The sequence below is a fragment of the Mesoplodon bidens genome (assembly GCF_964165515.1).
Source record: "Mesoplodon bidens genome assembly, contig: HAP1_SCAFFOLD_297, whole genome shotgun sequence".
Classification (NCBI taxonomy): Eukaryota; Metazoa; Chordata; class Mammalia; order Artiodactyla; family Ziphiidae; genus Mesoplodon; species Mesoplodon bidens.
This window is the reverse complement of record NW_027671184.1, coordinates 326,385-397,548: the sequence shown is the minus strand read 5'-3', so window position 1 is coordinate 397,548 and position 71,164 is coordinate 326,385. Positions and strand designations below refer to the sequence as shown.

The 71,164-nt window shown below is 49.2% G+C and overlaps 2 protein-coding genes across 2 annotated transcripts in view; both read right to left on the bottom strand.

The window, feature by feature from the left end:
- Positions 1-824, bottom strand: part of LOC308611708 (forkhead box protein J1-like) — a gene marked incomplete at both ends in the record, with an annotated part of 2,953 nt that extends 2,129 nt beyond the window's left edge. Inside the window, one exon of the mRNA XM_081260388.1 lies at positions 327-824. Coding sequence (XP_081116514.1) covers positions 327-824 — 498 coding nt within the window. The remainder of the gene's footprint in view (positions 1-326) is intronic.
- Positions 825-21,598: 20,774 nt separating this feature from the next.
- LOC308611716 (forkhead box protein J1-like) lies at positions 21,599-24,551 on the bottom strand (the record flags this gene model as incomplete). The annotated part of the gene is made up of 2 exons (XM_081260393.1): positions 21,599-22,366; positions 24,054-24,551. 2 exons carry the CDS (start codon positions 24,549-24,551, stop codon positions 21,599-21,601), a joined length of 1,266 nt encoding a protein of 421 aa, XP_081116519.1.
- Positions 24,552-71,164: the final 46,613 nt, after the last annotated feature.

Genomic DNA, 71,164 nt, shown 5'->3' with positions numbered 1-71,164 from the left:
TGTCCCTCAGTCCATCAACCTACCCTGGGGGTCTGTGTCCACGCATAGTTCAGCCCTGGTCTTTGGGCTGAGCCTGCCGGATGAGGGACAAGTTCTTTCCACTTGAACCTCTATGTCGGCACCCCTGCAGCCCTCTGAACATCCTCCCTCCTCCGTCTCTGAAGTCAAAGGGGCAGCAGTCCAAGCACTGGGCTCCCTTGAGGTCCTTCCTGGACGGCCTTCCTCTCTCGGGGCCCTGGCCGTACCGCGCCTACTTGGCCTGCGGATCTGGGATGTGAGTCCAGTCCGCGCGGGCATGGGCAGGGAGGGAGGGAGTGCCTCCCTACCTGCCAGGTGGGATCAGCGTGGCGGAAGTAACAGAAGTTGTCCGTGATCCACTTGTAGATGGCCGACAGGGTGATCTTGGTGGCCTTGCTGGCCTGCATGGCCATGCAGATGAGCGTGGCATATGAGTAGGGCGGCTTCACGTGCGGGTTGGTGGCATAGTCCACGTCGTCGGGAGGCGAGGCCTGCAGCCCCAAGGGGGCGCTCCGCGGCGTGCACAAGGATGTGGGCTTGCCGGGTGTGTGCGGCTGCCCCAGGCAGGCGGGGTCCGCCGCCAGAGGAGACCCCGGCTCGGCAGAGCCTGACAGCTCGTGGTAGCCGTGAGGGTCGGTGTCCCCTGAAGGCAGGGCGGGGACCTTGGCTTTGAGAATGGAGAATTCCTGCAGCCACTGCAGGCTGGTCAGGCTGTCATTCAGGGCGTTGGACTCCTCCAGGCCGCCTTCCGGTCCGGCCTCCTCCGCTGCCCCTGGTCCCGAGACGTGTAGCCAGCTCTCCACCATATCTGCGGGGACTCTCCGAGGGGGCTGTCAACATCCACGAGCCGAGCCGAGGGTGGCCGCCGAGCTCTCCGGCCCGCTGACTCCCGCGGCTTCAGTTACGCAGCCTCCCGGAAGCGGGCTTCCATCCCGCGATCCGGGGGTAGCCTCCTCCAAAGGGAATGTGGTGCCTGCGGGGACCAGAGCGGGAACTGAGCCCTCTTTCCCCACCCCCGAGGGGAGAGTGTGGGCGAGGGGGGAGGCTCTTACTAAAATCCTTCCTGCAGCTGGGGAGGATCTTTTACTGCCGAGGTCTGGGAAACAGAAGGTGTGCCCGGGAGTCCGACCTACACGGGGTTCGCCTCGCTCTTTTCCTCTTGGATCTTTTAGAGGAGACTTAATTAGCCAAACGAGGGAATAGTGTAGGGGCATGCGAGGCCACCCCTTTCTCCCTCAAAGCGGGGAATTAACCCCCCTCTCTCCATCCACAACCAATGGAAATGGGGCGAGAGAGTCCAGGAGGGCAGTACGACGGGTCGGGGGGCGGGGGAGGTCGTCTGATCTTTGAAAAGGGATATTAGGATGGGGATCAAGGGGAAGGAAGGAAACAATACAGAGAGTTATAAGGGGGCGGGAAGTGAGTGTCCCCCAAACGCCTCTGATGTCAGTCCCCGGGCCCACCACTTCCGTCGGGGACCGATGGGAGAGCGGGCTGCTACTGACGCCCTCCCTTCCCACGGCCTGCAGCCCTCCCCGTCCCTTACCTGGCTCAGAGCGCAGCCCGGGCCAAAGGAAGGTTCTCAAAGAAATTCCTCCCACCGCCCACCCTCACCGCGGCTCTCTGCTCCCAGCTCGAGGGCCCAGCCAGCAATCCTTGTCGCCACTCACGCCCGCCGGCGCCTCTCTGAAAGCCAGCGGCCAGGGACCGGCACTCAGTCGCCGCTCACAAGGCGTCTCCTGCTGCCGTGGCGACGCCCCGCCCATATAAACAGCTTCCGCTTCTGCCATTGGCCAGGGCATCTCCAAAGAGACCGCGGGCTCTTAACCGCTCTCTCACGCGGTAACTCTCTTCCAGCTCCCTCCTGCCGCCCTCTCCCGCGCGCGACCCAGTCCCCTACCCGCCATCGCGTCCCGGCTCCTCGCATTCCCGCCCGAGGGCCCCGCGCAGGGCTCGGAGAGGCGCGCGGCTCGGCGCTCCCGCAGAGGCCCCGGGGCCCTCGGCGAGCAGTTCGCCGCGGGAACCGTACTCCGCCCCACCCCCTTCCCATCTGGGCTGCTCAGAGGTGGCGACGGCTCCTGGGACGCAGCCCGTGGCGCGGGGGCCAGGGCTGGGTGCATGCTTGGGGCTTTCCTTTCCTCTCCTCTGGGCTGCGAGTGGCACTTCCTCACGTTTCTGCGGCCTGTCCCTGTCTCCCGACCGAGTGTCGTCTTGGTGCCCGCAAGCAGGTCTGACTCTCCGATGCCACCTGCCGCTCAGGTCCGCAGAAACCGCAGCCCCGGTCGCAGACACCCCAAGGCGGCTAGGGTAATCCAGTGTTTCCCGGTAAGCGCTCCCTCCCCGCCCCGTCCTCAGCAAGATTCCCAGAAGCTGACACTCCAGAGGCTTCTTCGCAAGTGCTCTCCCCCCTTTCCAGATAGCCGAGGAAACAGAGCCGGTGGGTGAAACCCAGGAAAGCCGTGGACTTGCCAAATTCTGTGACTGGGGTCATTTGCCCCATTAATTTCACCAGCCTTTAAGTGACGCACTAACGGTGGACTGTGGTCCTTCCTCCTCCCCTCCCCCAGCCTACCTCTAGTCACCAGCTTTCCTGCTCTTCAATTATTGAGGAGCAGCAGTTGGAAGTTCTCTGGTTGAAGGGGGTGGGTGGAGGTGAGGGCTCCTTATCAGGCCTCTGCGCAGGAGCTGTGCCCAGGGGATGGTACACCAGCTCACACCCAGAAACATGTCTTTCCCTCTACCCCTTGCCCTCTCTCACTCCTCCATGTCCAGCTTGTCTTGAGTCAAAGTTTTTTTTCCTTCCCAAGTATTTATTGTTTTAATTTTTATTTTATTTTTATTTTTTTATTAGTTTCTGCTTTATAACAAAGTGAATCAGTCATACATATACATCTGTTCCCACATCCCTTCCCTCATGCATCTCCCTCCCTCCCACCCTCCCCATCCCACCCCTCCAGGCGGTCACAAAGCACCGAGCTGATCTCCCTGTGCTCTGCGGCTGCTTCCCACTATCTATCTACCTTACGTTTGGTAGTGTATATATGTCCATGCCTCTCTTTCGCTTTGTCACAGCTTACCCTTCCCCCTCCCCATATCCTCAAGTCCATTCTCAAGTAGGTCTGTGACTTTATTCCTGTTTTACCCCTAGGTTCTTCATGACATTTTTTTTAATTCCATATATATGTGTTAGCATATGGTATTTGTCGTTCTCTTTCTGACTTACTTCACTCTGTACGACAGACTCTAGGTCTATCCACCTCATTACAAATAGCTCAGTTTCGTTTCTTTTTATGGCTGAGTAATATTCCATTGTATATATGTGCCACATCTTCTTTATCCATTCATCCGATGATGGACACTTAGGTTGTTTCCATCTCCGGGCTATTGTGAATAGAGCTGCAATGAACATTTTGGTACATGCCTCTTTTTGAAGTATGGTTTTCTCAGGGTATATGCCTAGTAGTGGGATTGCTGGGTCATATGGTAGTTCTATGTTTAGTCTTTTAAGGAACCTCCATACTGTTCTCCATAGTGGCTGTACCAATTCACATTCCCACCAGCAGTGCAAGAGTGTTCCCTTTTCTCCACACCCTCTCCAGCATTTATTGTTTCTAGATTTCTTGATGATGGCCATTCTGACTGGTGTGAGATGATATCTCATTGTAGTTTTGATTTGCATTTCTCTAATGATTAATGATGTTGAGCATTCTTTCATGTGTTTGTTGGCAGTCTGTATATCTTCCTTGGAGAAATGCCTATTTAAGTCTTCTGCCCATTTTTGGATTGGGTTGTTTGTTTTTTTGGCTATTGAGCTGCATGAGCTGTTTTTAAATTTTGGAGATTAATCCTTTGTCAGTTGCTTCATTTGCAAATATTTTCTCCCATTCTGAGGGTTGTCTTTTGGTCTTGTTTATGGTGTCCTTTGCTGTGCAAAAGCTTTGAAGTTTCATTAGGTCCCATTTGTTTATCTTTGTTTTTATTTCCATTTCTCTAGGAGGTGGGTCCAAAAGGATCTTGCTGGGATTTATGTCCTAGAGTGTTCTGCCTATGTTTTCCTCTAAGACTTTGATAGTTTCTGGCCTTACATTTAGGTCTTTAATCCATTTTGAGCTTATTTTTGTGTATGGTGTTAGGGAATGATCTAATCTCATACTTTTACAGGTCCCTGTCCAGTTTTCCCAGCACCACTTATTGAAGAGGCTGTCCTTTCTCCACGGTACATTCCTGCCTCCTTGATCAAAGATGAGTTGACCATATGTGGGTGGGTTTATCTCTGGGCTTTCTATCCTGTTCCATTGATCTATCTTTCTGTTTTTGTGCCCCTAAAACACTGTCTTGATTACTGTAGCTTTCTAGTGTAGTCTGAAGTCAGGGAGCCTGATTCCTCCAGCTCCGTTTTTCATTCTCAAGATTGCTTTGGCTATTCGGAGTCTTTTGTTTTTCCAAACAAAGTTTGAAATGTTTTGTTCCAGTTCTGTGAAAAATGCCAGTGGTAGTTTGATAGGGATTGCATTGAACCTGTAGATTGCTTTGGGTAGTGGAGTCATTTTCACAATATCGATTCTTCCAATCCAGGAGCATGGTATATCTCTCCATCTATTTGTATCATCTTTCATTTCTTTCATCAGTGTCTTATAATTTTCTGCATACAGGTCTTTTGTCTCCTTAGGTAGGTTTATTCCTAGGTATTTTATTCTTTTTGTTGCAATGGTAAATGGGAGTGTTTTCTTGATTTCACTTTCAGATTCTTCATCATTAGTGTACAGGAATGCCAGAGATTTCTGTGCATTAATTTTGTATCCTTCTACTTTACCAAATTCATTGATTAGCTCTAGTAGTTTTCTGGTAGCATCTTTAGGATTCTCTATGTATAGTATCATGTCATCTGCAAACACCGACAGCTTTACTTCTTCTTTTCCAATTTGGATTCCTTTTATTTCCTTTTCTTCTCTGATTGCTGTTGCTAAAACTTCCAAAACTAAGTTGAATAAGTGTGGTGAGAGTGGGCCACGTTGTCTTATTCCTGATCTTAGTGGAAATGGTCTCAGCTTTTCACCATTGAGGACAATGTTGGCTGTGGGTTTGTCATATATGGCCTTTATTATCTTGCGGAAAGTTCCCTGTATGCCTACTTTCTGCAGGGTTTTTATCATAAATGGCTGTTGAATTTTGTCGAAAGCTTTCTCTGCATCTATTGAGATGATCATATGGTTTTTCTCCTTCAATTTGTTAATATGGTGTATCACATTGATTGATTTGCGTATATTGAAGAATCCTTGCATTCCTGGAATAAACCCCACTTGATCATGGTGTTTGATCCTTTTAATGTGCTGTTGGATTCTGTTTGCTAGTATTTTGTTGAGGATTTTTACATCTATGTTCATCAGTGACATTGGCCTGTAGTTTTCTTTCCTTGTGACATCCTTGCCTGGTTTTGGTATCAAGGTGATGGTGGCCTCGTAGAATGAGTTTGGGAGTGCTCCTCCCTCTGCTATATTTTGGAAGAGTTTGAGAAGGATAGGTGTTAGCTCTTCTCTAAATGTCTGATAGAATTCGCCTGTGAAGCCATCTGGTCCTGGGCTTCTTCTGTTTGTTGGAAGATTTTTAATCACAGTTTCCATTTCAGTGCTTGTGATTGGTCTATTCATATTTTCTATTCCTTCCTGATTCAGTCTTGGCAGGTTGTGCATTTCTAAGAATTTGTCCATTTCTTCCAGGTTGTCCATTTTATTGGCATAGAGTTTCTTGTAGTAATCTCTCCTGATCTTCTATATTTCTGCAGTGTGAGTTGTTATTGAGTCAAAGTATTAAAAGCGTGCTGGAGAAAGTCGGACAGAAACTTTCACAAATAAGCCAACTGCGCAATTAATAGCTCTCCTTCCCTTGTGAACAGTTCTATTCATTTTTAAGAATCATGCAGCAGTCCATAAATATTGCATCCTTGACGTCCCCACTGTAGTGTGCCCATGAGTGTACTCCAGGGAGTGAGGGGTACACAGCTGGCACAACAGTACACACATACTTACACACAGTAGGTGTGCAGATCCTAAAGCAAAGTGAGCAAGCAGCATGCCAAGGTCAGGTGAACAGGACACAAACTCTCCCCAGGTGAGATGGCTTAACGTGTGTGGATCCGTGCCCAGGAGATGCCCCAGCGTGGGCATGACCTCTGGTGGGATGGGACTGGGGAGGAGAAGGAAAAAGGGCTCTGTGAGAAGGCTGGGATCACCACACCACCCGGAAGTGAGCTCATAGGTGAGCTCCGACCTGAGTGTGGCAGGAAGGAGCCCCAGGCCTCTGGTTAGTCTGTGTCCTTGTGTGAGAAACCAGGCCCCGTCATATTCTCTGTGGGTCAACTGCTAACAACATGACCATCTCCAGATGATGACTGGGGCAGCTGTCCTGTTCCCCGACCAGGCTCTGTGCCCTGGTCCCTGATCCCAGCCCTTTTGGATGGGATATTTCTGCTCGCCAGAGAGCTAAATGAGGGCAAAGAGGTGAGGGGATGGGGGAGAGAGCAGGAACTGTCTGAGAAACAGGAGTGAAGGGCCACTTCTCACCTGGGTGTGTCTTGGTTATGGAACCAAGGCCTTGAGGAATCTCTCTGAGCCTCTTCCTGGGAGAAGACAGACCCTCCAGAAAGGGTGAAGACAATGACTTCCTCTTAGGGTTCCTGGCCACTGTGGCAACTGTTTACCTGCATCTCCTTCATCTCAGGTAACACCACACTCTGAATACTACCTGCCCGGAGAGGAGGTGGATCTGTATAGCACCACCCCAGGCTAAGGGAGCGCCCCCTTCCCTAGTGCTTCTGGGACTCAGACTTCAAGGAGATCAGGAAGTGTGGTTATTGCTGGAATCATCAATATGAAAGGGGCTGTAAGAATGTTTCGGGGAAAGGAAGGACATTAAATGGGGCCTGAAACAGCAGAGCCCACTGCAGGATTTCAGAGCGGGTGGACACGGGAACTCAAGGCAGAAGCTGAGATTCAGGCTTGGCTCATGTAGTGTCTGTCAGGACCACAGGCCTCCCCCTGCCCACCCCCAGGGCAGGATGTGAACCACAACCACCAGGCAGTGAGGGTCACCACGCACCTGGTGACGCAAAGCAGCCACTCAGGAGGTGCAAAACATTCCCTGGCACTGGGCTCTCTTTGAGTCCTTGGGAAGGACCCTGAAAAGCTCTTCTAGGGCAACAATTCCAACTACTAATTCAGGCCATCATGGTGGGCATAGCCTAGGGCTCTGTCATATCTCAGCCTCACAAAATGTTGGATCCCACTTTGCTTCTCAATCTCATGCTCCACTAAATAACCACCTCTTCCAAAAGCCAGCAGACAATGCATCTATCAGAGAGCTATGAGGAATCCATTGATAACACTAGTGTTGAGGGACGAACAGCCAACAACTTACGGTCTTGCTGTTTCAGGCTGTTATTTCTATGCCCTACACCAGAGTGAGGTGGGGTGCACATGTGATTTGAACAATATCTCTAAATCTCTGATGAGCCTATGGAAGGCAGTACCTCCGGCTCCCCCCATCAGGCTCAGCTGATCTGGAGGACAGGGGAGGAAAACCGGTGGGGTTGGGAGCCCCCCAGACCACCACTGACCCCAGCTCAGCCCTTCCCCCAACCTCCTTTGGGGTTCCTGGGCACCAAATGAGAACCACCGGTCCACCCCTCTCTCAGCTTCTTTCTTCAACTCTTTCAGAAAAGCGGGGTGGAGACGGGGGCAGCAGGGATAAGAATGCCACCTGACAGGGCGGTAGTGATGAAACGTGATAATATACGACAGTCCCTAACAAGTGTCTGGTACATAGAGGGGGTCAAAAATGCCTTTGCAGTGTCACCTTAGGATGGAGCCCCAGGCCTTCCTGAGTGCACCTGATCATAAAGAAGTCCCCGGTAGGTCATCATTTAACTGAGGGGTTCTCAGATTCAAGGCCTCCTTCCTAAGCAGACACACGAGGCATAGCCTCTGCTACCAGAAGCAAGAACTGTTTTCCCAACCAACCTTCTGGTGGTTGCCACTGCTTCTTGTCCTTGAGAGAGGAGCTCCTAATGCATTTTGAGGGAAACCCCACTTACAGTGCAATATGGCTTTCCCTTCTCACAGGAGTCATCCCCCAACGCCACCCCAAACTGCAGGTCTCAGATTGGTCATGATGTCCCAGAGACTAGAAAATGCCAGATGGGTGTTTGTAATGAAGTCACCCAAACTCTTGAGTCTTCTTGGTCTACCTCCTAAGGAGAAAATAAAGAAAAGATGCACAAGAAATAACCAGTCTGTAGGCCACAGCTCCACCTGAAGATCAAGATACAGTGGAAACATTCCAGAGACTCTCTGCAAAGGGTCTCATGAGCTGCAGTTCGAGTGGCTTTAGCCCACAAGGAGAAAAGAGGTTTCCAGTCCCTTCTGAGAGGGGAAGGATCACGGTTGCGGAAGAAGATGAGTCTGGGAGAAGGGTCAGGTGCCCTCAGCATCCAGCTTTCACGTGGGTCTAAAACGTCTCCGTGTGTCTTGCTGAGGATGCCCAGGAGGTCAGTGGTGCCATGAGGCCAGGATGGGATGTGAGAACGGGAGGAGAGCCCTGGTACAGGGGCTAAGGCTCTCAGATGGCCAAAGGATCCCACACGCAGAGCCTGTTCTCGGGGTCCTCCAGGCTGCCAGAAGATGAGCGTCTGCACTGCGTGTTCTGATGACTGACCACGTTGTCGTCAGCCTGCCAGGCACCTGAGAAGAGGAAAGGAAGGTTACCGGACCTTTGGTTTGGTGTAGATGGTGTCTCTGGCAGGACAGTCCGGAGTTTGGCACGAAAACTGGCAAGATGCGCATTACCTGGAACTCCCACAGGGTGCAAACCACAGCACGTGAAACTTGGGAGCAGTGGCGTCCACTGGGCTAGGGACAGTCATGGCCACGGTGGCCCTCTGATGGAGGGACATGCAGGATGGTCCTTGTTTTGTGAGCTTGCCGTAGGCTCCACCTTTGTATCTTTATTTGGTCTTGAAGTTTCCCTAAGTGTTACAGCGGACCAGGAAAAGAAACTGAGTCTGGCTGAGACTTTCACGAGAGCAGGAGGAGGTGAAGGGGAGGGAGAAGAGTGTGTTAATTTGGGCTCAGAGTTAGTGTTTGCTGTGGGGGCCAGGGTGGGGCAGGAAGGGACTGGCTGCCCAGCAGGGTGCCAGGGACCAAATGGCATGGCAGAGAACAGAGTGACAGCTGTTCCTCTCCTTCTGCACCTGAACAGCCCACCGAGAGTTGCTATCAGCTGGTGCCACCAACCCCAGGAGACATTAGCTCCAGAGCTTTGGGGTCCCCCGGGTACCATCCACGAAACTCATCATCTTCCCCCCTTGTACTGCAGTTCCTGCACGAGAAGCATCCGCTGCCCATGCTGGAAACCCACTCTTGGTGCTTCTCTCTCCTTCATGCTCTGTATCCAATCCATCCTGACCTCCTGCTTGTTCAAGCTCTAGTAAGGTCTAAATCTGTAGTCAGAAAACCGGGATACAGCCCCAGCTTGTAACGTACTGACTGTGTGACCTTGGGCAGGTCACTGTACTTGGAGCCCAGGTTTTCCCATCCATCAGATGGGAGACAAGTACTTACTCCCCAGGGATGCTGTGAGACTAAGGGAGGTGACATGGAAGAGTGGTGAGCAGGGCGCCTGACTCACAGAATGTGCGCGAAAACCATCCGCCCCCCAGGCCTTGTTCAGGCTACACTCATCTCCGCCAAGTCGTCCTCCCATCCCACAGACTGACTCCATCTGATTCAGTCCCCCCAGTGCAGCGAGATGCCCCTTCTGAAGGGAGAGGATGAAGCCCTAACCCCCTGAGTTTGGGGAAAGCCTTCCATTCTCTGGCCGAGGACTGCTGAGCTGCCTCTTCCAGCACCTGCCCCCAGAAGGCCCCCCCTGAAGCCAGATGGGGTCCAGCGTGCTCCGAAGTGTTCCCCCACTGGCCCGTACGACCACCCAATTTCTCATGCTGTGTGGAAATTGCTGGGTCCTCCAGCACACGGTGATCTCCTCCAGGGCAGAGCCGAGAGCCATGCCCTTCAGAGGGCTCAGTTCGTGGATGGAGCCAGCTGACCCTGGAGGTTGTGCGTGAGGCTCACTGTGTCACATTTGAGGGAGTCCACTCACCAATGTCTGGGGCCAGCTTCAGGTTAGGCCAGCTCAAGACACGAAACCCTTTAATGGCAGAAGCACTGGGATTCAGCGGGTATAAATTGTGTATACCCATAAATGTCCTGGTGTGCTAATCCGCCCTAAGGCTCTAATAATAGTCTTGTGGAGGTGGACCCCAGGGGAAGGGGAGTGAGTGGGACAGGAAATGTTTAGGTATCTCTCACAGCCAGACGGAATGCGGGGATCTGTACTCCCTGGGGTACCGGAGTCCGGCACATTGGTCCACAGTGCTGTACCGCTCTAAGGGTGACAGGATGAAGAGCAGGCAAGATTGCCCTTTTAAGTTAGGAACCCCCAGATGAAATAAGTTGTTCCTTCATTTTATATAATTTGGTAGATCCAATACTTATTCCTCTGTGTTTAATGGGCAGGACTCCGGAACTGTGGCTGTTTGGTACGAAAGACCAAAAGCAAATGGTAAAAAGGAGAGAAGACACACACACACACACACACACACACACGCGCGCACACACACACACACAGAAAGTCAAATCAAAACACTGCCGCAGCCTCACCGCCACCACCACTGGCTGCCAGGCTGCCTGGCTCTGAATTCTTGAGTCCTTGCTACAAATACCACCGGTCCAGATTCTGAGCCAGGGCTGAAAACTGGCTCCTTCTGAAACAGCCTCAAGACTCAGACCTGAAGTCTCTGATCTCCCCAGCTTCTTAGTACAGTCGGTGGTGCTCTTTCCTCTAAAAAGGCTTCTGCCAGACCCTCGGCGAAACCCTGCTGCTCCGTGCATCCTGGATGCAGAAGGTAAGCCTGGAAGGCGCAGGAGGACTTCCTGAGCGAGTGCTGCCATTCTGTCCAGCCCTCAGCCAGAAAAGGGAGCCTGGAGATTGAAAATCCTTCACGGGAGGTAGAGAAAGGTGGTTCCCACTTAATTCCATCCTCAGGCTCAGAAACGGGGAAGTGAGGAGACCTCTAGAGGCAGATTTGGGGAGCACATCTAGGGGGATTCCACACACCTCTTTCCTGCCTCTACCCAGCCACTAATTAAATTTAAGGTCTGTAACAGTTCCACCATCTTGTAGAGTTTCTCTCCAAGAAAAGAGAAAGTTAATTCCGATTTTTCCTTAGTATCTGAGAAGCATAGCCCTTCCTAGTGGCGTCTTAGTCTTGGGTTATTTCAGGTCTCCATAAGTACTTTTCTTTGTTTAGTTTTTGGCTGTGCAGTGGCTTGGAAGATCTTAGTTCTCCGACCAAGGATTGAACCAGGTCACTGAAATGAAAGTGCTGAGTCCTAACCTCTGGACGGCCAGGGAATTCCCTCCATAAGTACTTTTAGATTTCATCGGTATGCCCACTCCTGTCCAATGCCATCATTTAAAAACATCTGTATCGGGCTTCCCTGGTGGCGCAGTGGTTGAGAGTCTGCCTGCCGATGCAGAGGACACGGGTTCATGCCCCGGTCCGGGAAAATCCCAGATGCCACGGAGCGTCTGGGCCCGTGAGCCATGGCCGCTGAGCCTGCGCATCCAGAGCCTGTGCTCCACAATGGGAGAGGCCACAACAGTGAGAGGCACGCGTACCACAATAAACAAAACAAAACAAAACAAAAACATTTGTATTTCCACTAATAAACTCAAATTATCTTTGCTTTTTCCCATCACACTCCCCAGAGCCTTTTCACAGAATTGTCACTGGTCCCGTGGACACTATCCTGACACCTGTGTGATACTCCATCAGGTTCCTTGGGGCCCCGTCTACCTAGCATGGCCTCACGCTTCTAATCGGCTCACCACCTACAATGGTCAACTCAGATTTCCTCCCTTTGAGAACCTTGCAGAACAATATCAGAACATACCATCGCCCCCCCGCACCTTGGTCTCAGGGCCAAAGAAGACCCAGAGGCTTCTTAGCGGAAGAGGTGCTGGAATGACACAGGTGCTTTCTCAACATCACTCCCACAAGGCTGATGAGAGCAGCGAGGATGGGGACCTGAGCCATCCTTGCCGCGAGCTGGGGCTCCTGGCAGAGCACCTGTGGGCCTGGGGATGGTGGACCATGGGATGCTCCCCGGGCTCCCTCCTTGTGGGCGCTCCGTGAGGGGAGTGGCATCCATGTGGGGAGGGAAACAGCGTGGAGAGGGAGACCAAGTGCCTGAGAAGCTGTCCTGATGGCCAAGCCAGCCTGAGGCACCTCAGTCATAGGATGGAACTTTGAACTTACAGCTGAGCGTGGTGAGGTCTGTTGATTCCACGGGAACTACCACAGGGGATGCTCCTGTCATTAACCTGACATTAACCCGACAGATGCTTCCAGAGAGTTCCCCAGCTCTTTACTACCTGTGTGACGCTAACAGCAGAACCCGAGAAACATTTTACCAAGAGAGCAGATGCACTTTCCTTCTCCTGTAAGAGCCCTTGAGAAATCCGGGTGAGACTACGATGCGACCCTCAACTCCCTCTCCCGGCAGCCGCCACTGTCATTCGGTTTCATGTCTGGCCTGAACGGTGAAGCCAGTTTAATCTGAGAATGGCTGGCTCTCGAGATCACCATAAAGAAACCCGGGCATTGTTTTCCTTCCAGGTCTCGCTCCCCTGCCGCAATCCCAGAGTGGAATAAACATCCACCAGCAGGTTGGCCCGAAGGAGTTAGGGAGAGGAGGAAGCACAAGGCCTGGGGTCAGTTTCCACCAGCATGGGTGGCTGAAACAATTCCCAGGAGCTCTCTCTGCCAAACACGGGGGTTGGTGGGGAGCCACTGCGGGGAGGCAGGAGCCTAGATTCCTCTCTTGAAACCCAGTGAGCGGCTGGCCGGCACAGCTGCCACAGACTCAGGGCGGAGTGAGGGCAGAGATGGCATCTTCCCCAACTAGTGACCAAAACAAATCCTGCCTGTAACCTTTGCCACAGAAGCATCCCCACTTTTGTGGAACAGGGATTAATCTAGTCTCACAAATATGTTTTTTCCTGGAAAATTTCAGCATATTAAATACAGGCTCTTGCCAGTTAGGAACGGAAGCCTCAGCGAGGGCCCCTCGGATGTGCGTGCGCCCAGCAAGCTTGGGGTTGGGTGTGGGTGAACATGAACTTTCACACGAAGTCTGGATAACCTAAATGAGTTTCAAAATAAACAAACTGGACAGACAGACGTACATTTGGCAAAAAGACATGAGAAACAAATGGACAGGCAGAAGCCAGGTAAAGAGTAGGAAGGCAGGAAGTGAAGTGTACCCTGGACCTCAGCCACTCTGGCCCAGGCCTGGCTGGGTCAACGCTAAGTGGGAAGGGACCGGACAGCCCCTGGGAAGGCCGTGGGAGGTGTCTCTGGGGATTATGGCTTCCTCCACCACAAGCCTTCATGGGGCCAGAGGGGTGAGGACCTGGGTCTTTTGCAATCTGATGGAGAGTGGCAACCACAGGAGTTTGTGTCCCTCCAGCACCTGTAACCACGTCGCCAAGAGAGTAAAGCACTGGACCCATGACGGGACGTGGCTGTCCTGAAGCTTAAGTATGTCCAGGGCATGTTTAAGAGATTACAAACCACGCAACATGAAGGCAGTCTCTGCTGTGAACCCAGGAGGGGCAATTTCGACCTAGTCCACCGGGCAAGATGTGGCTTTAGAGCCATGGTTGGTGAAGCCCTTGGTGAGCACGGAGCAGAGAGACATCAGTGCGCAGAGTGTGACTGACAGGTGGGCTCCTCCTGAGAACTCATCCCGGATTCAGTTTAGTGTCATGAGAAGGAATAAGGGGCACGTTGATGGCCCTGATTGAATTTATAGAGTTAGGGCTCCAGGGAGAAGAGTCACCCTCGACCCCTGATCGTTCCTTTGGGATCCAAATCTAGGGAGCACAAGGCAACTGGTGGTCGCCCAGGGCTCACTGGGTCACAGAGCTAGTCTATAAAATGCAGGCTTTGAAATTCCTCTCTGATCCTAACTAACCACTCTCCTCTGAGGGGCTACAGGTTCCCTTTTCAAGGGCTCAGGCTCTCTTTCCAAGACCTTATCACAGAGGCCGTGTCTGCCTTAAACTGCCTGTTGATGGAAACAAGACCAGGCCCCCTGCCATGGGATCTGCAAGATCATGATGGAGGGGGCACGGTCAGGCCAAATCGGAAGGCTTTGTGGGTATTTTTGCGCCTTTCTCCATGCCCAAATAGATTCGTTTAGAGCAGAGTCGCTCTTTGCCCAAGGACTCTCCCGAGGCCGCCTCACTTCCTTTCAGCAACTGGCTCCCAGCACCTTAGCAAAGCCCATGCCTTCTTGCAGGAACTGCAGGGCAGGAGATGGGTGTCCTAGGGTGAGAGCAGGGGTGCGAGCAGGGGAGCATCTCCCACCAAGTTCAGGTTCAGCAGACTGCCACTCACCGGTTAAGCAGACCACACAGCACAGCTTATTGTCCAGTGCTTTCATGCTGGCGATGTCAAAGTCATTGTTATTGTCACACACCATACCTAGAAATGCGAATGTCCTCTGGCCTGTAACGGAGTTAAGGCAGTTAGAGAGGACCTGGCTGTGTTTTTCTCTGCTTTGCTGTCCTTAAAATAAAAATCTTAACGATGGAGACAAAATCATCAAATCATATGTCAAAAAAAAGTCAATAATTAAGTGGGGAGAGTGGACAATAAAGGAAACTGTGTGGGTACGTTTGTGTTCTCGCTCTGTTCTGCACTGTTTCCTTAACTGGCCCCTTTCCAGCCTTTGTTCCTGGGAAATCAGGCGCTGGGGAGGTCTGTGGGATTCCGACACACAGACCCTGGCCCACAGCAGAGCTAAGCCAGGCTGGAAGAGCTAGGAGAGCCACGGGGGAAGTGACCCCAGGCTCCGGCCTGTGTCTTTCGGTGCACGTGGGGTGTGTTTATGACCACAAGGCTCTGCGAAATGACTAATACATAAAATGGCAATTAAAGCTCTTTGGTCCCGTAATTTTGCACCTCAAATCAAAGAATCGCATCGCTGGCAAAATTATGTTTTATTTTCTTTGAGACTTAATTTGCTATTCTGAGGATGTTTTAAGGGGCTGACCAGAAACCTACAGTCGTGTAAGATGGGAAGGGGACAGTTTTAGATGTTATTTTTTCAAGCCCCCCACCCGTTTTTTTTTTTTTCCTTGGTGAAAGGCAGAGGAAGAAACATACATCTACTGTGTACAGCATGTCAGGTGGAAACCACATATGGAATGTCAGGCGGAAAGCACGTACTGCCCTGTGCCTTTTAGAAGCAAATATTCTACTGGGGACGACAATCACAATGGAGAACTCAGAGCCTTGCGCCCTGAAGACATCAACCGAGGGGAGGTAGCGCCCAACCCCGGCTTGGTTGGCGTGCGCGGGCGACAGAGGCACAGCCTGGGCGACCACCCCTCCTCCGGCACTACTTGGCCAGGAGAGAGGGGTCATGTGCACATGTGCACCCCCTGCACACCACACCACCCACCAAGCAACCGCCATGGCCAAAGCAGAAGCGACTAGCATGACATCTGCATCCAGGCTGGGATCCAGGTTTGCTCTAGAGGTTGCACTTCTGTGGAGGCACCTCAGAGGAGCAGACGGAAGATACACCGGTTCCGGGGACACCTGGTCCTACAATTCCACGTGGGATTCCCAGCTCGCCTAACCCCCCCAACCGCCACTTCCTTGCTCTATATGTAGGTCCTTCCTTCGCTTCTCGGCTTACTAGAAACAAACTTCTTCCGACTGAAGATATGATTGACCTTATTTACAAAACAGAAATAGAGTCACAGGTGTAGAAAACAAACTTATGGTTATGGCGGGGGGCAAGAGAGGGGAGGGATAAATTGGGAGATTGGGATTGACATATACACACTACTATATATAAAATAGATAACTAATAAGGACCTGCTGTAGAGCACAGGGGACTCTACTCAGTACCCTGTAATGGCCTATATGGGAAAAGAATCTAAAAAAAGAGTGGATATATGTATATGTATAATTGATTCACGTGGCTGTACAGCAGAAACTCACACAACATTGTAAACCAACTCTTGCAATTAAAAAAAAATATCTACTTGAGGCCTGAACGATGGTAAAGAGACTCGTTCCAATAGCCTACAAACACTAGTGCACGCTGAGCTGCTAACGTCTCTTCACCTCACCTTTGCTGTGCCGCCAGGGCTGTGATCCTTCTGCTACTGTAACACCAGCCGTTTTCTTCACTAAAGCAGGAAAACCTACTGCCTAACAGTCGGTTCCCCCAAGGGGAGGAAGCTGTTCTCCTGCTGCAGATGAACTTTGGGGCTGCTAGAGCAGTTCTGTGAGACTCAGCTGAGAAGCTGAAGCAGGAAGGAAGGTGATGGCAGTTGCCCAAGAAGCTTCAGGATCTACTCAACGTAGATGGAGAACTCCATGTATCTTCTGCAGCCTTGGCTCAGAGGCCCAGAAAGAGCCAGGAAGGCTGCTGAGGTCCTCAGATACCCTGCTTGCTTTGATATTCCATCAAGGAGACAACCTTTCCCCAAAGCCACACCCTTGAGCTGTGCCACCAAGTCACACCAGTGCCCCTTTCTCTACCCTTCAGAGAATACCCGGGAAAGAAATATAATAAAAGCGAGCAAAAGACCAGGTCTTTTACCATCTTCTTGTGTGGGTGATCCATCCTCTTCTTCTAGAACATCATTTCGCTAGGACAGAAGGAAGGCACTGTGAGTCCATAAAGCAGTGAAATGAGTCTACTGATTGTCAGAAGACAGAACTAATCACCCTCATGGTATCCAGACATTTCCTGTCCGTGTGAGATGGCTGGGAGGCCCAGCAGAGGCAGATTTTGCTTGGCGAGGCAGGATCGGCCCGTAGGGACCAGGTCTGAGGCACGTTCCAGAGGGACCAGGTCTGAGGCGCCTTACAGAGGCACCCTGGGACTGTCAGGTATAGCCTTGGTAATAGTTCAGCTCACACTGTTTCTCTCAGGTGGAAATAAAAGTTGTCAAATGAAAAAGCAAACCGTGAGATCATAAAACTTTCAGGAACCCTTTAGGATCCCCAGTCCCATCCAGATACTCCTTTGAGAACATCTGGCTCAAGAGAAAGTTGTAGAGTCCCCACTGGGAGCTGGGCATTCCATATACTTCAGGCACACCTCCGTCAGAGCACTTCTCACGCTGAGTTATAACTCTGATTCCTCCATCAGTTGGAGCTGCAGAATGGGTGGGATGGGTGGATTCGGGGTGTGGGCAGGCAACAGCCATGTCACTCGGTCTTTGTGTCCCCCAGTGCCAGGAAGATGTGAGATGCCTGTGCCAGGTAAATACTAAGTGAATTGGAGGACAAACACCTCTCAAGGGTCTCGCCTGGAAGACTTCCCTCTGGAACTCACCCCACACCTATTACGCTGAGACCAGCACACTCTGCTAACCGGACAGTCCCTCTGCTCTGCACCCTGCCTCTAACAGATCCAATAGCACCACCTTGGAAGGCTTCTTCCAGAACAGCCCCCATCCTATTTGCATCCTGTGCCAGCGCCGGCAGTCCCTCTGACTGTGGAGGGGCACCAGCGTCCACCTTGCTCTTACCTCTGCATCCTGCTCTTCAGCGGTGGCGACGAGGCCTGCAAAGTTGCAGTCTGGAGACGCCGCTGGCGTCATCTGCCAAGGAGCAACAAAAGTCAAGGTGCAGATGCCACCGGCTCTCCTACCCAGATCTCCTGGCAGCAAACCCAAACCAAGTCCTCAGGACAGAAGTGGTGCCACATGGAAGTTCACAACTGAGGGAGTCTTTGATTCAACAACCCGGTACCGTGTTTTCCAGGTCTCCCCTCCCGAGCACTGGGGGGCTTTGCCGATCTCCCTGGCAGGCCCTGGACTGAGGTCCTTGGGACTCGAGTACACAGCAGAGCAGAGCGGCGAGGGCGATCCCATGCTCCTCTCTTACGTCTCCTTCTTCTGAGGGGGTCCTGCTGGCGGCCCGGGGGCAGGGGACAGCCTCCCCGTCCTCTTCCGTGCCAGGGGCGATGTAGGAGCCGGACATGGAGGAGACGGTGTCGGTGCTGATCTGGGAGGACACCATGGACATGACCTTCCTTCTTCAAGTCTGGGTCCCCAGTATGTTGAGGGGGGCAGAGGCGGGGAGAAGAGTGTTTCCTGCCCTCAGCTCAGCTCTTCAGGAGGCCTGGCGCATTTGCTTCAGGCCAGCATGGAATCCCATCCCGGGGGCCTTCCCGTCACTGGAGCTGGGGGTGGCCTGTCGGGTGGGCAGACAGCGAGGGTCCCCAAAGACTGAGTTCCTGAACATTGCCCCTCATCCCTTTCCTGGCTGGCGATACATGGGGGAGGGAGGATAGGGACGAGGTGGGAAGTGAGGAGACAGAAAGCTGACTTCTTGCTTTGGGAAGGGACTGCACCACACCTGAGGGTGAAGTGGCTGAAGGGCTTCTCACCTCAAAAGTGGAGATCAAAGGAAATGCGAAACCTGCGCAGAGAGCTTGAGTCATGGGCTCAAAGCCACACAGGGCAAAAGAGAAAGGACAGCTCAGTGCAACATGGGGTCTTGGATTGGGATGCTGGAATGGAGAGGAGCATTACTGGGGTGATCTGCAAGACGTGAAGGGGGTCTGCGGTTACATGGGATTACCAGGTCAGTGTTCATTCCCTGATTGTGATGGTGGTACTGGGATTAAGGAGGCGTGTCCTTGTTCTAAGGAAACACACACTAAAGTATCTAGTGCTAATGGGGCAGCCTGTCTGCAACTTACTGTTAAGGGCGCAAAGTATATATTGACTGGGATTACATTGAATCTCTAAATAAATACGGAGTCACTGAACGTTTTTTGAAAAAGCCACCCAGCCAAGGGCCAGGGCAGGGATGAATAGGAGGGACAGGATCCACTCACGCTTCCTGCCCCCTCCACCGCCAACCCCCAAACGCTGCCTGCTGAAAGGGTGTGTGAAGCCCTGTGTTCTGGCCGCTTCGGAGCCCCCTCTTAGCTTTGGCTGCTCGTTGGCAGCATCCATGGACCCTTAAAAGTGCCAGTGTTTGGGTCCCAGCCCCAGAGACGCTAGTCCCAAGCATAGGGATTTTCAGGAGCTCCTGGGGATTCTTCCTGGCAGCCAGAAGCTTCTTCAGCCTTTCCTTACCTGGCAGGCAGTTCTGCCAGCCCCTGACCTTGCCCCTCTTCCCCCAGCATGGGCCCAGGCAGAGGGTGAGGAAGGGGGACAGTGACCGGCCCCACCTGTCAATCCAGGGTGTACACCGTTTGGCGGGGGCTGGAGGCTGAGCCTGGGGACCAGTGGAGGGGCTGGAGCCCCCATGTTCCCCCAGTGCTGGGGAGCGTGGGCAGGAAGGCCGGAGGGTGGTGGGGAGAGGGAGGGAGTCGTTGCTTAGGGGGTGAAGGGAGTCTCAGAGGGAGGTTGGGGCAGCCTCCTCAGCAAGTGGTGGGAAAGGGATGGGCTGCCTCCTGAGCTCTGTAAGGCCCCAACCCGGCTGGCCCTGCAGTGTGTGCACCCTTCTGAAATATTTGGAATAATTAGCAAGGGAAAGCAGCAAGTTGGCGGGGGAATGCCAGGTTGTCCTGGAGCCAGCCTCGAGTGCAAGGAAAGAAAGGGGCTTCAGGAGAATGGGGCCCTTGGAGGCTGGGCAGGATTGTGTAGGACAGTGCCCATTTGTGTGTGTGTGTGTGTGTGTGTGTGTCTGTGTCTGTGCGCACCTGCACGTGAGTGCTGGGGGAAGGGGCTGTGCACCACAAGGGTGTGCTGGCGGGGCCAGGTGCGGGCTCGGGGGAGAGATGGGTTCCAGGCAAAGCTGGGGTGAGGGGGTTGAAAGGTGCCTGCTGAGTGTCACATACTTGCTGTGCCTCAGTTTCCCCATCAGAACTCTAGTACGTTGATTCCTCACAGGCTGGAGCTGTAGGGTCTAGGCACCCCGTCTTCCGTCTGCCCTGATGGCCTCCCTCAGCCCCAACCTGCATTGGAGGGAAGGCCCTGGGCTGGGTGAGTGAACCCCAGGGTGGCAAGTGGGGCCCCAGGGGCTGGGGCCCTCTGACGTCACACCCTGTCCCTTCAGGAAGGGACCAAGGGAGGGAGGAGCTGGAGACAGGCCCAGGCGAGGACCGCAGGTGAGTCTGGGCAGGCCCTCAACTTGGGCGAGGTGGGGAACGTGAGCCGAGCCCTGGGCAAGAACGGCCTTTGTGAGTGAGTCCCCAGGGCCAGGGAGGGGGCTGTGCCTCCTTTGCCGCCTGCTCCTCTGGGCTGTGGGTACAGTCTCCCCATTGCACATATAGAGGTGCCGAGGCCCTGGCTGCAGGGGACCCCCGAGGGCCGCCTCTCAGCCCCTTTCTCTCTGGGGACCCAGAGATCATGAGGAGTGCATCAGGGGACACTCTGCAGGCCTTTGGTGCCCCCCATCTTCCTCCCAGCCATTCCCCCTTGGGCCGTGGCCTCCCCAAAACTGGCCCATGATTTTCCCCAGAGAAAGTTGCAAGCAGGTCCATTTAGAGACTTTTTAATACTTTATTTTTAAAAATGATTTTATTGTAAATAACTTTCTATGAAAAAGGTTAAAATGCCCGATGGGTTAGGAGAGTGGATGTGGGATGCAGCCCAGGGCGTTTATGGTGGAGCAAGACACTCCCCTGCAGGAGTGCAAGCAAGGGCACGGGTCCATCCCCCCATTCCTGGTCCCAGTAGTTCTAGCAAGCACTGCGTCCCTCCCAGTTAAGCCTCAGCTATAGCTACACTCACTACATTAGTCTGTCTGTCCCCTTTCCCTCTGCAGCTTGGCTGCCCCAGCCCCTAACCCCCAGATCCCCATCTCCCCGCTGCTCTCAGCCTCAAGTTGGGCTCAAAGATTAGGGACACATGCCCTCTGCCCCACCTCTAGGGATGAAGCCAGAAGATCCCAGAGGCCTTAGAAAATCTCCTGGCTCCACCCAGCACCCCGGCCTCCTTTCTGTCTCCTCTCTCTTCCCCCCTCCACCTTGCTCCTCCTCACAGACTGCCGGGAGAGGCCTCTTGGGTGTTAATTTGCAGTCACCTAATCAGCATTTGTTGTACCTGGGAACTTGCTCTGGATAGAGACCTGGGGAGGAGAGCAGGAGAGAGAGAAGCTTTGAAGCTAAGGTGTTCTGGGGCGGGCCCTGTACTGATGTTTCCAGCTTGGCCAGGGCCCCTCCAAGCTGCAGCTCTCATAGTGCAGGGCCCTTAGCGTGTCTCTGGGGCAGGGAAGAAGTGGGTCAATGAAACACTGTGTGTATGGGGGGCTGGGGAGCGGAGGCAGCAATTTTGGTCCTGGGCCCCAATTCTCAGCCTGCTGGACTAGAATCTGAGGATGGCCTGGGCTGGGGGCCGTGTGGCCTGGTGGGTTGACCTGGCCCAGCCCCTGCCTGGGTGGTAGGGTGTCCATGGGCCTGCACTGGCGGGGAGGGGGGCAGTCTGGGCCCAGACTTCGGTGCTGTCTGGAGGTGAGGCAGGGCCTGGCTTCTTACAAGAAGGCGTCCAGGCTGGCCCAGTCATTCAGGTCAGAGGCCAGTGTGGCATCCCCGGCCTCAAAGAGGGGCTCGGGGGGCAGGGAGCTACGGGTGCTCTCGTCCCAGGGGTGCTCCAGGAAGGATGGGGCCAGGAAGGTCTCATCAAAGTCCAGGCTTTCGGTAGCCTGCTCCACTGGAGGCCCCAAGGTAACAGGGCAGTCGATGTGGTGGCCATGGATGGTGAGGTCCACGTCCCCGTGTGAGGCAGGGCTCAGCGGCGGGATCAGCTCCGAGGTCTCCAGCGTGCCCAGATCCCCGTCCAGCATGCCAGCGTCCAAGATGGCCTCCCAGTCAAAGTTGCCCTTGAGGGGTTCCAGCTCAGCCTGCTCCTCCTGGGTCAGCAGCAGGGGGCTGGAGGGCCGCGGGACCTTGGCCTCCTGCTTGGGCAGCGGCTGTTGACGCTTACGCCCCAGCCTGCCCTCGCCTGCACCCCAGCCTGCCTCCCCAGTGGCCTCCTCGAACTCCCGCAGCAGCTGCTCGGCCTCGGTGCTCACGGTCAGTGGCCCGGCCCATGGGGCGGCACTGGGTTCTGGCGTGGCCTGGCGGGCAAAGGCCGGGTGGATGTGGACTGGGGGCATCCGCCGCTTCTTCAAGGCCCCACTCAGCAGCCGCTCGGCGTACTGGGGGTCGATGCGCCAGAAGCCCCCCTTGCCTGGCTCGTCCTTCTCCCGAGGCACCTTGATGAAGCCCTTCTTCAGGGACAGGTTGTGGCGGATGGAGTTCTGGACACAGGGAGATAGGAGAGAAGGAAGACAGCTGGGAGAGTGGGTGGGGTCAGTGATGGGGGGCTCCTAGCGCCACTGCCAGTCCCACCACCACCTTCTCTCCGATGGGGGCAGGGGAGACAGAAGCGCTGCTCTGAGCGGGAGGCTCTGGGACACACGCCACGGGGCACCAGGAGCTGGGAGTGCTGTCGGGGGCTTTTGTTCCCTTTTGCCAGGACATCTGCCTGCTCAGTCATCCGAGCCCTGAGCCGCAGGGTGGCTCTCAGTGCCAGCCTGTCCTGCCCTCCCTCCCTTACCCCGCTGCTTGCGGCCTCTGGTCAAAGGCCTTGGCTCCCCCAGGTCCTGGACGGCCATCTCCCTCTGCCTGGGCCTGGCTGGCCTTCTCTGTTTGTGAAATGAGTGAGTGGGTGTGAGGGTGTGGGTGTGTGGTGGGGGATGAAGTGTGGGAGGATCTGATGACTTTCCTTGTTTGTAGAGCCGCCTGCTGGCCTGGGCCCTCACCCACCATGTCCCCCTCCTCCCACCCCAGGCTCTGAGGCCTCAGTTGATTATTACCCAGCCAAGAGCATAGCGCTCATTCCTGGGGGCTCTCAGGCTTGGGGTAGGGTGGGGGGTGGTGGAGGGTCTCTGCTTTCTCACCAAGGTTACAAATGGTACCTGCCCCAGGGTCAGGGCCCAAGCAAACGTGGAATAGCTGTGATCACAGGAACTCTGATCCTGTGACCTGTGCCACAGGGAAGGATCTGTGCATCCTCAGGGTCTCTGTCCCCAAGGAGCCCCTGATCCTGATGGTCGAAGAGGCTGAGGGCAGTGTGTGCCCAGTCTGAATCACCATCCTGCCTTGTTCACGCCTGGGTGCACAGTCCAAACCACGCTGGGGCACAGTGTTCTGGGGCCTGGTGGGTGGGGCCGGCAGGTGAGTAGTGCGCCCTGGCAAGACTGGGAGGTTTACATGGTGGTCTGGGCCCCTTGGCTGCTCTGTGCCAGGTTCCGGAGACTTGGAACATGAAGCCAGTGTGGGAGGAAAGAGCCCCTGTGGAAAGCACGTGGCTGAGATAATTGTCCCCGCAGGGAGGTTGATGAGAAGAGGGGGAGGAGTGTAGGCAGGAAACTAGGGAGGGCTTGGGGTGGGGGCTGGCACAGCAGCTTTCGGAAGGCCCCGTAGCCCTTCCACTGGGACACAGATGGCCACCACACCCTGCAGCACACCCCTCTCCCCTCCCAGAGCCCCTCCAGCCAACTGAAAGCAGGCGGGATGCAGAGCCGGGCAGCAACCATGCTCTGCCTCCAGTCAGGCCCTGACAAACTGACCTTGAGGAGGGTAGTGTGTAGGAATTCCAGGACTTGGGACACAAATGTGTCCCTCAGTCCATCAACCTACCCTGGGGGTCTGTGTCCACGCATAGTTCAGCCCTGGTCTTTGGGCTGAGCCTGCCGGATGAGGGACAAGTTCTTTCCACTTGAACCTCTATGTCGGCACCCCTGCAGCCCTCTGAACATCCTCCCTCCTCCGTCTCTGAAGTCAAAGGGGCAGCAGTCCAAGCACTGGGCTCCCTTGAGGTCCTTCCTGGACGGCCTTCCTCTCTCGGGACCCTGGCCGTACCGCGCCTACTTGGCCTGCGGATCTGGGATGTGAGTCCAGTCCGCGCGGGCATGGGCAGGGAGGGAGGGAGTGCCTCCCTACCTGCCAGGTGGGATCAGCGTGGCGGAAGTAACAGAAGTTGTCCGTGATCCACTTGTAGATGGCCGACAGGGTGATCTTGGTGGCCTTGCTGGCCTGCATGGCCATGCAGATGAGCGTGGCATACGAGTAGGGCGGCTTCACGTGCGGGTTGGTGGCATAGTCCACGTCGTCGGGAGGCGAGGCCTGCAGCCCCGAGGGGGCGCTCCGCGGCTTGCACAAGGACGTGGGCTTGCCGGGTGTGTGCGGCTGCCCCAGGCAGGCGGGGTCCGCCGCCAGGGGAGACCCCGGCTCGGCCGAGCCTGACAGCTCGTGGTAGCCGTGAGGGTCGGTGTCCCCTGAAGGCAGGGCGGGGACCTTGGCGTTGAGAAAGGAGAATTCCTGCAGCCACTGCAGGCTGGTCAGGCTGTCATTCAGGGCGTTGGACTCCTCTAGGCCGCCTTCCGGTCCGGCCTCCTCCGCTGCCCCTGCTCCCGAGACGCGTAGCCAGCTCTCCGCCATATCTGCGGGCACTCTCCGAGGGGGCTGTCAACATCCACGAGCCGAGCCGAGGGTGGCCGCCGAGCTCTCCGGCCCGCTGACTCCCGCGGCTTCAGTTACGCAGCCTCCCGGAAGCGGGCTTCCATCCCGCGATCCGGGGGTAGCCTCCTCCAAAGAGAATGTGGTGCCTGCGGGGACCAGAGCGGGAACTGAGCCCTCTTTCCCCACCCCCGAGGGGAGAGTGTGGGCGAGGGGGGAAGCTCTTACTAAAATCCTTCCTGCAGCTGGGGAGGATCTTTTACTGCCGAGGTCTGGGAAACAGAAGGTGTGCCCGGGGGTCCGACCCACAGGGGGTACGCCTCACCCTTTTCCTCTTGGATCTTTTAGAGGAGACTTAATTAGCCAAACGAGGGAATAGTGTAGGCGCATGCGAGGCCACCCCTTTCTCCCTCAAAGCGGGGAATTAACCCCCCTCTCTCCGTCCACAACCAATGGAAATGGGGCGAGAGAGTCCAGGAGGGCAGTACGACGGGTCGGGGGGCGGGGGAGGTCGTCTGATCTTTGAAAAGGGATATTAGGATGGGGATCAAGGGGAAGGAAGGAAACAATACAGAGAGTTATAAGGGGGCGGGAAGTGAGTGTCCCCCAAACGCCTCTGATGTCAGTCCCCGGGCCCACCACTTCCGTCGGGGACCGATGGGAGAGCGGGCTGCTACTGACGCCCTCCCTTCCCACGGCCTGCAGCCCTCCCCGTCCCTTACCTGGCTCAGAGCGCAGCCCGGGCCAAAGGAAGGTTCTCAAAGAAATTCCTCCCACCGCCCACCCTCACCGCGGCTCTCTGCTCCCAGCTCGAGGGCCCAGCCAGCAATCCTCGTCGCCACTCACGCCCGCCGGCGCCTCTCTGAAAGCCAGCGGCCAGGGACCGGCACTCAGTAGCCGCTCACAAGGCGTCCCCTGCTGCCGTGGCGACGCCCCGCCCATATAAACAGCTTCCGCTTCTGCCATTGGCCAGGGCATCTCCAAAGAGACCGCGGGCTCTTAACCGCTCTCTCACGCGGTAGGTAACTCTCTTCCAGCTCCCTCCTGCCGCCCTCTCCCGCGCGCGACCCAGTCCCCTACCCGCCATCGCGTCCCGGCTCCGCGCATTCCCGCCCGAGGGCCCCGCGCCGGGCTCGGAGAGGCGCGCGGCTCGGCGCTCCCGCAGAGGCCCCGGGGCCCTCGGCGAGCAGTTCGCCGCGGGAACCGTACTCCGCCCCACCCCCTTCCCATCTGGGCTGCTCAGAGGTGGCGACGGCTCCTGGGACGCAGCCCGTGGCGCGGGGGCCAGGGCTGGGTGCATGCTTGGGGCTTTCCTTTCCTCTCCTCTGGGCTGCGAGTGGCACTTCCTCACGTTTCTGCGGCCTGTCCCTGTCTCCCGACCGAGTGTCGTCTTGGTGCCCGCAAGCAGGTCTGACTCTCCGATGCCACCTGCCGCTCAGGTCCGCAGAAACCGCAGCCCCGGTCGCAGACACCCCAAGGCGGCTAGGGTAATCCAGTGTTTCCCGGTAATCGCTCCCTCCCTGCCCCGTCCTCAGCAAGATTCCCAGAAGCTGACATTCCAGAGGCTTCTTCGCAAGTGCTCTCCCTCCTTTCCAGATAGCCGAGGAAACAGAGCCGGTGGGTGAAACCCAGGAAAGCCGTGGACTTGCCAAATTCTGTGACTGGGGTCATTTGCCCCATTAATTTCACCAGCCTTTAAGTGACGCACTAACGGTGGACTGTGGTTCTTCCTCCTCCCCTCCCCCAGCCTCCCTCTAGTCACCAGCTTTCCTGCTCTTCAATTATTGAGGAGCAGCAGTTGGAAGGTCTCTGGTTGAAGGGGGTTGGGTGGAGGTGAGGGCTCCTTATCAGGCCTCTGCGCAGAAGCTGTGCCCAGGGGATGGTACACCAGCTCCCACCCAGAAACATGTCTTTCCCTCTACCCCTTGCCCTCTCTCACTCCTCCATGTCCAGCTTGTCTTGAGTCAAAGTTTTTTTTTTTTCTTCCCAAGTATTTATTGTTTTTATTTTTATTTTATTTTTATTTTTTTATTAGTTTCTGTTTATAACCAAGTGCATCAGTCATACATATACATCTGTTCCCACATCCCTTCCCTCATGCATCTCCCTCCCTCCCACCCTCCCCATCCCACCCCTCCAGGCGGTCACAAAGCACCGAGCTGATCTCCCTGTGCTCTGCGGCTGCTTCCCACTATCTATCTACCTTACGTTCCGTAGTGTATATATGTCCATGCCTCTCTTTCGCTTTGTCACAGCTTACCCTTCCCCCTCCCCATATCCTCAAGTCCATTCTCAAGTAGGTCTGTGACTTTATTCCTGTTTTACCCCTAGGTTCTTCATGACATTTTTTTTTAAATTCCATATATATGTGTTAGCATACGGTATTTGTCGTTCTCTTTCTGACTTACTTCACTCTGTATGACAGACTCTAGGTCTATCCACCTCATTACAAATAGCTCAGTTTCGTTTCTTTTTATGGCTGAGTAATATTCCATTGTATATATGTGCCACATCTTCTTTATCCATTCATCCGATGATGGACACTTAGGTTGTTTCCATCTCCAGGCTATTGTGAATAGAGCTGCAATGAACATTTTGGTACATGCCTCTTTTTGAAGTATGGTTTTCTCAGGGTATATGCCTAGTAGTGGGATTGCTGGGTCATATGGTAGTTCTATGTTTAGTCTTTTAAGGAACCTCCATACTGTTCTCCATAGTGGCTGTACCAATTCACATTCCCACCAGCAGTGCAAGAGTGTTCCCTTTTCTCCACACCCTCTCCAGCATTTATTGTTTCTAGATTTCTTGATGATGGCCATTCTGACTGGTGTGAGATGATATCTCATTGTAGTTTTGATTTGCATTTCTCTAATGATTAATGATGTTGAGCATTCTTTCATGTGTTTGTTGGCAGTCTGTATATCTTCTTTGGAGAAATGCCTATTTAAGTCTTCTGCCCATTTTTGGATTGGGTTGTTTGTTTTTTTGGCTATTGAGCTGCATGAGCTGTTTTTAAATTTTGGAGATTAATCCTTTGTCAGTTGCTTCATTTGCAAATATTTTCTCCCATTCTGAGGGTTGTCTTTTGGTCTTGTTTATGGTGTCCTTTGCTGTGCAAAAGCTTTGAAGTTTCATTATTTCCCATTTGTTTATCTTTGTTTTTATTTCCATTTCTCTAGGAGGTGGGTCCAAAAGGATCTTGCTGGGATTTATGTCCTAGAGTGTTCTGCCTATGTTTTCCTCTAAGACTTTGATAGTTTCTGGCCTTACATTTAGGTCTTTAATCCATTTTGAGCTTATTTTTGTGTATGGTGTTAGGGAATGATCTAATCTCATACTTTTACAGGTCCCTGTCCAGTTTTCCCAGCACCACTTATTGAAGAGGCTGTCCTTTCTCCACGGTACATTCCTGCCTCCTTGATCAAAGATAAGTTGACCATATGTGCATGGGTTTATCTCTGGGCTTTCTATCCTGTTCCATTGATCTATCTTTCTGTTTTTGTGCCCGTAAAACACTGTCTTGATTACTGTAGCTTTCTAGTGTAGTCTGAAGTCAGGGAGCCTGATTCCTCCAGCTCCGTTTTTCATTCTGAAGATTGCTTTGGCTATTCGAAGTCTTTTGTTTTTCCAAACAAAGTTTGAAATGTTTTCTTCCAGTTCTGTGAAAAATGCCAGTTGTAGTTTGATAGGGATTGCATTGAACCTGTAGATTGCTTTGGGTAGTAGAGTCATTTTCACAATATCGATTCTTCCAATCCAGGAGCATGGTATATCTCTCCATCTATTTGTATCATCTTTCATTTCTTTCATTAGTGTCTTATAATTTTCTGCATACAGGTCTTTTGTCTCCTTAGGTAGCTTTATTACTAGGTATTTTATTCTTTTTGGTGCAATGGTAAATGGGAGTGTTTTCTTGATTTCACTTTCAGATTCTTCATCATTAGTGTACAGGAATGCCAGAGATTTCTGTGCATTAATTTTGTATCCTGCTACTTTACCAAATTCATTGATTAGCTCTAGTAGTTTTCTGATAGCATCTTTAGGATTCTCTATGTATAGTATCATGTCATCTGCAAACAGTGACAGCTTTGCTTCTTCTTTTCCAATTTGGATTCCTTTTATTTCCTTTTCTACTCTGATTGCTGTGGGTGGGTGGAGGTGAGGGCTCCATATCAAGCCTCTGCGCAGGAGCTGTGCCCGGGGGATGGTACACCAGCTCCCACCCAGAAACATGTCTTTCCCTCTACCCCTTGCCCTCTCTCACTCCTCCATGTCCAGCTTGTCTTTAGTCAAAGTTCTTTTTTCTTCCCAAGTATTTATTGTTTTTATTTTTATTTTTATTTTATTTTTATTTTTTTATTAGTTTCTGCTTTATAACCAAGTGCATCAGTCATACATATACATCTGTTCCCACATCCCTTCCCTCATGCATCTCCCTCCCTCCCACCCTCCCCATCCCACCCCTCCAGGCGGTCACAAAGCACCGAGCTGATCTCCCTGTGCTCTGCGGCTGCTTCCCACTATCAATCTACCTTACGTTTGGTAGTGTATATATGTCCATGCCTCTCTTTCGCTTTGTCACAGCTTACCCTTCCCCCTCCCCATATCCTCAAGTCCATTCTCAAGTAGGTCTGTGACTTTATTCCTGTTTTACCCCTAGGTTCTTCATGACATTTTTTTTTAAATTCCATATATATGTGTTAGCATACAGTATTTGTCGTTCTCTTTCTGACTTACTTCACTCTGTATGACAGACTCTAGGTCTATCCACCTCATTACAAATAGCTCAGTTTCGTTTCTTTTTATGGCTGAGTAATATTCCATTGTATATATGTGCCACATCTTCTTTATCCATTCATCCGATGATGGACACTTAGGTTGTTTCCATCTCCGGGCTATTGTGAATAGAGCTGCAATGAACATTTTGGTACATGCCTCTTTTTGAAGTATGGTTTTCTCAGGGTATATGCCTAGTAGTGGGATTGCTGGGTCATATGGTAGTTCTATGTTTAGTCTTTTAAGGAACCTCCATACTGTTCTCCATAGTGGCTGTACCAATTCACATTCCCACCAGCAGTGCAAGAGTGTTCCCTTTTCTCCACACCCTCTCCAGCATTTATTGTTTCTAGATTTCTTGATGATGGCCATTCTGACTGGTGTGAGATGATATCTCATTGTAGTTTTGATTTGCATTGCTCTAATGATTAATGATGTTGAGCATTCTTTCATGTGTTTGTTGGCAGTCTGTATATCTTCTTTGGAGAAATGCCTATTTAAGTCTTCTGCCCATTTTTGGATTGGGTTGTTTGTTTTTTGGCTCTTGAGCTGCATGAGCTGTTTTTAAATTTTGGAGATTAATCCTTTGTCAGTTGCTTCATTTGCAAATATTTTCTCCCATTCTGAGGGTTGTCTTTTGGTCTTGTTTATGGTGTCCTTTGCTGTGCAAAAGCTTTGAAGTTTCATTAGGTCCCATTTGTTTATCTTTGTTTTTATTTCCATTTCTCTAGGAGGTGGGTCCAAAAGGATCTTGCTGGGATTTATGTCCTAGAGTGTTCTGCCTATGTTTTCCTCTAAGACTTTGATAGTTTCTGGCCTTACATTTAGGTCTTTAATCCATTTTGAGCTTATTTTTGTGTATGGTGTTAGGGAATGATCTAATCTCATACTTTTACATGTCCCTGTCCAGTTTTCCCAGCACCACTTATTGAAAAGGCTGTCCTTTCTCCACTGTACATTCCTGCCTCCTTGATCAAAGATAAGTTGACCATATGTGGGTGGGTTTATCTCTGGGCTTTCTATCCTGTTCCATTGATCTATCTTTCTGTTTTTGTGCCCGTAAAACACTGTCTTGATTACTGTAGCTTTGTAGTGTAGTCTGAAGTCAGGGAGCCTGATTCCTCCAGCTCCGTTTCTCATTCTCAAGATTGCTTTTGCTATTCGGAGTCTTTTGTTTTTCCAAACAAAGTTTGAAATGTTTTCTTCCAGTTCTGTGAAAAATGCCAGTGGTAGTTTGATAGGGATTGCATTGAACCTGTAGATTGCTTTGGGTAGTAGAGTCATTTTCTCAATATCGATTTTTCCAATCCAGGAGCATGGTATATCTCTCCATCTATTTGTATCATCTTTCATTTCTTTCATCAGTGTCTTATAATTTTCTGCATACAGGTCTTTTGTCTCCTTAGGTAGGTTTATTCCTAGGTATTTTATTCTTTTTGGTGCAATGGTAAATGGGAGTGTTTTCTTGATTTCACTTTCAGATTCTTCATCATTAGTGTACAGGAGTGCCAGAGATTTCTGTGCATTAATTTTGTATCCTGCTACTTTACCAAATTCATTGATTAGCTCTAGTAGTTTTCTGGTAGCATCTTTAGGATTCTCTATGTATAGTATCATGTCATCTGCAAACACCGACAACTTTACTTCTTCTTTTCCAATTTGGATTCCTTTTATTTCCTTTTCTTCTCTGATTGCTGTTGCTAAAACTTCCAAAACTAAGTTGAATAAGTGTGGTGAGAGTGGGCCACGTTGTCTTATTCCTGATCTTAGTGGAAATGGTCTCAGCTTTTCACCATTGAGGACAATGTTGGCTGTGGGTTTGTCATATATGGCCTTTATTATCTTGCGGAAAGTTCCCTGTATGCCTACTTTCTGCAGGGTTTTTATCATAAATGGCTGTTGAATTTTGTCGAAAGCTTTCTCTGCATCTATTGAGATGATCATATGGTTTTTCTCCTTCAATTTGTTAATATGGTGTATCACATTGATTGATTTGCGTATATTGAAGAATCCTTGCATTCCTGGAATAAACTCCACTTGATCATGGTGTTTGATCCTTTTAATGTGCTGTTGGATTCTGTTTGCTAGTATTTTGTTGAGGATTTTTACATCTATGTTCATCAGTGACATTGGCCTGTAGTTTTCTTTCTTTGTGACATCCTTGCCTGGTTTTGGTATCAAGGTGATGGTGGCCTCGTAGAATGAGTTTGGGAGTGCTCCTCCCTCTGCTATATTTTGGAAGAGTTTGAGAAGGATAGGTGTTAGCTCTTCTCTAAATGTCTGATAGAATTCGCCTGTGAAGCCATCTGGTCCTGGGCTTCTTCTGTTTGTTGGAAGATTTTTAATCACAGTTTCCATTTCAGTGCTTGTGATTGGTCTATTCATATTTTCTATTCCTTCCTGATTCAGTCTTGGCAGGTTGTGCATTTCTAAGAATTTGTCCATTTCTTCCAGGTTGTCCATTTTATTGGCATAGAGTTTCTTGTAGTAATCTCTCATGATCTTCTATATTTCTGCAGTGTGAGTTGTTATTGAGTCAAAGAATTAAAAGCGTGCTGGAGAAAGTCGGACAGAAACTTTCACAAATAAGCCAACTGCGCAATTAATAGCTCTCCTTCCCTTGTGAACAGTTTTATTCATTTTTAAGAATCATGCAGCAGTCCATAAATATTGCATCCTTGACGTCCCCACTGTAGTGTGCCCATGAGTGTACTCCAGGGAGTGAGGGGTACACAGCTGGCACAACAGTACACACATACTTACACACACTAGGTGTGCAGATCCTAAAGCAAAGTGAGCAAGCAGCATGCCAAGGTCAGGTGAACAGGACACAAACTCTCCCCAGGTGAGATGGCTTAACGTGTGTGTATCCGTGCCCAGGAGATGCCCCAGCGTGGGCATGACCTCTGGTGGGATGGGACTGGGGAGGAGAAGGAAAAAGCGCTCTGTGAGAAGGCTGGGATCACCACACCACCCGGAAGTGAGCTCATAGGTGAGCTCCGACCTGAGTGTGGCCGGAAGGAGCTCCAGGCCTCTGGTTAGTCTGTGTCCTTGTGTGAGAAACCAGGCCCCGTCATATTCTCTGTGGGTCAACTGCTAACAACATGACCATCCCCAGATGATGACTGGGGCGGCTGTCCGGTTCCCCGACCAGGCTCTGTGCCCTGTTCCCTGATCCCAGCCCTTTTGGATGGGATATTTCTGCTCGCCAAAGAGCTAAATGAAGGCAAAGAGGTGAGGGGATGGCGAGAGAGCAGGAACTGTCTGAGAAACAGGAGTGAAGGGCCACTTCTCACCCGGGTATGTCTTGGTTATGGAACCAAGGCCTTGAGGAATCTCTCTGAGCCTCTTCCTGGGAGAAGACAGACCCTCCAGAAAGGGTGAAGACAATGGCTTCCTGTTAGGGTTCCTGGCCACTGTGGCAACTGTTTACCTGCATCTCCTTCATCTCAGGTAACACCACACTCTGAATACTACCTGCCCGGAGAGGAGGTGGATCTGTATACCACCAACCCAGGCTAAGGGAGCGCCCCCTTCCCTAGTGCTTCTGGGACTCAGACTTCAAGGAGATCAGGAAGTGTGGTTATTGCTGGAATCATCAATATGAAAGGGACTGTAAGAATGTTTCGGGGAAAGGAAGGACATTAAATGGGGCCTGAAACAGCAGAGCCCACTGCAGGATTTCAGAGCGGGTGGACACGGGAACTCAAGGCAGAAGCTGAGATTCAGGCTTGGCTCATGTAGTGTCTGTCAGGACCACAGGCCTCCCCCTGCTCACCCTCAGGGCAGGATGTGAACCACAACCACCAGGCAGTGAGGGTCACCACGCACCTGGTGGCGCAAAGCAGCCACACAGGAGGTGCAAAACATGCCCTGGCAGTGGGCTCTCTTTGAGGCCTTGGGAAGGACCCTGAAAAGCTCTTCTAGGGCAACAATTCCAACTACTAATTCAGGCCATCATGGTGGGCATAGCCTAGGGCTCTGTCATATCTCAGCCTCACAAAATGTTGGATCCCACTTTGCTTCTCAATCTCATGCTCCACTAAATAACCACCTCTTCCAAAAGCCAGCAGACAATGCATCTATCAGAGAGCTATGAGGAATCCATTGATAACACTAGTGTTGAGGGAGGAACAGCCAACAGCTTACGGTCTTGCTGTTTCAGGCTGTTATTTCTATGCCCTACACCAGAGTGAGGTGGGGTGCACATGTGATTTGAACAATATCTCTAAATCTCTGATGAGCCTATGGAAGGCAGTACCTCCGGCTCCCCCCATCAGGCTCAGCTGATCTGGAGGACAGGGGAGGAAAACCGGTGGGGTGGGGAGCCTCCCAGACCACCACTGACCCCAGCTCAGCCCTTCCCCCAACCTCCTTTGGGGTTCCTGGGCACCAAATGAGAACCACCGGTCCACCCCTCTCTCAGCTTCTTTCTTCAACTCTTTCAGAAAAGCAGGGTGGAGACGGGGGCAGCAGGGATAAGAATGCCACCTGACAGGGCGGTAGTGATGAAACGTGATAATATACGACAGTCCCTAACAAGTGCCTGGTACATAGAGGGGGTCAAAAATGCCTTTGCAGTGTCACCTTAGGATGGAGCCCCAGGCCTTCCTGAGTGCACCTGATCATAAAGAAGTCCCCGGTAGGTCATCATTTAACTGAGGGGTTCTCAGATTCAAGGCCTCCTTCCTAAGCAGACACACGAGGCATAGCCTCTGCTACCAGAAGCAAGAACTGTTTTCCCAACCAACCTTCTGGTGGTTGCCACTGCTTCTTGTCCTTGAGAGAGGAGCTCCTAATGCATTTTGAGGGAAACCCCACTTACAGTGCAATATGGTTTTCCCTTCTCACAGGAGTCATCCCCCAACGCCACCCCAAACTGCAGGTCTCAGATTGGTCATGATGTCCCAGAGACTAGAAAATGCCAGATGGGTGTTTGTAATGAAGTCACCCAAACTCTTGAGTCTTCTTGGTCTACCTCCTAAGGAGAAAAAAAAGAAAAGATGCACAAGAAATAACCAGTCTGTAGGCCACAGCTCCACCTGAAGATCAAGATACAGTGGAAACATTCCAGAGACTCTCTGAAAAGGGTCTCATGAGCTGCAGTTCGAGTGGCTTTAGCCCACAAGGAGAAAAGAGGTTTCCAGTCCCTTCTGAGAGGGGAAGGATCACGGTTGCGGAAGAAGATGAGTCTGGGAGAAGGGTCAGGTGCCCTCAGCATCCAGCTTTCACGTGGGTCTCAAAAGTCTCCGTGTGTCTTGCTGAGGATGCCCAGGAGGTCAGTGGTGCCATGAGGCCAGGATGGGATGTGAGAACGGGAGGAGAGCCCTGGTACAGGGGCTAAGGCTCTCAGATGGCCAAAGGATCCCACACGCAGAGCCTGTTCTCGGGGTCCTCCAGGCTGCCAGAAGATGAGCGTCTGCACTGCGTGTTCCGACGACTCACCACGTTGTCGTCAGCCTGCCAGGCACCTGAGAAGAGGAAAGGAAGGTTACCGGACCTTTGGTTTGGTGTAGATGGTGTCTCTGGCAGGACAGTCCGGAGTTTGGCACGAAAACTGGCAAGATGCGCATTACCTGGAACTCCCACAGGGTGCAAACCACAGCACGTGAAACTTGGGAGCAGTGGCGTCCACTGGGCTAGGGACAGTCATGGCCACGGTGGCCCTCTGATGGAGGGACATGCAGGATGGTCCTTGTTTTGTGAGCTTGCCGTAGGCTCCACCTTTGTATCTTTATTTGGTCTTGAAGTTTCCCTAAGTGTTAGAGCGGACCAGGAAAAGAAACTGAGTCTGGCTGAGACTTTCACGAGAGCAGGAGGAGGTGAAGGGGAGGGAGAAGAGTGTGTTAATTTGGGCTCAGAGTTAGTGTTTGCTGTGGGGGCCAGGGTGGGGCAGGAAGGGACTGGCTGCCCAGCAGGGTGCCAGGGACCAAATGGCATGGCAGAGAACAGAGTGACAGCTGTTCCTCTCCTTCTGCACCTGAACAGCCCACCGAGAGTTGCTATCAGCTGGTGCCACCAACCCCAGGAGACATTAGCTCCAGAGCTTTGGGGTCTCCAGGGTACCATCCACGAAACTCATCATCTTCCCCCCTTGTACTGCAGTTCCTGCACGAGAAGCACCCGCTGCCCATGCTGGAAATCCACTCTTGGTGCTTCTCTCTCCTTCATGCTCTGTATCCAATCCACCATGACCTCCTGCTTGTTCAAGCTCTAGTAAGGTCTAAATCTGTAGTCAGAAAACCGGGTTACAGCCCCAGCTTGTAACGTACTGACTGTGTGACCTTGGGCAGGTCACTGTACTTGGAGCCCAGGTTTTCCCATCCATCAGATGGGAGACAAGTACTTACTCCCCAGGGATGCTGTGAGACTAAGCGAGGTGACATTGAAGAGTGGTGAGCAGGGCGCCTGACTCACAGAATGTGCGCGAAAACCATCCGCCCCCCAGGCCTTGCTCAGGCTACACTCATCTCCCCCAAGTCGTCCTCCCATCCCACAGACTGACTCCATCTGATTCAGTCCCCCCAGTGCAGCGAGATGCCCCTTCTGAAGGGAGAGGATGAAGCCCTAACCCCCTGAGTTTGGGGAAAGCCTTCCATTCTCTGGCCGAGGACTGCTGAGCTGCTTCTTCCAGCACCTGCCCCCAGAAGGCCCCCCCTGAAGCCAGATGGGGTCCAGCATGCTCCGAAGTGTTCCCCCACTGGCCCGTACGACCACGCAATTTCTCATGCTGTGTGGAAATTGCTGGATCCTCCAGCACACGGTGATCTCTTCCAGGGCAGAGCCGAGAGCCATGCCCTTCAGAGGGCTCAGTTCGTGGACGGAGCCAGCTGACCCTGGAGGGTGGGCGTGAGGCTCACTGTGTCACATTTGAGGGAGTCCACTCACCAATGTCTGGGTTCAGCTTCAGGTTAGGCCAGCCCAAGACATGAAACCCTTTAATGGCAGAAGCACTGGGATTCAGCGGGTATAAATTGTGTATACCCATAAATGTCCTGGTGTGCTACTCCGCCCTAAGGGTCTAATAATAGTCTTGTGGAGGTGGACCCCAGGGGAAGGGGAGTGAGTGGGACAGGAAAAATTTAGGTATCTCTCACAGCCTGATGGAATGCGGGGATCTGTACTCCCTGGGGGTACCGGAGTCCGGCACATGGGTCCACAGTGCTTTACCACTCTAAGGGTGACAGGATGAAGAGCAGGCAAGATTGCCCTTTTAAGTTAGGAACCCCCAGATGAAATAAGTTGTTCCTTCATTTTATATAATTTGGTAGATCTCATACTTATTCCTCTGTGTTTAATGGGCAGGACTCCGGAACTGCGGCTGTTTGGTATGAAAGACCAAAAGCAAATGGTAAAAAGGAGAGAAGACACACACACACACACACACGCGCGCACACGCACGCGCACACACACACACAGAAAGTCAAATCAAAACACTGCCGCAGCCTCACCGCCACCACCACTGGCTGCCAGGCTGCCTGGCTCTGAATTCTTGAGTCCTTGCTACAAACACCACCGGTCCAGATTCTGAGCCAGGGCTGAAAACTGGCTCCTTCTGAAACAGCCTCAAGACTCAGACCTGAAGTCTCTGATCTCCCCAGCTTCTTAGTACAGTCGGTGGTGCTCTTTCCTCTAAAAAGGCTTCTGCCAGACCCTCGGCGAAACCCTGCTGCTCCGTGCATCCTGGATGCAGAAGGTAAGCCTGGAAGGCGCAGGAGGACTTCCTGAGCGAGTGCTGCCATTCTGTCCAGCCCTCAGCCAGAAAAGGGAGCCTGGAGATTGAAAATCCTTCACGGGAGGTAGAGAAATGTGGTTCCCACTTAATTCCATCCTCAGGCTCAGAAACGGGGAAGTGAGGAGACCTCTAGAGGCAGATTTGGGGAGCACATCTAGGGGGATTCCACACACCTCTTTCCTGCCTCTACCGAGCCACTAATTAAATTTAAGGTCTGTAACAGTTCCACCATCTTGTAGAGTTTCTCTCCAAGAAAAGAGAAAGTTAATTCCGATTTTTCCTTAGTATCTGAGAAGCATAGCCCTTCCTAGTGGCGTCTTAGTCTTGGGTTATTTCAGGTCTCCATAAGTACTTTTCTTTGTTTTGTTTTTGGCTGTGCAGTGGCTTGGAGGATCTTAGTTCTCCGACCAAGGATTGAACCAGGTCACTGAAATGAAAGTGCTGAGTCCTTACCTCTGGTCGGCCAGGGAATTCCCTCCATAAGTACTTTTAGATTTCATCGGTATGCCCACTCCTGTCCAATGCCATCATTTAAAAACATCTGTATCGGGCTTCCCTGGTGGCGCAGTGGTTGAGAGTCTGCCTGCCGATGCAGAGGACATGGGTTCATGCCCTGGTCCGGGAAAATCCCAGATGCCACGGAGCGTCTGGGCCCGTGAGCCATGGCCGCTGAGCCTGAGCATCCGGAGCCTGTGCTCCACAATGGGAGAGGCCACAACAGTGAGAGGCACGCGTACCACAAAAAACAAAACAAAACAAAACAAAAACATTTGTATTTCCACTAATAAACTCAAATTATCTTTGCTTTTTCCCATCACACTCCCCAGAGCCTTTTCACAGTATTGTCACTGGTCCTCTGGCCACTACCCTGACGCCTGTGTGATACTCCATCAGGTTCCTTGGGGCCCCATCTACCTAGCATGGCCTCACGCTTCTAATCGGCTCACCACCTACAATGGTCAACTCAGATTTCCTCCCTTTGAGAACCTTGCAGAACAATCTCAGAACATACCATCGCCCCCCCCGCACCTTGGTCTCAGGGCCAAAGAAGACCCAGAGGCTTCTTAGTGGAAGAGGTGCTGGAATGACACAGGTGCTTTCTCAACATCAATCCCACAAGGCTGATGAGAGCAGCGAGGATGGGTACCTGAGCCATCCTTGCCGCGAGCTGGGGCTCCTGGCAGAGCACCTGTGGGCCTGGGGAGGGTGGACCATGGGATGCTCCCCGGGTTCCCTCCTTGTTGGCGCTCCATGAGGGGAGTGGCATCCATGTGGGGAGGGAAACAGCGTGGAGAGGGAGACCAAGTGCCTGAGAAGCTGTCCTGACGGCCAAGCCAGCCTGAGGCACCTCAGTCATAGGATGGAACTTTGAATTTACAGCTGAGCGTGGTGAGTTCTGTTGATTCCACGAGACCTACCACAGTGGATGCTCCTGTCATTGACCTGACATTAACCCGACAGATGCTTCCAGAGAGTTCCCCAGCTCTTTACTACCAGTGTGACGCTAACAGCAGAACCTGAGAAACCTTTTACCAAGAGAGCAGATGCACTTTCCTTCTCCCGTAAGAGCCCTTGAGACCTCGGGGTGAGGCTACGATGCGACCGTCAACTCCCTCTCCCGGCAGCTGCCACTGTCATTCGGTTTCATGTCTGGCCTGAACGGTGAAGCCAGTTTAATCTGAGAATGGCTGGCTCTCGAGATCACCATAAAGAAGCCCAGGCATTGTTTTCCTTCCAGGTCTCGCTCCCCTGCCGCAATCCCAGAGTGGAATAAACATCCACCAGCAGGTTGGCCCGAAGGAGTTAGGGAGAGGAGGAAGCACAAGGCCTGGGGTCAGTTTCCACCAGCATGGGTGGCTGAAACAATTCCCAGGAGCTCTCTCTGCCAAACACGGGGGTTGGTGGGGAGCCACTGCGGGGAGGCAGGAGCCTAGATTCCTCTCTTGAAACCCAGTGAGCGGCTGGCCGGCACAGCTGCCACAGACTCAGGGCGGAGTGAGGGCAGAGATGGCATCTTCCCCAACTAGTGACCAAAACAAATCCTGCCTGTAACCTTTGCCACAGAAGCATCCCCGCTTTTGTGGAACAGGGATTAATCTAGTCTCACAAATATGTTTTTTCCTGGAAAATTTCAGCATATTAAATACAGGCTCTTGCCAGTTAGGAACGGAAGCCTCAGCGAGGGCCCCTCGGATGTGCGTGCGCCCAGCAAGCTTGGGGTTGGGTGTTGGTGAACATGAACTTTCACACGAAGTCTGGATAACCTAAATGAGTTTCAAAATAAACAAACTGGACAGACAGACGTACATTTGGCAAAAAGACATGAGAAACAAATGGACAGGCAGAAGCCAGGTAAAGAGTAGGAAGGCAGGAAGTGAAGTGTACCCTGGACCTCAGCCACTCTGGCCCAGGCCTGCCTGGGTCAACGCTAAGTGGGAAGGGACCGGAGAGACCCTGGGTAGGCCGTGGGAGGTGTCTCTGGGGATTATGGCTTCCTCCACCACAAGCCTTCATGGGGCCAGAGGGGTGAGGACCTGGGTCTTTTGCAATCTGATGGAGAGTGGCAACCACAGGAGTTTGTGTCCCTCCAGCACCTGTAACCACGTCGCCAAGAGAGTAAAGCACTGGACCCATGACGGGACGTGGCTGTCCTGAAGCTTAAGTATGTCCAGGGCATGTTTAAGAGATTACAAACCACGCAACATGAAGGCAGTCTCTGCTGTGAACCCAGGAGGGGCAATTTCGACCTAGTCCACCGGGCAAGATGTGGCTTTAGAGCCATGGTTGGTGAAGCCCTTGGTGAGCACGGAGCAGAGAGACATCAGTGCGCAGAGTGTGACTGACAGGTGGGCTCCTCCTGAGAACTCATCCCGGATTCAGTTTAGTGTCATGAGAAGGAATAAGGGGCACGTTGATGGCCCTGATTGAATTTATAGAGTTAGGCCTCCAGGGAGAAGAGTCACCCTCCACCCCTGATCGTTCCTTTGGGATCCAAATCTAGGGAGCACAAGGCAACTGGTGGTAGCCCAGGGCTCACTGGGTCACAGAGCTAGTCTATAAAATGCAGGCTTTGAAATTCCTCTCTGATCCTAACTAACCACTCTCCTCTGAGGGGCTACAGGTTCCCTTTTCAAGGGCTCAGGCTCTCTTTCCAAGACCTTATCACAGAGGCCGTGTCTGCCTTAAACTGCCTGTTGATGGAAACAAGACCAGGCCCCCTGCCATGGGATCTGCAAGATCATGATGGAGGGGGCACGGTCAGGCCAAATCGGAAGGCTTTGTGGGTATTTTTGCGCCTTTCTCCATGCCCAAATAGATTCGTTTAGAGCAGAGTCGCTCTTTGCCCAAGGACTCTCCCGAGGCCGCCTCACTTCCTTTCAGCAACTGGCTCCCAGCACCTTAGCAAAGCCCATGCCTTCTTGCAGGAACTGCAGGGCAGGAGATGGGTGTCCTAGGGTGAGAGCAGGGGTGCGAGCAGGGGAGCATCTCCCACCAAGTTCATGTTCAGCAGACTGCCACTCACCGGGTAAGCAGACCGCAGAGCACAGCTTATTGTCCAGTGCTTTCATGCTGGCGATGTCAAAGTCATTGTTATTGTCACACACCATACCTAGAAATGCGAATGTCCTCTGGCCTGTAAAGGAGTTAAGGCAGTTAGAGAGGACCTGGCTGTGTTTTCCTCTGCTTTGCTGTCCTTAAAATACAAATCTTAAGGATGGAGACAAAAAACATCAAATCATATGTTAAAAAAAAGACAATAATTAAGTGGGGAGAGTGGACAATAAAGGAAACTGTGTGGGTACATGTGTGTTCTCGCTCTGTTCTGCTCTGTTTCCTTAACTGGCCCCTTTCCAGCCTTTGTTCCTGGGAAATCAGGCGCTGGGGAGGTCTGTGGGATTCGGACACACAGACCCGGGCCCACAGCAGAGCTAAGCCAGGCTGGAAGAGCTAGGAGAGCCACGGGGGAAGTGACCCCAGGCTCCGGCCTGTGTCTGTCGGTGCACGTGGGGTGTGTTTATGACCACAAAGCTCTGCGAAATGACTAATACATAAAATGGCAATTAAAGCTCTTTGGTCCCGTAATTTTGCACCTCAAATCAAAGAATCGCATCGCTTGCAAAATTATGATTTATTTTCTTTGAGACTTAATTTGCTATTCTGAGGATGTTTTAAGGGGCTGACCAGAAACCTACAGTCGTGTAAGATGGGAAGGGGACAGTTTTAGGTGTTATTTTTTTAAGCCCCCCACCCGTTTTTTTTTTTCCTTGGTGAAAGGCAGAGGAAGAAACATACATCTACTGTGTACAGCATGTCAGGTGGAAACCACATATGGAATGTCAGGCAGAAACCACGTACTGCCCTCTGCCTTTTAGAAGCAAATATTCTACTGGGGACGACAATCACAATGGAGAACTCGGAGCCTTGCACCCTGAAGACATCAACCGAGGGCAGGTAGCGCCCAACCCCGGCTTGGTTGGCGTGCGCGGGCGACAGAGGCACAGCCTGGGCGACCACCCCTCCTCCGGCACTACTTGGCCAGGAGAGAGTGGTCATGTGCACATGTGCACCCCCTGCACACCACACCACCCACCAAGCAACTGCCATGGCCAAAGCAGAAGCGACTAGCATGACATCTGCATCCAGGCTGGGATCCAGGTTTGCTCTAGAGGTTGCCCTTCTGTGGAGGCACCTCAGAGGAGCAGACGGAAGAGACACCGGTTCCTGGGACGCCTGGTCCTACAATTCCAGGTGGGATTCCCAGCTCGCCTAAACCCCCCCCCCACCCGCCACTTCCTTGCTCTATATGTAGGTCCTTCCTTCGCTTCTCGGCTAACTAGAAACAAAATTCTTCCGACTGAAGATATGATTGACCTTATTTACAAAACAGAAATAGAGTCACAGGTGTAGAAAACAAACTTATGGTTATGGCGGGGGGCAAGGGAGGGGAGGGATAAATTGGGAGATTGGGATTGACATATACACACTACTATATATAAAATAGATAACTAATAAGGACCTGCTGTAGAGTACAGGGGACTCTACTCAGTACCCTGTAATGGCCTATATGGGAAAAGAATCTAAAAAAAGAGTGGATATATGTATATGTATAATTGATTCACGTGGCGGTACAGCAGAAACTAACACAACATTGTAAACCAACTCTTCCAATTAAAAAAAATATCTACTTGAGGCCTGAACGATGGTAAAGAGACTCGTTCCAATAGCCTACAAACACTAGTGCACGCTGAGCTGCTAACGTCTCTTCACCTCACCTTTGCTGTGCCGCCAGGGCTGTCATCCTTCTGCTACTGTAACACCAGCCGTTTTCTTCACTAAAGCAGGAAAACCTACTGCCTAACAGTCGGTTCCCCCAAGGGGAGGAAGCTGTTCTCCTGCTGCAGATGAACTTTGGGGCTGCTACAGCAGTTCTGTGAGACTCAGCTGAGAAGCTGAAGCAGGAAGGAAGGTGATGGCAGTTGCCCAAGAAGCTTCAGGATCTACTCAACGTAGATGGAGAACTCCATGTATCTTCTGCAGCCTTGGCTCAGAGGCCCAGAAAGAGCCAGGAAGGCTGCTGAGGTCCTTAGATACCCTGCTTGGTTTGATATTCCATCAAGAAGACGACCTTTCCCCAAAGCCACACCCTTGAGCAGTGCCACCAAGTCACACCAGTGCCCCTTTCTCTACCCTTCAGAGAATACCCGGGAAAGAAATATAATAAAAGGGAGCAAAAGACCAGGTCTTTTACCGTCTTCTTGTGTGGGTGATCCGGCCTCTTCTTCTAGAACATCATTTCCCTAGGACAGAAGGAAGGCACTGTGAGTCCATAAAGCAGTGAAATGAGTCTACTGATTGTCAGAAGACAGAACTAATCACCCTCATGGTATCCATACATTTCCTGTCCGTGTGAGATGGCTGGGAGTCCCAGCAGAGGCAGATTTTGCTTGGCGAGGCAGGATCGGCCCATAGGGACCAGGTCTGAGGCACGTTCCAGAGGGACCAGGTCTGAGGCACCTTACAGAGGGACCGTGGGACTGTCAGGAATAGCCTTGGTAATAGTTTAGCTCACACTGTTTCTCCCAGGTGGAAATAAAAGTTGTCAAATGAAAAAGCAAACCGTGAGATCATAAAACTTTCAGAAACCCTTTAGGATCCCCAATCCCATCCAGATACTCCTTTGAGAACATCTGGCTCAAGAGAAAGTTGTAGAGTCCCCACTGGGAGCTGGGCATTCCATATACTTCGGCCACACCTCCATCAGAGCACTTCTCACGCTGAGTTATAACTCTGATTCCTCCATCAGACGGAGCTCCGGGATGGGTGGGATGGGTGGATTGGGGGCGTGGGCAGGCAAAAGCCATGTCACTCGGTCTTTGTGTCCCCCAGTGCCAGGAAGATGTGAGATGCCTGTGCCAGGTAAATACTAAGTGAATTGGAGGACAAACACCCTCTCAAGGGTCTGGCCTGGAAGACTTCCCTCTGGAACTCACCCCACGCCTATTACGCTGAGACCAGCGCCCTCTGCTATCTGGACAGTCCCTGTGCCTGCACCCTGCCTCTAACAGATCCAAGTGCACAACCGTGGAAGGCTTCTTCCAGAACAGCCCCCATCCTATTTGCCTCCTCTGCCAGTGTCGGCAGTCCCTCTGACCGGGGAGGGGCACCAGCGTCCACCTTGCTCTTACCTCTGCATCCTGCTCTTCGGCGGTGGCAGCAAGGCCCGCAAAGGTGCCTTCTGGAGACGCCGCTGGCGTCACCTGCAAAGGAGCAACAAAAGTCAAGGTGCAGATGCCACCGGCTCTCCTACCCAGCTCGCCTGGCAGCCAACCAAACCAAGTCCTCAGGACAGAAGTGGTGCCACATGGAAGATCACATCTGAGGGAGTCTGTGATTCAACGACACGGTGCCCTGTGTTCCAGGGCTCCCCTCCCGAGCACTGGGGGGCTTTGCCGATCTCCCTGGCAGGCCCTGGACTGAGCTCCTTGGGACTCGAGTACAGAGCAGAGCAGAGCGGCGAGGGTGATCCTATGCTCCTCTCTTACGTCTCCTTCTTCTGAGGGGGTCCTGCTGGCAGCCCGGGGGCAGGGGACAGCCTCCCCGTCCTCTTCTGTGCCAGGGGCGATGTAGGAGCCGGACATGGATTAGGCGGTGTCGGTGGTGATCTGGGAGGACACCATGGACATGACCGACTGGGCCAGACTGCTGCTGGCAGCGTCTTTTGAGACAGGAATTGGAGGAAAGACACGGAGGTCAGGCCCGGCTGCTGTGAGTGCACTGGGAGTAGAGCTCTCTCGCTGCACCCGGGCAGTGAGGACACCAGCGGCCTAGCCTTGCCCTCACCAAATAGGGTTTAGATGGAAGGTTTTCCAAGGTTTGGCTCCTTTATGTTTTAGAAATCCAAACTCAACCTCAGGGATGAGGGATTTGCTTTTCCCTGTCATAATGTTAAAGAAACACTTATGACAGCAGGACTGGGAGTGAGATACCTGCTTCTCCCCCAGCTCAGCTGCTAGACCGCCCTCTCATTGCAAGGGAGCGAGTCTCACTTCCTCTCAAGCTGGGGCCTATTTTGTCTGCCGCTTAGGTATTAAAGTGCTGCTCCCTAGTCCATCCGGGAGGAAATATTAGAAGCACTATGGACTCGGCTGATGGGGAAGGACCTGCAGTTGTTCCCACCCACCATCATGTACCTTCTGGGGAGGAAATTGTGGAGGAGAGAGGCGTCCCCGTGCAGGACGACTGGTCAATAGCTCCTTTCGGTGACAAGGTCAGGTTCTCACTTTCTGGGGTGATGCCACATTCCTGGGTGGGAAAGAAGTAAGCGCCAGTCAAACATGTTAGAGGGGAGGAGACAGGGCAGGGCACCCGTGCGAGGAGGAGGAAAGGGGATCTGGGAAGGGCGGCAGGAGGCGACATGCAGAGGGAGGGCTGGTCTCTCCTCTCATCACTCCTGTGCACCCCGGACCCGGACTGGCTGTCTCCCGGGGGGAGGTGCCAGCACATCCTGCCCGAGGCCCAGCAGCTGCTGGAGCCACACAAAGACCGCAGCTCAGGTGACACTGGTCACCCAGTAGCTGTGACACGGGAACACCCCAGGTTTCCCCAGGATTACTAATAGCTCTCCTTTTTTTGTGTGGTACGCGGACAAATAGCTCTTCTTCTGAAGGGAGAGAACACAGAACCAGCGGAGGCCCCGGTACCTGCTGGGCTTCTCCTCTTGGATGGAGGGTTAGTTCCAGCTTGATGGATCTTATACAAACACCGCCTGTCCCTCAGCCCACGCCCGGCACCCCCATCAGTCACCTGGGCTCGCAACCTCGGTGCACCCCAGGGCAGATGCAAACGCCTACTGATTCTCTTTCTACAGCCACAACGAAAAGTTCACATGCCACAACGAAGGAGCCAGTGAGCCATAACTAAGGAGCCTGCTGGCAGAAACTAAGACCCAGTGCAACCAAATAAATAAAGAAATATTAAACAAATAAAATAAAGAAATGAATCCAGACTCTACATTATATATAGGAACTTGATTTTTTTTTTGGTAAACGATGTGGTCCTAGATATATTTGCACCTCATTGGATACAGCTCTACTTTAGTTTTGGCTGAATACCAGTTCATAGTATAGATTCACTATAATTTATTTAACAATTCCTGCCTGATGTGTGGAAAACCCACACACATCTAGTGTCAAAAGTGAATCAGGAGGGACTTCCCTGGTGGCCCAGTGGTTAAGAATCTGCCTGCCAATGCAGGGGACCTGAGTTTGAAACCTGGTCTGGGAAGATCCCACATGCCGTGGAGCAACTAAGCCTGTGTGACACAAGTACTGAGCCTGTGATCTAGAGCCCGTAGGCCGCAACTAGCAAGCCCGTGTGCCACAACTACTGAAGCCCGCATTCCTGGAGCCCGTGCTCTGCAAGAAGAGAAGCGACTGCAGTGAGAAGCCTGCGCACTGCAATGAAGAGTAGCCCCTGCTCACCACAACTAGAGAGAGCCGCATGCAGCAACAAAGATCCAATGCAGCCAAAAATAAATAAATAAATAAATAAATAAATAATATGTGCATTGGGGGAAAAAAGTGAATCAGGATCTTCCCTGGTGGCACAGTGGTTAAAAACCGCCTGCCAGGGCTTCCCTGGTGGCGCAGTGGTTGGGAGTCCACCTGCCTATGCAGGGGACACGGGTTCCTGCCCCGGTCCGGGAAGATCCCACATACCGCAGAGTGGCTGGGCCCGTGAGCCATGGCCGCTGAGCCTGCACGTCCAGAGCCTGTGCTCCGCGACGGGAGAGGCCATAATAGTGAGAGGGCTGCGTACCGCAAAAAATAAATAAATAAATAAATAAATAAATAAAAATAAAATAAATAAAAAACTGCCTGCCAGCCCTCATGAATGGGATTAATGCCCTTATAATAAGAGAGTCGAGAGAAATAATGTCTCTTCACCATGTGAGATACAGCAAGAAGGCATCTATCTGCAAACCGGGAGAAGTGCTCTCACCAAGAAATGAGGCTGCCATCACCTTGATCTTGGACTTCCAGCTTTCAGACTGTGAGAAACAAATTTCTGTTGTTTAAGCCACCCAGTCTATGGTATTTTTCCTATAACAACCCAAACTAGGACAATACAGAATGGAAAATGAAGAATTGCTGGGGTTTAATTAAAAGAGGATAAGCTCCAGTTCCTAAATGAATAGAGGCGTTGGCTTTGATAGGACAAATGCTTTCTAATCTAAGTGCTTTTTTTTCCAGAATAAATACACTAATTGCTTCTAAAAAAAAAAAAAAAAACTGCCTGCCAATGTAGGGGACACGGGTTTGAGTCCGGTTCTGGGAAGATCCCACATGCCATGAAGCAACTAAGCCAGTGCACCACAACTACTGTGCTCGCATGCCTCAATTACTGAGGCCTGCGCACCTAGAGCCATGCTCCACAACAAGAGAAGCCACTGCAAGGAGAAGTCTGTGCACCACAATGAAGAGTAACCCCTGCTCACCACAACTAAAGAAAGCCGGCGCATAGCTAACGAAGACCCAACGCAGCCAAAAATAAAATAAATAAAAATTAATTAATTAATTAATTAATTTTAAACATGTGAATCAGCATTGTAGTAGAATACTGAGAGAAGAGGAAACACACAGGAGTATGTTTTTCCTTTACATGGACACTCAGAGAAGTGAAATAGCTGGGCCACAGCTGAAAATTTACTAAATATTGCCAAACTGAATGCCCAAAACTAAAACAGTTGTACTACAGTTATAAAGGAAGGAAGAAGGAAAGAAGATAGCAGACAAAAGGCAAAAAATCCAATCTAATACACACACACACACACACACACACACTCGGTAAAGAGGCCCATTCCTTCCATGGACTTTACATTGTGCTATGGACTCATGTCCCCCTCCCCCATTCATACCTTGAAGCTCAACTTCCAATGTGACTATATTTGGAGAATGGGCTTTTGAGAGGTAATTAGGGTTAGATAAGGTCATAAGGGTGGGCCCCTCCAGATGGAATTAGTGGCTTTATAAGAACAGAGAGAGAGATATCAGTCTCTCTCTCTTTTTTTTCTTTTTGGCCACACCGTGAGGCTTGCAGGATCTCAGTTCCCCAACCAGGGACTGAACCCGGGCCACGGTAGTGAAAGCCGGGAATCCTAACCACTAGGCCACCAGGGAACTCCCAGTCTCTTTCTGTCATGTGAGGACACAGTAAGAAGGCAGTCATTGCAAGCCAGGAAGAGGGCCTTCACCAGCAACCCAGTCTGCCGGCACCTTGATCTTGGAGTTCTCACCCTCCAGAACTGTGAGAAGTGAGTGTGTGTTGTTTAAGCCACCCAGCCTGTGGTATTTTGTTACGGCAGCCTGGGCAGATGAATACAGGCTCCAAGGCAGTAGATACTGGGGTACTTGTGACCAACCGGTCTGGTTACACTGGGGCCTGGGCACAAACCAACCTGCAGACAAAACTCGTGCAGAGGATCCCATTTAAGTGGCAGCTGCCCCCAGGGACTGCTCCTCCGTGTCCTCTGCCTTAACTTCTCCCCTTCCCTCAACTCACACTGCCCACAACTTTTGAATCTGCACCATCCTTATTTTTTAATGCTGCTATCCTAGTTCAGGTAGTTTTCATTCTTAACTAAAACTACGACCTCTTAACTGGTCTCCTTAATCTCCTCCCTTTCTGATTCACTCTACACTGTGAGTTGATTTAAAGAGCTAACTTTCTAAAATGGAAATCAAATCACAATAGTTGTCATAATTTGAATTCTGAAAATATTCCAGCAAGATGGATTTTTTTTAAACTTTTTTTTTAATATTTAATTTTTTGGCTGCACTGTGTGGCTTGTGGGATCTTAGTTCCCTGACCAGGGATTGAACCCAGGCCTGCAGCAGTGGGAGCATGGAGTCCTAACCACTGGAGCACCGGGAAATTCCTAAGATGGTTTTTTGTTTTTTTTTCCGGTACGAGGGCCTCTCACTGTTGTGGCCTCTCCCGTTGTGGAGCACAGGCTCTGGACGCACAGGCTCAGCGGGCATGGCTCACGGGCCTACCGATCTGCGGCATGTGGGATCTTCCTGGACCAGGGAATGAACCCGTGTCCCCTGCATCGGCAGGCAGACTCTCAACCACTGCACCACCAGGGAAGCCCTAATTGGGAGTTGTTATTGCCAGATCTCTAATCAATCTTCGCTTCTTTTGGTATTTTTTTAAAACTTGAGGTCACAGTAAAATAAATTAGATATCCTGCCTATAAGTGGAAAATACTAATCTTCACCTATTTACTTTTGGACCAATGGAGTTATATCCTTGATTATTGTAGAAAATGGAATTGTACTTAAAAATAACTTCATACAAAATTAAAATATGGGAAAAAAATTAAAAAGAAATAAAAAGAAAAGGAAATAAAAAGAAAAATTAAAATATGGAAAAACTGGTTATGGAAATCCTATTACGTTTTCATATATTTGAAAAATCTTCATCTACATGGCATTTCAATAACATACTTTAAGCTTAAGGTCACAAAAATAAAAGGAAAGGAACAAAATTGTATTTAAGCACCTCTAACTGTTCAAGTCAATTCTAATGCTACAGTGCTGCTTTTGTTATTCATGTTTTTTACCTATTTAAAAAAATTATACGGACTTCCCTGGTGGCGCAATGGTTAAGAATCCACCTGCCAATGCAGGGGACACGTGTTCGAGCTCTTCACCAGGAAGATCCCGCTTGCCGCGGAGCAACTAAGCCCGTGCGCCACAACTACTGAGCCCACGTGCCACAACGACTGAAGCCTATGTGCCTAGAGTCCATGCTCCGCACCAAGAGAAGCCACCTCAATGAGAAGTTCACGCACCGCAACGAAGAGTAGCTCCCGCTTGCTGCAACTAGAGAAAGCCCGCGCCCAGCAGCGAAGACACAACACAGCAAAAAATAAATTAAATAAATAAACAAAATTTAAAAATTATATAAGTAATACATGTCTTTGACAAAAAAAAAATACAAAGAAGTACGTAATTTATAAAGTGATAATCTGGGCTTCCCTGGGGGCGCAGTGGTTGAGAGTCTGCCTGCCAATGTAGGGGACACGGGTTCGTGCCCAGGTCTGGGAAGATCCCACATGCCACGGAGCGGCTGCACCCGTGAGCCATGGCCGCTGAGCCTGCGCGTCTGGAGCCTGTGCTCCACAACGGGAGAGGCCACAACAGTGAGAGGCCCGCGTACCATGAGAAAAAAAAAAGTGATAATCCAACACTATGAAAGGTAACTCCATTATTAACAATCAGTTTGCAGCCTTCCAGATTTTCCTATACATATATAAACACATTCAGGTTTTCTGTTTTGCTTTATTTTGATATTTAACCTAATTGGGATATTACTCATATTGATCTGCATGTTGTTTTTTTTCCTAATGTACTGTACTCATCTTTCCATGTCTGTACTTACGGATTGATCTCATTGCCTCGTTGTTGTTTTTTTTGGCCCACTGCGAGCAGCTTGCGGGATCTTAGTTCCCCAAACAGGGGCTGAACCCGGGCCTCAGCAGTGAAAGCGCCACAGTTCTAACCACTGGACTGCCAGGGAATTCCCAAACTCATTGTTCTTAATGACTACATATGAACCACCTCTTGGGCTTCCCTGATGGCGCAGTGGTTGAACGTCCGCCTGCCGATGCAGGGGGCACGGGTTCGTGCCCCGGTTCGGGAAGATCCCACATGCCGCGGAGCGGCTGGGCCAATGAGTCATGGCCGCTGAGCCTGGGCGTCCGGAGCCTGTGTTCCGCAAGGGGAGAGGCCCCAACAGTGAGAGGCCCGCATACCGCAAACAAAAAAAAAAGAAAGAAAGAAAGAAAGAATTTTCAAATATGTAGATATTTTCTTAGTTTTTTTCTTGTTTTCTATCTTAATTGCATCACTGTCTGAGAATGTACTCTGTATGATTTAGAGCAGTTGAATTTGTTGAGACTTGTTATATGGCCCAGCATTTTCATAAACATTCCATGTAGACTGGAGAAGAATTTGTGATCTGCAGTTGTGGGTGCAGTATTCTCTATATATCTATTAGGTAAGGTCTGCTTATCCAGTTGTTCAGATCTCTTTCTTACTAGCTCTCCATCTGCTCATTTTAAGAGTTACTGATATATGCATCTTTCACTATATTTGTAGATTTGTCTCTACCTTCTTGCAATTCTGTCCATGGTTTTGCTTTCTATATTTTGAGGCTATGTGTATTAGGCACACACAAATTCAGAACTGTTATGTCTTCTTGGTGAATGAAGCATTCCATCATTATGAAGCATCCCTCTTTACTTCCAGTCATGCTTTTTTGCCATAATGCCTACCTTCTTTTGGTAGTTTTTGCATGGTTTGTCTTGTTAAATTTTTGTTCTTCTTTCAAAAATTGTGGTACAATGCACAATTTACTGTCTTAACCATTAAAATTTTTAAAAATTGTGGTAAAAACTCTGTTAACATGAAGTTTTCCATTTTAGTCATTTTAAAGTGTACAGTAAAGTACATTTACATTGTTCTGCAATTAATCTCCAGAGGTCTTTTCATCTTACCACACTGAAGACGCTATATGTGTATCCAGTTATCAATTCCCCATCCTTCCTTCCCACCCCCTGCTTGGCAATCACCCTTCCTACTCTCGAAGAATTTGTCTACTCTAGATGCCCTCATACAAATACAATCAGACAGTTATTTGTTTCTTGCTGCTGGTTTATTCCACATAGCACAATGTTGTCAAGGTTCATCCATGTTGTAGCATGTGTAGCATTTCCTCCCTTTTGAAGGCTGAGTAATATTCCATGGTGTGTATATACCACAATAAAAAAAACCTATTCATCTGTTGATGGACGCTTGGGTTCCTCCCACCTTTTTGTGATTGTGAATAATGCTGCTATGATCATGAGTGTTTAATATCTGTTTGAGTCCTTGCTTTCAATTCTTTTGGTTATATACCCAGAAGTGGAAGTGCTGGGTTATATGGTCATTGTTTAATTTTTTGAGAAACTGCCATAATGTTTTCCATAGTGGTCGCACCATTTTACATTCCTACCCGCAATGGACAAGTATTTTAATTTCACTACATCTTTGCCAATGCTTGTTATTTTCTGTTTTTTGTTTTGGTTTTGATAACAGTTGTCTAAATGTGTGCGAGGTGATACTTACTCTGGACTTAAGTTGCTGTCAAAAGCAAAGGACCTTAGGGCACAAGGACCCCAAATCTTAGAATCACCTCCCTGTTCTGTCTACCCCTGATAGTTTTCACTCTTATTAACCTACCAGATGTTTCCAAGCAGATGTTTTGAGGAATACATTGTCTATTTTGTTTTAGTAGTCCTTAGTGGGGGGGGGGGGTTAGTCTGAATTATCTGGACCACCATCACTTCTTTTCTGTATTTCAAGAAGAAATGAAGTGGGCCTTAAAGGTAGAAGGAGAGTAGGAGTCCATGGATTTAATATTTCTTTATTTTTTAACCCACGTTATTATTTCCCACGTCTATATTTTAAGTAACCTGGAGTAGATATCCTGGCTGAGTACTCGCAGTAGCTCACATTAACAGGCAGTGAATTTTTTTTTTTTAGATTAAGTGGGAATAAAAAGAGAAGAAAATCCATGGGAGAAAAAGGAGTGGAAGAAGAAAGGGAGAGAGAAGGAGGACCTAGAGGGATAGAGATGGAGAAGGCAGAAAAGTGGGAAGAAGAAAAGAGAAAGATGAAGCGGGGAGAACAGAATTAAAGGAAGCTCCATTTAGTTTGACCAAGACCTGTAGCCAGCGCTTCTGTAGAAATCCAGAGTTACTACCTGTTTAACAAGCAAACAAACAAAAAATTCCTTTCACATTGTCCTTTCCTTGCCAACCATTCACTTATTTTCATGACTGGTCGTGGAAAAAGGAAACTAATTCATTCACTCAACAAATATTTATTAGGTACCCACTATATGCCAAGCTCTGTTCTGGGCACTGAGGAGAAACAAATGAACAAAACCTACACAAGCCCTTGCCCTCACTGAACTTCTGTTCTAGTGGGCCACTGTACCCAAGGTACAGTGATTGAGGTGCTAAATGCTGTAACAAACAGATCACAACTTCTCAGCAGGTTAACATAATAAAGGTCTGTTGTCTGCTCAGCTGAGAGTCCTTGCATGTATTTTTGGTCATGCAGATCTGCCATGCTCATTCAGAGTCACACTTCTGCTTCACGTCTATTGGCAAGAACTAGTCACATGGCCCCAAAGGCAAGGGCATGGCTGGGAAATGTAGTTCCCAGTAACAAACACAAGTCTTTGGTGATCAGCAAACTGATTCTTCACATGGAAAGATACAGACAAGAAACTGAATAACAAATTATTTATTACTTTCGGAGGTGATAAATGCTATGGGAAAAATGCAGGAAAGAAATAGAGTGTCTGGGAGGGGGGGAGTATTGAAAATTTAAATAGACTGGTGAGAGACGGACTCACTGGGCTGAGCAAAGCTTGAAGGAAGCAGAGGCGTGAGCCATGTGAATATAGGGGGGACGGTGTGACTGGAAGAGGAAACACTCAAAAAGGAGCCCATTATGGCTGAAACAGAGCCAGCGGAGAGAGGCAGGAGATGAGCTCAAACAAATCAGAGGCAAATCGTGTGAGACTCTAGATTTATCCTCTGAATGAGACGAGAAGAATCAGATGGGTGTGAGCAGAGGAGAGCTAGGATTTGATCTGCACTTTATTGAGACCAGTGTGGTGGCTACGTTGGGAATACACTGAATGGGGGCAAAGGGAAGGAGATAAAAGTGCATGGGACCAGAGTGGCAACAATGGAGGTGATGAGAGATGTAGATTGCTAGATACAATTTGAAGGCAAAGCAGGATTTGTAGATGGATTGAAGATGGAGTTTGAGAGAAAGACAGGAGTGACTGTGGCCTGAGCAATTAAGAGATGGAGCTAGGGAAGACCATGGTGGAGCACGTTTGTGGGGGGAACTCAAGAACTCACCTCTAGACATGTTGAGCTTGTGACGTCCATGAGAGTTTCACGTGGAGATGCTAAGAAGCTGCTGGACTAGGGTATGAAGCTCAGGAGAAAGCCCTGGGCTTGAGCTACAGGTTTAGAGTCCTTTCTCAGGGTAAAGACGCTACGCAAAGCCTTGAGAGCGAAAGAGAAGGGCAGGCAGTGTAGTTGAAAAAGAGAGACCCAAGGACTGTGCCTTAGGTCTGGACAGAATAAGATGTGGCCATTGCTGGGGATGGGGAGAAAAAAAGTGAGGGAAGGAAGCGGGCGTGAGTGGGGAATTATTCGTTGCTGTGGTTCATCAGATCAGAATCAGAATGGAGCACCATTAATGGTGACCAAGGGGTCTGTTTCCCCCCAACTCCACTCCTACCTGCCTGCCTCTAGCTGTGTACAATCCCAGTGGTCTGATGATGGGCAGGGCCATCAGCTGCTCATTCCATGCTTCTGCACTCTTTCAACACCACCCCTCGCTCTCATAAAGGTTTGGTCATTCATTCAACAAATCTTTGCTGAATGCCTATATATGTGCCAGGCCCTGAGTGAACAAGCTAGACAAGGCCTGTGCCCTTCTGGAGCTTATACTCCATAAGGGGGCTGGGGCAGATAATAAACAATCAACAAATAGACAAACAAGAACATTCCTAATCCAGGGTAAAAGAATAGAAAATGCCCTGCTTTGGTGAAGGGGATCATGAAAATTCTCTTCCACGAGGGGACATCCGAGCTGAGACCTGAGCGCTAAAAGGATGATGGCCATCAGATCTGGGGGTCAAGGATCTGGCTGGAGGGAGGCTTGCAGTGCTGCAGGGGAATGTTGAAGGCCAGTGTGCTGATCATGGTGAGGAGCCCCCTCACATGGGACCTTGTAGGCTATGGTTAGGAATTTGGTTTTATTCTAAGTGTGACGAGGACACCTCCCGTGGGTTTAAGCAGAGGACTCACGTGACAACATTTCACAGACCTCACTGGGTTGGTCAGATGGAGAGCAGACAGTAGGGGGCAGAGTGGAGGCAGCGAAAGGTGTTAGGAGGGTTTTCGAGCTGAGGCCACAGGTGGCATCTTGCACTAGGATGGGCCAGGATGCACGTTGTCTTGAACGAACGGGTGGGTCAGGCAGTCATACATATATCAAGCTCTTCTCTGGGTCCAGGCCTATGCAAGGACAAGAAAAGCACCTCCTAAAGAAACATGAGCGAGGTGCAGTCCTTGCCCTCAGTTTACTGAACGCTGAATTACAGGAAACTCAGACCACACATATTAAGGTGCCGGGTAAACACAAAGCAACCAGTAAGTCAGTGCATAGGAGAGGCTGACTAGGTGCAGAAGGGGGACTGGAAACAGTAACTGGCTACCGCGTAAAGGGGAGACTTTGGAGCCTTCTCCAGACGGGCGGGGCGGCTCATTTTCCAGCGGGCAGCGGCAGAGGGTCGCGAGCAGCGCTGCCTCCCCACCCCCAGCCCACGGCCCCGCGTGGCGGCGGGGCCTGAATTGTCCAAGAACTTGGCTCCGGGCTCCAGTTTCCCAACTCACTCGGAGCTCAGAGAAGCGGTGACAAAGGCGAGGGCCCTCCCGACACGCCGCGTTCTCAGCCGGCCTGCAGTGACTCACCACCTCGCTCCCTCCCTCACCGCTGACCCCGGGCCAATCCCTTAAGGAGTCTACACCCCACTCTTCTCACTTGGCCGGGACAATTGCCTGGTGGAGTTTTTAGCTCCCCGGGGGCAGGGCTTCTGTCAGCAACCGTCCAGGTTTCTCGAGAGAGGCTTCTCCTAGGGGCTGGTGGAGCGTAAAACCTTTGGGTGGACCTGAAGGCCCCAGGCCCTCCCCGTGCACTGAAGGAGGGCTTTAATGCCTGTGCAGTCTTCTAATTTCAGAGCCTTTCAACAGCATTTTATACCGAATACAATATCGCAAGTCTTGGTGTCCTGGAGGAATTTTCCCTTGGACACCTCTTGGTCAAAATGTGCTTGGGGAAAACAAAAAAGCAACCAGAGTAGGCCCCCAAAGTCTGCAAAGCAGAGACCAGTGGCAATGGGAGGCGAGAGTGCGGCGGACTGACCAACGGGCCCCGGGGCAAGGGGACCACCGCGCGAGGGCGCGGGCCAAAGCTCTACTCGCCCGCGCAACCGAAAGCGGGCGGCGAGTATCGCGAGAGCGCTCAGCTCCCCTGCAGCGAGCCCTCGGGCAGGAGCAGAGGCCCAGGCGGCGGGCGTGGGCTGCGGGGTCGCTCGCCTGGTTCTCCGGCTGGCATCTCGGCGCCACTACTTCCAGCGCGCCCCGTCACAGCCAGGCGACCTGAGCGTCCCCCAACCAGCCTTGGGCTGGAGTGCTGCCCGCAGTCTTCCGCTCGCCCGCGCCGGCGCTCGCCGCCCGCCGCCCGGCCGCCGCCGCCCGCCGCCCGGCCGCCGGCGCCCGCCGCCCGCCGCCCGGCCGCCGGCGCTCGCCGCCCGGCTGGGACCCGGCAGGTGGACTGCGGCGGGCGCACCCTCCTTCCGGCCCCGGCCCCTCCCTCGAGCCCTGGCGCGCCTCTGCTCCCCGGCCATAGCTCGCCATCTGCGCTCCCGAGTTACCTGCCTCGGGAAGTCCCAGTTCGCAAGCAGCCGGGACTGTAAAAGGGTGGATTCGGCAGAGCCCCAAACCACATTTCTAGGGGAGGGGTGGGGTCCCCATCTAGAGGGTCGCAGATCGCATTACCGGCCGAGGGGAAGAGACAGCGGAAGGGAGAGTCAACAGAGGTAAAAGTTGCTTTTCGCTTACTACTCCCCCTCCCCCTCCCTTACGCGCTGCGATGCCGGTAGGCTCGGGGACACAGTGTCCGCCCCGGAACGGTTTGGCAGGACAGAGGTATCTTTCCATACGCGGATGCTGCAGTCAGAGCGCCGTTTGGCCTGCAGGGCTGCCGGGCTCGGGGGCCCCGAGGGCGACCCCCGTCTGCCCGGGGGCCGGAAGCAGAAGCCCGCCTCCGGGCACCGAAGATCTAGAGCAATAACAGACGCATAAATAAACCAATGAGCGGCTCTTTGCTGCCAGCAGCAGGGAAACCTCGGGCTGATTAAATGCAGACGCGGGGTGTCTGCCAGGACAGGAGGGCGGCGGGGTAGAGGGAACCGGCGTGGAGGCGAAGGGTGGGGGGAAGGGAGGCCTGGGCGGGAGCGAGGGGAAAGACCCAAAGCCACGTTTTTAAACATGGCAGGGGGCGGTTTTAAAGGCAACCAGTACGGGGGAGGGGGGGACCGGTCTGCGGGCCTCTGGACCTTTTTTAATACATATTAGTTTTAATACATATTACCATGTGAAGTGTTAGTATTCACTTCAAAGTGAAGTTGGTGGTTGGCCACCGAATAGGTTGTCACACGAAGCATTCTAAAATGGGAAATGCCATAGTACTGAAGTTTGTGGTGAAGCGAGGGTCTGTGTCTTTGAACACATAGCTTTTTTAGTCTGTCCTTTTGGCTGGGAAGCTGGGACACTATTTTTAGGTAAGGCGGGAGTTTTGGGGAGTCAGTAAGTGCCTCTCTATCAGCTGGTGTGCTTGATTTTTGCAGTTGTTAGCAAGAAGTTTCATTTCTAATACCGTAAGTATTCAATCGACATTGTTTTAAAGTCTGTATACATTTATGGACAGTCCAGTGTTTTACTGGAGCAGGGAGTGATGCCAAAATAACAGGGGAAATCATTTCTACTTGCAAAGGACCTTGTGTAGTTTAAAAATATAGAGGATATTCATGAAAGGCTAAGAATATTGCAGAGGGACCTACAACTAAGTAGACCAGATCTTACACATGCACTTTTGTCCTCTGTTTAAGAAGTAGGCATGGTATTGATATTAAATGCAAATTAGTCTATAATTTTCTGTCAGACTCTATTTAAGATTCTAAATACAGGCCCAGCACAAGAAGTAAGGTCCTTTGCCTGTTGTTTTAAATGCTTAACAGTTTAAAATGCATAGTAGATTTGGGGCCAAGTTTATCAACTTGTTGATAAACAAGAGATGGGGAGGAGCTACTTAAAAATTATAAACGAAGTGTTATGGCCGTTTATTTCCATCAACTTAGATAAGTATACGTGCCAATATAATTTGATTTCTAAATAATAGTTTGAGTTGTTTTCTAGGAGAGAAGTATGATCTGTGTGGAGGGTGTGGCCGCAGCAGCTTGTAGTCCATTCGGATTGCTGGCTGGAGTCAGGGTGACGTCGGTGGCCCTGGCTCGGAGCTGCGTAAAGCGTAGTGGTCTGTCACTTCACCGGTGGCTGGGATTATGCTTCTGAGCCTTCCTGAATTCGATAAGGTTCATATTCCTCTTTCAAGAATAAATAGTAGACATAACATGGAGATTTTTAATTTATATGTCTATATGTGTGTGTGTGCATATATATTTATATACGCATCTATCTTTATTTTAAAAGCTACCAATTGTCTAAAGCAAATTGAACGTTTCTCAGCATACTACTAGAGAGTCATACCAACTTGTTTACCGGTGTAAATTGTACGGGGTCAGTTTCTCCAAGGGCAGGAAGTTGTCTGGTAAAGCCAGAATTTGTGTGTTCAACTTGTTTTGACCCCCAGAAACCCTGATTCATCATTAGGTTCTTCAAAGAATGCAGGCACATTTTTTTGAGTAAACCATTGTGACGTGTGAAAGTTTGTGATTTTTGTTATTTCTGTGCCATATTTTAGGTGTTCTCAGAACATCTGAATTTGCCTTTTTGCTTTCTTCTGTCGATATTCTCCTAGTGGTGAAAATATTCCTGTGAGGCGAGCTTCCTTTCAGTAGGCAATATGTGTAACTAATATAGTTTAAAAACTTATTTATTCTTATGTAAAACTGATGCATGCTATGGTAAACAAATCCAAGCAGTGCTAAGTGTATATAGGAAAAAAGATAAAAAGCCTCTGCTCTCCTTCCTCCATCGTTAGCCATGTCCCCCTAATCTGACCGTAGAAAGCAGTTGGTGTTACTTGGTGTTTGGAAGACCTCTCTTGACTCGGTGCGCGGGCAGTAGTGAAAGCAGAGGGAGAAGTCATGGAAGGCATGGCCACGGAACCCATTTAGATTTTAGGCAGGTATTCCACCCTTATTTCCTGTGATGTTAATTAATATTGATAATCTTAAACTTCCATTAGTTTAAGATAACTGTAATTGAATTGTTAGTGAACCACTCAAACAGTTAATTGCATTGTCAGGTTGGTAAAGTTTTGATTTGTTGATCTTGTAAGGAAATAACTATTTGGAAATTGAATTCACGTAACCGTAGGGCTGGGAGTAATGTTGGTAATTATCATTTGTGGAATTTTATGATGAGATGCACAGTATACTTACTCTAGGCTTTTTATAACTCATTATGTTTCCTTTAGTTTTCAGAACAACTCCAAGATAGCTGTTATTTCTGCTTTGCAGAGGAAATTTACGTTAAATGTGAATTAACGAACATAATGTCGCAAGACCAGTAAGTAGTGGTGCTGGCGTTGTGCCTTGGAAAGGGTGTTCTCTTTCCACTGCAGTATGCTCTGCTGCTTCTATCTAGTCTGTCTTATTTTCCAGATGAGGAAGTTGAGGCCTGGAGAAGTCAAGTGACTTTCCCAAGGTCATACAGCTGATTAGTAGTAACATTAAACCAAACTTTTATCTCTGGACCCTTATCTCAGGACTCTTGGTCCTGGCTGGTTATGCTACATTTTACTGAAGTACTGTGGACCAGAGGACCATATGCTGTGACCACTGGATACAAATGCTTCAGAACTGATACATCAGCAGTGGTGTTTTCTAGTATGTATTAAAAGGTTCCTTCTCTCTCTTTCAGAAATTATAAAGAGCTCTGATGGGCTCTTTGGGTGATACCCAGTGCAGTGAACTGCAGGTGAGTAAGGTCTGGGAGAGCCTTCTTTACAAAGCAAGGACTTGGTAATGCCTGAGGAAAAGACAAAAGGGACTTAATCTAGAGGAGGGTGTCTGGTCAGCAAGATGAGGTGGGACAAGGTGGAGGAAGTAGGGCCCTGGTGCAGCAGCGGTGACCTGACTGAATTGGCTACTTCTGGGGCCGACTGGATGATGGTGAACCTACTCCAAACAGACTGCCTGATGCTTTGTCAGTTTGTTTGAAGAGAATGGAGGGTAGGTTAATCTTCCACTTCTGTTTTGAATGAGTAACTGCACAGGGATTCAACCTATCTGCATATGATTGGATCTTCAGAGGTCCTTCAGTTTTTGTGTCAACATTCTTGAGTGTTGATCGCCCAGTGCTCTGATGAACAGGTTAAGTGTCAAATTGTCTGTTTTTCCTGTTATCTACTACGTGTGCATTGTCATGAATGACTATATATCTGAATTTCTGAGGATCTGGATACCAGGAACATATCAATGGAAACAGAAGGTTAAACTTTTTTCCTAATGGTTGTATTAGTCCTTCAAATTATTTGTTTATTGCTGAAATGCCCTAAGAATGATATTTTAGTCTTGAGTATTTATTCTTTCACAGTAATTAATCTTCTTGGTCCATTATAGTATCTTGGCCATTCAGTATTAAACTAAGAAAATGGTAATACTACAGAAAAACAATTAGAAGACTGTTCTAATATTGTCCTTGTGGGGCATCAGTGCTAAAATTATTTTTGGATGTATTTTTAATGCTATTCCCAGAGACTTTAATGAGACAATGCTATATACTTTTAGGGTTTATAATTAAACTTAGGCTTGGCTACTTATTGATTGCTAAAGTAAAACATTGTTGTAGGGGTTCTTTGTTTCTTGAGTTAGGGTAGTTTGCACGATTCATCCCCCACAGGTTCATGGGGATGATCAGAAGGCTAGCTGAGCTGGTTTCTTGGTCCTTGGAAAGCTGGGGTCTGGGTTGTCATAGGTCATTGTGATAAGAAGTACATGAGCGTTCTCAGTTAAGGCCAAAGTGAGCAATAAAAGAGAGGTGTGGACCTCTTCCTGAGACTATATCGAGTTTGCATCCTGGGACCCCTAAGTTTGCTCAGTATGGTAGAACTTTCTCTCTTAAATTATAAAATAATTTAAGAATTGTTATTAAGTAAATTGTTAAATATTTGGGTTACTACCCCTAAAACAGTAGATTTTATTTTTGGCATTCTGTTAAAAATATATATAGAGAGATATATATCTCTCTATATCTATATATATATATATATATACATACACAGACACATAGATTATTGTACTCCTTTTTAATTATAATGTATATAATTTGAATTTTTCCTACTTATTAGATTATGAAACATTTCCATGTTATAGTTGTCACAATTTTAATTGACATGATTACACTTTGAGAGGCTGCAAAATATTTCACCAAGTCATGCCGTCAATAATTTACTTAACTCTTTTTATGTTAGTTATTTATGTTGCTGGCTCGTTTTCAGCTAATACTTTAATGTACATTATTGTAGATATTATTGTACTTTTCTTCTGGCTAATTATATCTCTAGGATAAATTTTTGAATGCATTATTGTGTTAAATGGTATGAATGTTTTTATGGCTTTTGATATATATATCACCATACTGGTTTTCAAGAATGTTATACCAGTTTGTACTACTAAGAGATATACAGATGTACCTGTTTCGCCATAACTGGATATAAATACATTGTTTCCTTAAAAGTTTTTGCTTATTTAATAGTGTAAAGTGGCATTTGTACTTCTTTGTTCTATAATGTTGACTTTTTCTCTTTGAGTCTCTTCATGGTGAATTGTTTGTTCATATCCTTTGCTATTTTAATCAGTAAACTATCGATGTGGGCTTTGGATGGTAAGGCAAGTATAACCAGCTAATAAACAGGTGATTATTAAAAAGATGATCAGAACCTGTTCGGGGAGAGTGTTCAGAGAGAGTCTAGTCTGGATGGTAAGTTTTCTTGAGAACATAGTGGTTGAAGGGGAACGGGTGAGTTATTCCAAGGTTCAGCTCAGCACATGTTTAGTGCGCATCCATTGTGTACCACGTGTTGCGTCCTCTTAGTGCTTCTCAAGTCATCGTGGCGTATACTTGGCTGAAGGAGGAGGCTGCTTGAGGCTGCTTGAGGCTTGACTTGTGGGACTTTGGCTGCTGAAGTCTCTTTGTGGAGGGCTGAGGGGATGACTGACTAGAACCTCTTTAGCTCATTCATGGCATACGACAGTGCCACGGCACAGTCTTTGAGAAGCTCTGTTCTGAAGGATACAAAGACGAATAAAGCATCATTTCCTCTGACAAGGAGCGAATCATCTAGTAGAGAGAGTAGGGGCACCAAAACAAGAAAGGACTAATAGGAATTTGAAGGGTGCTGTAAGAGGGGTTCAGACAAGGTGCTTAGGGGTTCAGTGGAGGGAGTGATACTGCCCCCTTGGGGATGTAAGGGAACACTTCAACTGAGGAGGTGGCATTTAAATTGCACCACTGTGAAATTGAGGCGCCAGGGCAAGAAGAGGGCATTCTGGAGGGAAGGGTAGCTTGAGCAAAGGCTGAGGGGTGGTGTTGGAAATGAGGTGGATGTCCGGAAACTGAGTATCCAAATTACCCGGACCCTGGGTTACATGAAAGAACATAGTGGACAGTGAGGCTGTTGAGAGGTCATGACTGGGTTTTGGAGAATGCATATGATGGATTGTGAGTGAGGAGAAACTAGAGACAGGGTTTTCAGTCGAGTTCATGGCACTACTCCAGGTGAGGGATGATGAGTGCCTGAGTTAGTGTGCTTGGGAATGAAAGGAGGTGGTGGAGTCAAGAGGTACTTTGGAGGTTGAACAGAGAGATGTGGTGACTGATTAGGTAGGAGGGGAAGGAACAGTCAGTTCTGTGTCTTAAGTCAGAGATGATGCTGAGGTGTTTGTGGTTGGATGGCTGGCAGAATGGGACAGCAGGAATACAGAAGTCAGGAGGAAGAGCAGGTCTTAGGGGTTTAGAATAGAGAAAAGATGATTTTGGTTTTGTGTGTTGAGTTTAAGGAACTAGTAGAAAGGTGAAATGAGAATCTTAACCCTGGAAGGAACAGATGAGGAAGTTCAGGGCCCAGAGGAGCTAGAGGGACCAGTGAGGTCTCACAGTTAGATAAAGCAGAGTGAAGACTGAAGCTTCCTGATTCCCAGTGCAGCACTCTCTTCAGTGCCTCAGACTGAGAAACTTCTCTGCTGTGGTGTTTTCCTCGCACCCAGGTGTGCTCAATAGGAAGTTGGAAGTGGCAGAGCTTATGTTGGGAGTGAAGAGTTTATTTTTTAATTACATTTTTTTATTATGGAAAATTTCACATGTATAGAAGTGGAAAGGGTATAATCAATCCCACTGTACCCATTGTTCAACTTTAATAGTTAGTAATGTTGTTTCATCTGTTTCCTCCCTCTCCATCAATTCTATTGAAGCAAATCGGATATAGTGTTTTGGTGAACTTGAACTCTGGGTATCTGTAGTTAAGGAGAATTGAACAGTTCAGTGGGGTATGTTCTGAGCTTTCTGGGTGGGGGTCTAGAGTGAACAGAAGTAGCATTAATTGCCAGAATTCCTGGGCAAGTCACTTACGTCTTCTGAGCCTTCGTTTGTCTGTGAGACGGAGGTAATAATGGCAGCGTCACAGAATCACCTGAGATAAGGTGTAGAAAACCCTCTGTGAACTGTGAGCCTGAAGTGTTATGCAGATTTTAGTTGTTGGTAATAACAGAAAGGTAGTGCTATTCCTCCGGGCTTCTGTGTTGCTGGCATTCAATACATTTTTATTATTCAACAAAGAATTATGTGAGGTACCTGAGGCTTCAACAGGGAACAAAACAGACAAAATCTCAGCTCTCCTGGAACTCATATTCTAGGTCTGGAGTATAATAGGAAGCTAATACCTTAATAGTGATTAGTGTGGGCCAGACACTGTTCTAAGTGCTTTCATATTTTACCCTATTTAATTCTTGCAGTAATGCCTTGAAGTGTAGCCCTGTTATTATTCCCATTTTGCAGATTTGGAAACCAAAGCAGATTTTTAAGCAGATTGCCTCAGGTCACAATGCCAGGATTCAGATTCAGGCAGAGCTGGCTTCAAGCCTGTACTCTTACCCCTGTGCCATTAAAACGCTTTAGCTCATTCATGGCGTACTAGTGTTTGGTACAAATAAAAAAGGTAGGCCCTGATTGAAATTATTCCTAAACAAGTAAGTGTTCTCTTCTTGAGGGAGAAAAAAAGACAAAACCAAATGAAAAAAATGGCAGTACACAGTTCTCTGTGGATGGGGGTATATTAGTATTCTTACACAGAAAAGAATGTTTCTTCCTAACTTTTTATAGGCTTCAGCAGCTTTCTTGGTTTCTTTAGATACAAATGGCCACCTCAGTGGAACGAAGTCATTTTCCTGCTGGTACTTGGGAAGAGTCTCTTCTTGAATGAATCTCCTTCTTGCTTACAATTCTTTTTTCTCCTACTCCTCTCTTTCCTTACCTTGGGGCAGTTCCCTTCTCTGATTTCCCCTGTTGTCTGATCCTCCTTTTCCTCACAGCTGTGGTGTCCCTTCCCAGTGTCATCAGCTGCCCATGTTCTCAGGGATTTCCTTCCTTCTGCTTTTGCCTTCTCTTCCCTAGCCTGCCTCTGTCCGTCTTCTTGGGCCTTACCCTCTGTTGTGGCTCTTCTGAGTTTCTTCAGCGGGACTAACGTCAGGACCAATTTCCCGCCTCTGGCTCTGGCTCTGCCTTGCCAGCTCGTGGTTCTTCTTCCTGGGCAGGGAAGATGGGGAAATGGGCAGTGAGCATTCCTTAAGTTTGCATCAGGATTAGGACATGGGCCTCACTCCTTTTAAGGAGGGTTAGGAGGGTATTATGGCTTGCATACCTGTGGGGGTTTTTTTGGAATATTGTTAAAATATACATAACATAAAATTTACCATTTTAATCATTTTAGCATACAATGTTCAGTGTCATTAAGTGCATTCACATTGTTGTACAACCATCACCACCATCCATCTCCAGAACTTCATCTTCCCAAATTGAAGTCTGTACTCATTAAACACTAACCCTCCATCCCCCTCTCCCTCAAGCACCTGGCAAACATCATTCTACTTTCTGTTTCTCAGAATTTGAATAGGGTCCATTCATACCATAGGTACCTCATATAAGTGCACTGATACAATATTTGTCTTTTTGTGACTGGCTAATTTCACTTAGCCTGTCTTCAAGGTTCATCCATATTGTAGCATGTGGCAGCATTTTCTTCCTTTTTAAGGCTAAATACTATGCCATTGTATGTAAATACCACATTTTTTAAAATCCATCCAGTTTTTGATAGACACTCAGGTTGCTTCCACCTTTTGGCTGTTGTGAATAATGTTGCTGTGAACTTGGGTGTATACATATCTGTTCAGGTCCCTACTTTCAGTTCTTTCGGGAAATACCCAGAAGAATTGTTAGATCATATGGTAATTCTGTGTTTAATTTTTTGAGGAATCCCCATATTGTATTCCATAGCAGTAGCACCGTTTGATGTCCACCAGAAATGTAAAAGGGTTCCACTTTCTCCACATCCTCGCAAACAGTTATTTTCTATTTTTTGGATAGTAGCCATCCTAATGGGTGTGAAATGATAATATATACTTGTTTTTAAAGGTGTTTTATGTAGAATAATAGAATTTCAGGACTGGAAATGGTATTAAAGATTTCTGGTTCAATTAGCTGTAGACAGCAACAAATGTTCTCATATGTCTTAGCATTTTCACTTCTTTCTCAGTTGGAGAAAGGCATTTTGGGCAGATGGGTCTCTACTGGATCTTCGGCTCAAGATGAACTATGTCTGACCCAGGCAGGGTACATGGAATGCAGCTTTGCCAGAGATCTGCTCTTCTCTTCTGCCAGTGACTCTCTTTCTTATACTTCTTTACAGTTTCCAACTGTGTCTTCTGGGTTATTTAATCTTCTTTACAGCTTCTTTAAGGGATAAGGTAATTGTATTCAAATAAACATTTGTATTTAAAAAAACTAGGTAAGTTAGCAATTAATGAGCCCAAGATCAGTATAAACTGCTCAGATGATTAAAAAGACTCTATTCAATATCAATTTGAAGGAAACCTAAATATTACTCCTGGATGTTAGCTATAATTCCTTACTATGGAAAATAAGTCACCCCTTTTCAATTTTTTTTTTAATTTGGAGGAGATGAGTTAAGCAGCATAAAATAAAATATATTTTGTATTTACGAGAAGATTATAACTTCTGGATTAGTTTGGGTTTTGAATCATTTTTAAGTTAAAGAAAACTCTTAGTTTAATTTATATTATGAAAATCTTTACGCCTACAGCAAAGTTGTAAGAATAGTATAATCAATACCCAATTGTTAGCGTTATGTCATAATTTGCCTTGTCTCCCTTTCTCTGTCAAATAGATAGAATTTTTTTTCCTGAGCCAGCTGAAAGTAAGTGGCAGACATCTTACATGGCATTTCATTCATACTTCATCATGTGTCTCCTAAGAATGAGGACATATTTCTTCATAAACATAATACCATTATCACACCTAAGAAGATAATTCAGTAACACTAATAGTTATACTATCAGATATCAAGTCCATGTATAATTTTTTCCTATTTCTTCCCAAAATATATTTTATTTCTTTAGTTTGTTTTTGACTCTTTAGTTTCTTTTTTTTAAATTAATTTATTTAATGTATTTATTTTTGGCTGTGTTGGGTCTTCGTTGCGGTGTGTGGGCTTTCTCTAGTTGCGGCGAGCAGGGGCTACTCTTCATTGTGGTGCACGCGCTTCTCACTGTGTTGGCTTCCCTTGTTGTGGAGCACGGGCTCTAGGCGTGTGGGCTTCAGCAGTTGTGGCGCACGGGCTTACTTGCTCTGCAGCATGTGGGATCTTCCCGGACCAGGGCTCAAACCCGTGTCCCCTGCACTGGCAGGCGGATTCTTTACCACTGCCCCACCAGTTATTCTTTTATAAAAAAAATATTTCCTCATTTGTTTTTATGTGATGATGCCTTTATTTATTTATTTTTATTATTGTTTATTTTTGGCTGTGTTGGGTCTTTGTTGCTGCGTGCAGGCTTTCTCTAGTTGTGGCAAGTGGGGGCTACTCTTTATTGTGGTGCGCAGAATTCTCATTGTGGTGGCTTCTCTTGTTGCGGAGCACGGGCTCTAAGTGCGCGGGCTTCAGTAATTGCAGCACCCAGGCTCAGTAGTTGCGGCACACAGGCCCTAGAGTGCGTGGGCTTCAGTAGTTGCGGCGTGTGGCCTCAGTAGTTGTGGCTCGCAGGCTGTAGAGCGCAGGCTCAGTAGTTGTGACGTACGGGCTTAGTTGCTCTGCGGCATGTGGTATCTTCTCGGATCAGGGCTGGAACCCGTGTCCCCTGCATTGGCAGATGGATTCTTAACCACTGCACCACCAGGAAAGTCCCAGACGTTCCTTTTTTTAATGACAATTTGGAAGAGTCCTGGTTCATGTATTTCATAGACTGTCCCTCAACTTGGGTTTGTGTGATGTTCTCCTCATGACTGGAATGGAGTTAGGGTTTTGGGGAAGGAGATGTTTACTTTTTTTTTTTTTTTTTAGAGAACTAGACAGGGTCTTTTTCTTTTTTTGGGGGGGTGGGTGGGTGGGTAGGAGTTTATTAATTAATTTATTTATTTTTGCTGTGTTGGGTCTTCGTTTCTGCGCGAGGGCTTTCTCTAGTTGTGGCAAGCGGGGGCCACTCTTCATCGTGCTGCGCGGGCCTCTCACTATCGCGGCCTCTCTTACTGCGGAGCACAAGCTCCAGATGTGCAGGCTCAGTAGTTGTGGCTCACAGGCCTAGTTGCTCCGTGACATGTGGGATCCTCCCAGACCAGAGCTCGAACCCCTCTCCCCTGCATTAGCAGGCAGACTCTCAACCACTGCGCCACCAGGGAAGCCCCGGAGATATTTACTTTTAATATTTTGTTTCATCTCTCTCTCTTGGCTTTTTATATAAGATATTCAGTGCATATAGATATATATTTTAAAAAGCATGCTTGTAGACTATTATTTTATAATCTACTTGCTATTTTGTAATCTGGTTGGGATGATGGTGGTATGCTATTTTTTTTTTTTTTCAGTACGCGGCCTCTCACTGTTGTGGCCTCTCCCGTTGCGGAGCACAGGCTCCGGACGCGCAGGTTCAGTGGCCATGGCTCACGGGCCAGGCCGCTCTGCGGCATGTGGGATCTTCCCGGACCGGGGCACAAACCCGTGTCCCCTGCATCGGCAGGCGGACTCTCAACCACTGCGCCACCAGGGATGCCCATTTTTTATTTTTTTGCGGTACGCGGGCCTCTCACTGTTGTGGCCTCTCCTGTTGTGGAGCACAGGCGCCGGACGCGCAGGCTCAACGGCCATGGCTCACGGGCCCAGCCGATCCACGGCATGTGGGATCTTCCCGGACTGGGGCATGAACCCGTGTCCCCTGCATCGGCAGGCAGACTCTCAACCACTGCGCCACCAGGGAAGCCCGGTACACTTTTGTTTTAATTATGCAGTTGGCTCTCTTGCATTGATTTACATTTTATTTATAAAGCTCCACTGCTTTGGATTATGATGTGTTTACAAGGCTACACAGATAATCTGGAAGGGAAAATGAAGAAATACAAATGACAGAAAATATTTTATAATAATAAAATTTTCTTGGCAAGCAGCAACATTTTCTCAAAGGCAGTCTTTTAATATAATTTGCTTGCTTCATAAATATGGATTTTTTGTTTTTTCATATCTTTATTGATTAGTAAGCATATTAAATGACTTGGGAGGAATCTCACTCTCTTCAAGAAATAATTGGGAATTATTGATCCAGAATGGTGACAGTTCTCAAAAATGGGTCAGGAAAATCAAAGTAATAGATGGAAAAAAAATCTCAATTTTAGCTCTTGCTATAACTTTTCTTAAATTTAGGGGTCTTTTTTATAATTTAAGTTACTAAAGCAGATGGTGGAAGGTCCATCAAGATATTTATTTTATGTATTTAAAGCATTTTACTTTGCTGTATTGAATTCCATTCATTCTGGAATTTAGGAGAATTTACCTCTTTATGAAAGAGATTATTCAAAGTAGAAAATGATTGATGACCTTCGCTTCCAGTTTTCTTCTCAACAGACTTAGTCTCTCTTCTAATGCTTCTTGCATACTCAGTAATTGTATAAGTTTTAGAGAAAAATGCAAGTCTGGCTGAATATTAAGCAGAGTACAATAAATAAAGGTTTTTTCCTTTGCAGAATATTTTACATGTGTGTCCCATAGATTCATCAGAGATTCTAGTTTTGGATAAAGGCAAGTACATTAAAGACAATACAACATCCCTATCTATGACATTGGCATTCAAATGAGAAGTGAATTTGGTTCAGGACAGTTCTTGAAATGCTTAGCATTTAGGTTATTTTAGGTCAACTCTTTGGGAAATTCAATTAGAGTATTTATTGAATGGTTTTAGTGAGCTGATTGGTTGTCATGTCATGTCATAGATGATATAAAACATGACTCCTATTTATAAAATAGTTCTGTTGGTCAGATAAGGCATCTTACATGATGTATTTAATCCAAGATAATGGATGGGTAAGAGGCAGATCATTGTCTAGGAAGTAATTTTGGTTTTGAGAGAGGCATTCTTAGGGAAAGAGGCCTTGAAGTGTTCATTTAGAGCTGGGCAGGATTGAGGTCCGGAGAGAGGAGGGAAAGGATATTTGGGTAGAGGGAAGGGTATTGGCAGAGCCTCAGAGGCCTGCCGGTTCCTGGGGCCTGTGTGGGAATGGTGGGAAAGTTGGGTTGCAGTCAGCCTGTGGGTAGCCTGGACGTTCGGTAATGAGCGTGGCCGTCAGTTTATGGGCGCCCTCTCTAGAGCGGTGTGTAACTTGCTTCCTCCCTGAAGAAGTGTGACACGCTTCTGGTAGCTGCAGTGTCTTCCCCACGGCTGTGCTGTCCATTGAGGAGAAAGGGGCCTGCTCTGCCATGGCTTCCTTACTCCTCAGGGTATGGCGTGTGAGTTATTTTAATAATGTATCAATCTGCCTTTTCTTTCTTTTGTCACAATGCATTTACTTTCTAACGTGGTCTTGTTTTCAGGGTAATAATTGGGTTTCCACAGGGAAAATAATAAAGTATGAGGCAAATTATTGACTTAAAAAATGCATCTCTAATATTTTTCTAGTAGTTCTTCTTTTGTTTCAATTTTTGTTTCATTAGTTATGTAAAGAAACTTATGGATAGTAATTTCTGCTCAGGTGGATAGTGGTACTGTTTAGCACAGCTCATTGGTCTTCTGAAACCTTTACAAATGCAGTCTGATTCATTCCAGCCAAGTTAATTATGAGGCACATCATTTTTTTCCCTTAATGGAGGCAAATGTAAAAGACAGAGATACAGAAATCATCTTCAGTTTAGATTGAAGAAATTTTAGTTACTACTCTTTGTTCCTGCTATTTGATCACAGTTTATTTTTATATTTTGAAGTCTGTCTCTAATCAAATAAGATTTAATGTTTTAGAAGTAATAGAGGACCATGACTAAACTAATAAGAAAAGTTAATTTAAGGACAAGAATTGATTTTTAAAAATATAAAAGTACATTTCATGACTTGATTTCCAGATGATCTGGTGGTATCCTTATACTGTCGCAGAAGGAAGTCCACAGTGGGACGAGAATGATGCTTACAAATCAGCACCCTTATTATCTATGACTGAACATGTCTTAGTCCAGGCCAGTCTGCCTACCACCTCTGTGGAACACTGTTGATTTCCTTTTTCTTCCAGTATTTACTTTTGGTTCTGGACCAGTTATCTAGCTGTGATGGGATTCTTCAAAAGTATCCTACATTTTGTACTTAGTGAACTAGTGATTGTTCTGTTTGCAGACATTCTTTCTGAGGCTCTACTCTTGCCTCGAAAACCTACATTTGCAGAAAGGGAAATGTATAGGTTTTCCTTTTAAATGTATTTATTTTTATTTATTTATTTATTTATTTTTGTCTGTGTTGGGTCTTCATTTCTGTGAAAGGGCATTCTCTAGTTGTGGCGAGCGGGGGCCACTCCTCATCATGGTGCGTGGGCCTCTCACTGCCGTGGCCCCTCTTGTTGCGGAGCACAGGCTCTAGACGCGCATGCTCAGTAGTTGTGGCTCACGGGCCCAGTTGCCCCGTGGCATGTGGGATCCTCCCATTCCAGGTCTCGAACCCGTGTCCCCCCCATCGGCAGGCAGACTCTCAACCACTGCGCCACCAGGGAAGCCCAGGTTTTCCTTTTATTAACAAACTTATCCTTCTTTATTTCCTTCCAGTTTTTAAAAACCGTGTCCATTGTGACACTGAGATTCATATTTAAAAATAATTTTAAAATTTTATTCTTAAAATTATCATACAGTAAAACTAACTTTTTTCTTTTATCCTGTTAATTTAACACGTGTAGTTTGTGCAACCATCACTACAATCAGAATACAGAATAATATTATCACCCCCCAGAATTCCCTGATGCTATCCTTTTATAGTTAACTGTCCCCATCCTATAACCTCTGCAACCACTGACCTTTTCTCCATCCCTATAGTTTTGTCTTTTTGAGAATGTCCTATACATGGAATCATACATGTAAGCTTTTGAGACTGGGTTCTTTTACTCTGTCTTTGAGAT